General features: G+C 39.8%; 2 protein-coding genes across 3 annotated transcripts; one reads left to right on the plus strand and one right to left on the minus strand.

Annotated features, from left to right (window-relative positions):
* Nucleotides 1-7,439: 7,439 nt before the first annotated feature.
* Nucleotides 7,440-29,773, plus strand: LOC122220623 (TATA-box binding protein). Of its 2 annotated transcripts, none has more exons than XM_042940350.1 (8): nt 7,440-7,553; nt 11,236-11,441; nt 14,136-14,542; nt 20,141-20,228; nt 25,509-25,600; nt 27,210-27,377; nt 28,283-28,377; nt 29,013-29,773. In XM_042940350.1, the coding sequence occupies exons 2-8, from the start codon at nt 11,388-11,390 to the stop codon at nt 29,090-29,092; spliced, it is 984 nt and encodes a 327-aa protein (XP_042796284.1). In that variant the 5' UTR covers nt 7,440-7,553; nt 11,236-11,387; the 3' UTR covers nt 29,093-29,773. The 2 variants fall into 2 exon arrangements, with proteins under 2 accessions (XP_042796284.1, XP_042796282.1); XM_042940348.1 differs by lacking the exon at nt 7,440-7,553 and adding an exon at nt 7,689-8,102.
* Nucleotides 29,774-32,150: 2,377 nt separating this feature from the next.
* On the minus strand, nt 32,151-37,848 carry PDCD2 (programmed cell death 2). The gene is made up of 6 exons (XM_042940351.1): nt 37,488-37,848; nt 36,719-36,961; nt 36,229-36,360; nt 34,790-34,893; nt 33,519-33,632; nt 32,151-32,756 (listed from the first exon to the last, which is right to left on the minus strand). The coding sequence occupies exons 1-6, from the start codon at nt 37,768-37,770 to the stop codon at nt 32,598-32,600; spliced, it is 1,035 nt and encodes a 344-aa protein (XP_042796285.1). The 5' UTR covers nt 37,771-37,848; the 3' UTR covers nt 32,151-32,597.
* Nucleotides 37,849-71,905: the final 34,057 nt, after the last annotated feature.

The raw sequence follows: 71,905 nt of genomic DNA on the forward strand, positions 1-71,905 counted from the left end.
GTTTGGTTCTCTTAGGAAGCCATTTGGGAGCGCCTGGGTGGCTCAGTCAGTTGAGCGTCCGACTTCGGCTTGGGTCATGATCTCACGGTTTGTGTGTTTGGGCCCCGCGTCGGGCTCTGTGCTGACAGCTCAGAGCCTAGGGCTGCTTCAAATTCTCTGTGTCTCCCTCTCTCTCTGCCCCTCCCCTGCTCGCACTCTGTCTCTCTTTCTCTCTAAAATATAAATAAAATATTTTTTAAAAAAGGAAGCCACTTGGTTCAGTTAGTGAAACTCCAACTTTGGGGGTGGAACCAGAAACTAGGAAGTGTTCAGTTCAATTGGTGAAGCCCCCAACTTTTAGGAAAGAACAAATGCTAACGGAGATACTCTGGGCTTCATTCAGTCATAGTTGTGTGTCTTGTGTATTCTTTCTGAACCTTTGCCCAGGAAGATTGGGAATACACCTTCTCTTCCCAAAGAAGGTCCATTAGGACGTAATTTAAATAAAAGGTACAGAGAGCTGAAAAGCAACCAGACAAAAACCCTGTTTTTCAGGAGAGAGAGACAAGAGACAGAGAAAAAAGGGATGTTACTCTAAACTTTGAATCTGCCTCTGGCCTTTCTGGTGGCACCTTCTCACCTCCGCCTCCCCCTCCCCCTCCCCCTATTTCTGTACCACTGGGGGCACCCGCTCCCATAGCTGGCTCCTCTACCCTCCTTGGTGCCTGGGGCATCGTCAGCTTCTGCTCCTCCTCCTCCTTTCATTATCAAGAAGCAAAAAGCACCCTGAGCCGTTGGGCCCCTCCCGTGAGGTTCAAGCTAAAGCACCTCCCAAATTCCCATGGAGGGATCCAGGGACTCCCCAAACTTAAACCACTTACCTCAGATTTCCCCACAGATGCCTCAAGTAAAAAGTGACAGTGGGGAACAAATTAATTGAATTTTAGTGGACACAGGCACAACACATTTGGTATTAAAGCTAATTCAAGGTTGGGGCGCCTGGGTGGCTCAGTCGGTTAAGCGTGCGACTTCGGCTCAGGTCATGATCTCACAGTTCGTGAGTTGGAACCCTGCTTGGAATTCTCTCTTTCTCAAAATAAATAAATAAAATTGAAAAAAATTTTAAAAATAATAAAAGCTAATTCAAGATTTTTGGTTTAATTAAAATAGACATGTTTTGGAGTTATCAACATGGAATGTGACACAGATAATCAGCTTTTATTCTACCTGAATTTATTAGTTAAAATCATGTTGTATCAGTTGCAATTTGTCAACAAAAATGACTTAAAATGATGGTTGATTTTGTCTGTCTCAAAGTTTTCCTAATTGTTAAGAACAAGTAGTCTGAATAAATAAAAAAGTTTAGAGCTTTCAAAATCTTTGGCAACCCAAAACTTTAAAGTTTTTCTAAGTTAAATGATAAATTGGGTTGAACTCATTAGATATCTAATTCTTTTCCAAATGAGATAAAGTACTGAAATATTTACTAAACATAGGCTTATCTGTTTCTGGCTCCTTCTTACAGAGAAACTAAAGGTACTTGGGTCTGCTAACAAACACAGTTCATACTTAATTGGAAGAGTGTACAAAAAACATGTTTTTAGAAATTATGAAGGTGTTCATAAATTTGCCATCTAAAGAATCTTAGTGTAACAGACAGTTCACAATTGGTTCCTACTTAATTTTCACTGGAGACTAAGGTTTCTAAGAGTTAAAATTCTTCTAAATGTCAGTAAGACTGATGGAAATAAGGAAAGCAACTCTGTATGTAGGAAAGTAAGAGATGTGTAAGAAAGATATAAGAAATGAGATTACGTTTTTGTTGAGGTAAAAGTAATTTTGTCCTAAAATGAGACTGGTTATTTAGAGAGAAAAGGCTTAGGACAAAATCTGAGTGAAAAAGAAAAATTGTAGAAGGTTTGTGAAGGAAAAACTTTGGTAAAGAATTTTATTTGTGGTCAAAACTAAGATTGAAATGAATGGATTCTGGGGCACCCAAGTGGCTCACTTGGTTGAATGTCAGACTTTTTATTTCAGCTCAGGTTATGATCCCGAGGTTGTGGGATCAAGACCCATGTCAAGCTCTGTGCTGATGGTGCAGCTTGTTTAAGATTCTCTCTCTCTCTCTCTCTCTCTCAAATAAAATTTAAAAAAAGACATTTTCTTCAATTGTCAGTCTGTTCTTGATAAGAAAGTTTTTTTTTCTTTATCTGCACAGAAAGTGTCTATGTTTGTCTTTATCAGGTCTTTGATTACTTAAGAGAACTAAAACTTCCCAATATTAAAGGAGGTAAGTTTTGCTAACAACTATATAACTTCTGTGTAGAATCTCTTATTGCCATCTTGGCTAAATAGGTAATAAAGGGTGCTTGCCTGCCTCAGTCAGTAGAGTTTGTGACTCTTTAAATTTTTTTTTTTAATATTTATTTATTTTTGAGACAGAGAGAGACAGAGCATGAACAGGGGAGGGGCAGAGAGAGAGGGAGACACAGAATCGGAAGCAGGCTCCAGGCTCTGAGCCATCAGCCCAGAGCCCAACATGGGGCTCGAACTCACGGACCGCGAGATGGTGACCTGAGCCGAAGTCGGACGCTCAACCGACTGAGCCACCCAGGCGCCCCGAGTTTGTGACTCTTGATCTCCAGGTTGTAAGTTCTGGCCCCACAATGGGTGTAGAGATTACTTAAAAAATAATTTTTTTAAAGATAATTATATATTGAGTGTTATGATAATGATCCTATTTAGGCATGTGCTTTAGAACTTTGAGGGTTTTTTTTTTTTATGTTTATTTTGAGAGTCAGAGATAGAGAGAGAGCACCAGCACATGAGCAGGGGAGGGGCAGAGAAAGAGGGAGAGAGAGAATTCTAAGCAGGCATCTTGATGTCAGCTCGGAGCCCAATGTGGGGTTTGATCTCATGAACCTAACTGTGAGATCATGACCCAAGCTGAAATCAAGAGTCGTATGTTCAACTGAGTGAGCCACCCAGGTGCCTCTAAATAAGTTTTTTTCATTAATTAGGCTTGTTTACTTGGTATGTTAAGTGACTTGGGAAACACTGTCAAACAAATGATGATAAACCTTGCTTGAAACATTGCTGATTCTCTAATGTTTGCTTTTCCACATTTAAAGAAATTTTCTCTTAAGGTATCTATGCCTTATAGAAATATGATAAAATATTCATTTGTGAACATATTGAAACATTTAACTTTTCTCCCTATATGAACCTTCCTGAATCCAGAAACTCTCAGTGAGTATTCTTTCTTTCATGGCAATTATAATTATTTGCATAAGTTCAATAAAAATCTGTTCTCCTTGTAACAGGACACCCTGGGAAATATTGGTTATATTACCAAGGTTTTGAGTAGAATGTCATATTTGAGAAAGACACGAATAGATTCAGATATGACCAGGGAGCTTTAAGGAACTAAGATTGAGTTTATAGAGTCAATAAAGCTCCTTGGAGATATTCATGGGATGCCTTGCTTACAGAGTTCTCAGCAGCCTTACTAGCTGAGTAAAGAATGTCACTTCCTGGAAGGTGGAGGAAACCCTAGAATATTTGGGGTATCTCAAGAAGAGGAATTCACCCAAATCTACAGGTATTACAGGCAAATCTGATGGCAAGTTATTGGCTTGGTATCTGGCCTCAAGTCGTTATTAAAAGTTCAATCTAGAGATTCCTTATGAAAAGTTCTAGCAAAGCAATTTTGTGTTTTTTGTTTTGTTCGTTTGTTTATTTTGGCAAGCAAGTTTTAAAAATTTTTAAAAATATTTTAAAAAGTTTTCCTTTCATTTATTTTGAGAGAGAGAGATAGAGAGCAGGAGAGGGGCAGAGAGAGAGGAGAGAGAATCCCAAGCAGGTTCTGTGCTGTCAGCACAGGCTCCATGGAACCATGAGATCACGACCTGAGCCAAAATCAAGAGCTGGATGCTCAAATGACTGAACCAACCAGGTGCCCTGCAAAGCAAGTTTTAAATAATTTATATGGTCAATCACTATTCTTGCTGAGCTTATGTAAATAATCAGACCAAGTCTGTTAAAACTAAACTTGTTTTTCAAATGAATTAGTCTCAATTTGGCTATCTTTGGAAATTGCTGGAAGCCGAGCTACCCAGCCTGAGTGGAAAAGCCCAGGCTGTGGATGGATTGGTGACTGCAGGGCGGCCCACTGACAGTGAAGCTTCTTGTACTCCCGCTTTTAGGTAATTTGGCCTTAAAAGTACCTGGGGTATTGTCTGTTGGGGAATTGCCCTCGGCAGACCCCCTGGGGGGAAAAAAAAACCATTAGGGAAGAAAATAAGGTTCCGCAAGAAATCGTGCGACCTTGCGTTTAGCCCTTGCCATTCCCCATGGAGGCTCCTCTACTTGCAGGAAGGATAGCCTCATGCATTTGCCAGCAAAGATGGCCAACGAAGGAGAGACATATGGATCCGAAAGCCCCACTCCGGTAACTAAGGAGTGTATCTATGGACACAGGTCACTCTGACCCCTGGGCCCACTTGGCCCCCAGGAGGCATTCCAGATGATGATTGAACCTAGTCGGTTAAAGTACAGAATGGTTCATTGGTTCCATTGTGTCTCTGAGAATGTATAAGACATGGGTTTCTAAGGCCCTCTTGGCCCCCTTCCTGGCACCTCGGACCCAGGCGAACACTTTTGTTCTTCAAAACCACGAATGATTCAGGGAAACAACTAAGAGGTCGTGTCCCTGTAACTGTTCCACTTGAGGTGTTGAGAGATAAATGACCTTTTGTGAAAACAGCAAAGCAAATACTTCATAAATTATAGATAAACATAGATGCATAATAAAAACAATAAAAGAAATTAATCAATAAGCAAAGGGCAGGAGGGAACGTTATGACAAAACAATCATGTTATTCCTTATGGGGTAATTACATAAAGGAACATTTTCAAAATTAGATAATGTTAGAAAAACATAGATGACGTATGCTACAAGGAAATCACTAGCATATATAATGCCACGTTTACTGCAATAAATCTGCCAGTTCAACACACTGCTGTTGTCTGTGTCCATTTTTATTTTTGTTTTGTTTTATTTTCACTTTTTCGCTAACCCCGTTCATCCTTTGGGAACCCCTGGACCTGCTGGAGCCGGACTCCGGCAGGAAATGAGGGTGACTTTAGGAAGAAAAATTATGTTTCAATAACACACCTTTGTGGATGTTAAATTCTAGTCTGATTGTCTTTGAGTGTTTGTTGTTTGCCTAAGCTAGACAACTTGAAGTAAACTTCAGAGAGATTGTCACAATAGCTCACGTATAGACAGTCTTTGTGTTTGTTGCTCTGTGAGGATAATAACAAGCCCCATGGGCATATAATTTGAACAGCTGGACATTGGGATGGACTCTTCAACAACGGTTAACTCAACTATCACCTTGACCAATTCTATGTGGCCGGGATGACAAAACCATTCTTTTGAAGCTGGAGCTCACCCCATTCCATGGGGCTAACTGTGTACTTGTGGAAATAGTGGGTGGCCTCGCTTTTTCTTATGACTGGATTGGATGATGCACTTGGGGATGCCCTTATCTCCTGGAACAAGTCATCTCCCACTTGACAGCGATTCCTGGCACATCAAGTAAAGATGGCCTTTTGATGGTTTTATCCCTTACCATATTTGTCCCAGGAGCTACCTTTATTGATATAAAATTGCAAGTAGAGGCTTTAGCCAAGCATACAGCAGCCACCTTTAACCAAACCCGACGTGCAGTCACCCACAAATTTGAAATGTGGCTCTCCCAAACCGAATGGCCTTTGGTATCCTGACTGCAGTACAGGAAGGCACCTTAAGGAGAGCTTAAGGAGGCTCTCATTAAAATAGAGTCTTGTGTCTATACTCAAAAAATGTAACTGAAGTCATGAAAGATTTAAACACATTACCACTATAGATGCCCTAGCTCTAGATCCTTTTAGCAGTTGGCTAGATTTAATTCCTTCCAAATGGAAATATACCCTATTAAACATTGCTATATTTCCTGTTCTCTTTCTCTTTTGTTGTTTCACTTTTTGCATCCATCGAGCAGGAGCTCATGCTATTCATACAAACTTGGAGATGTCTTTAGCGTCCCCCTCAGTGGAAATGCCAGAAACAAGATTCTCCCATCCTGTAAAAGGCTTTATTCCAAAATCCCTAGGTGGTCCCCAGTTAGCAGGAAGTAGCTACAGAAGATGGACCTTCACCCTTAATCTCATAGATATGGAATGATGAAATGGACAGTGGGAAACTAAAGCCCCTTCAAGCCCTTCCCACCAACCTACTGGTCTTTGAGCTTTAACGAGAACCCTTAGCCCAAGTGATTGACCTTTCTTAATCTATCCATCATGCATTCTTTCCTAGGAAGAACAGAGCACCTCTGCATGTCACAAAACAGAGACCAGACCCTCTTGGACAACCCTGGGCACTGAGGAACCACACTCCTTGCACAACCTCTGAGCACTGCGATAACATCTGTAGCTGGCACCATCCATTCTGCTTGCAACAAGAAATATTATGGACCACTGCAGTCCTTTTACTGATTAACTGCCCTAAACTCCTTTAAAAATCCCTGGGCCAAGGGACGCCTGGGTGGCTGTTCGTTAAGCATCCAACAGCCCAATCTCAGGGCTCATGATTGGGCTCTCTGCTGTCAGCGCAGAGTCAGCTTGAGATCTTCTGCACCACCCCCCCGCCCCCACGCGAGCGCGATTGCGTGCTCTAAGATGAACATTAAAAAAAAAAAAAAAAAAAAAAAAAAAAAAATTCCCTGGCCAGGCAGAAACCTCTAAGCTGGCTTTGGATAAGAGTCCACCTTCTCCCCAGGTGGCCGGCTTCTTGAACAAAGCTCATATTCCTTTTCAGTCAAAACCATCTCTTGAGTATTGCCTTTTCAAGCCAGGGGCAGCAGAATTTGGGGTTCAGTAACAGTCTCTTTGTGGCAAGTGTGACAAGAGTGCATAAAATGGTAGGAGCAGAAACAAAGTAGAATTGAACCTGTAAACCAGGCTGTTTTTTTTCTTTTCATTCTCCAAGTTTGAAAATAGCTAACATGCGCGGAGAGTTTACCATGTGCCTGGCATTGCTCCTGCATTTCCTTAATCCATCTCACAACTTCCTTAGAGGGTAACTGTTACTATTATTCCATTCTACTAACTGAGGCGCTGAGGTCGGGTAACTTGCCGAAGGTCACACCGCTAGACTTCAAAAAGTCAACATTTGAAAATCATTATCTTGCCTCCCCTCGGCAAGGACCAATCAGAAAACGTTCTGGTCCGGCGGCTCACCCCCTAGAACTCCTGGGGAGCTCAGCCCGCCCCTTCTTTCCCTTAAGCCAAATACCCAGCGGAACTGTTCCGGAAACAGCGGAAGTGACGGAGTGCCCACACTTCCCATGGCCGCCACTCTAGTTGGACAATTGGCTGAAGCCTAGGATGGAAGAACTGGCGGAAGTGACATTATCAACGCGCGCCAGAAGTTTAGTAGGGTCGGGAAGGGTCGCCGTGGCGGGCGCCTGGGCCGCCTGTGGCTTAACTTCGTTTTCGCGGCCCCGCAGTGGTCTCTGCAGGGACTCCAGGTAACAGCCCCTTTAGCTTTTCCTCTTCTCTGAGGATTGGTGCAGAGGCGACCACTGCAGCGAGGCCCTGGGGCGATAGTGAGGGAGACGCTGAGTGGGCACGCAGGCCGCGCGGGGGCCGCTCCTCCCCGCTCGTGCCGACGCCGCTCCGGCCTGTACCGGCCGCCCACCCACCCCGGCCGCCTGTCCCGCCCGGTGCCCTCATCTGCTGTGCTTTAACAACGGCTTTCATCGTGCGAGTTCGGGTGCAGGGCTCCGGGAGTGCCCGGGACACAACAGTCCGGCACATCCAAGACCCGGAGTTCCTGTCCTGCCATCCTTTTCTCCTCGTTGATGTTGGAGGGCAGATTCAACCTGGCCTTTGTCCTCCTTTTTTTGCTATCAGCAGGAATGGCTTTGTTATAAAGTTGTGCTTGAGACTTTAACGTTTTGTCAGAGGCTAGAGATTTCCGGCACGATAGAGCGTAAGCTGTAAATACACAGCGCTTGGTTTACAAGGCCTAGCTGTCTAGGCCCCAGGCCGTGTGCTTTTCTAATTTAAAATTCTAGGTAGGCTTCTGTGTGAAAAATAATATGCTTGAGTGGTTTATGCAGACACTGGGGGGCAATGCAAAATTAACTGATTCTTTTCCCTTATCTGTGATTGCCTTTTAAAAAGATCAGATTTGATGCTTCAATTTCCAAAATATGAACACACTCTGCAAACAACTTTCTTTTCAAAGGATAAGTTAGTATTATAGGATAAGTTATAAGTAATAGCTAACGATAGTAGTAACTAAGTAGGATTAAGTTAGAAGTAATAACTGTGGTTTTAATGGCACAGGTGAGTAAAAATGGTCGGTGCCATCACTGGGAATGAGGGATGACCTGAACAATCGTAACATCGGCCCGGACCTAGTGCTGCAGATTTCTTATGTAGACTCTGAGTTTGCACTAAGGGGTCAGGAGCCACCAGTTTTGGAGAAAGCTCTTGTCATGTTTATGAGTGCTTGAAATCCTGCTCTCATTATTTCTTACCTTAACCATAGCAGTGACTGCCTTAAGGTGAACTTCCAGCCTCTAGTTTTATCTCTTTGAATTCATCCACACTTGCCAAAGTAGACCTACTCATGCTGCACTTCAAAATCTTGTCCCTGCTCTTTTGCCTATGTGATATGTAAAACTGGTAGACAGTGTGACCCCACTTACATTTGCTACCTCCTCTCCAGAGCTTGTTGCTTGCATATTGCATGCTTTTGCAGCCTTTGTCTCCTTGTGCTTGGTCTTTTGCCTGCAGTGCTGATTTGTAAATTCCTGCTTACCTTGCTAGACCCAAGTCCAGTGATCATGCTTTGTGAACACATTCCCCTTCAGGACACTTGGCAGTTGCTATGTCTTATCATCCACAGCATGTGTGCATTTGTTCTTGATGACCTACTGTATGCCAGGCATGGTGCTAAGACATTGGTGAGATTCTGCACTCCAGGAACTTGGCATAGTACACCTCTGTTACAGCACTTAAGTTTTGGAGTAATTATTTGTCTACCCTTCACATGGAACTCTTTGATGCTAATGACTATTTCCTCTTCATATTTGCATCACTTCTATTGTTATTATAGGATAACAATTTAAAAAATATAATTTTATTATATCTGACATTTTCTGAACCAGAGTTTTTTGTCCCCCCCCCCCCCCCCTTTTTCAGTGATGAGTATGTAGGATATATATAGTCTTTGGTCCTTTGTCCTGTCAAAGTGATTGATTCTTTCATTCATTCAACAAATATCTGAGTGCTTACTTTGTACCAGTACATGTTTGAAGCTCGTGTGTGTCTTTGGTATATAATTTGTAACTTTCAGACCAGCAAGTTCTATATGTGCCAATATCTTCTTAGATTTTAATGTTTAAACTGAAATCTACTAATAGCTAACATTTATCTTGGGTTTACTAAGTGATAACTAGATGCTGTTCTTGATATGTTAATGAGCCAGTACTGTTTGACTCTAGTTCTCAAAGCAACTCTAATCAAGGTAAGGAGCCATCTGAACTAAACTCAACAAAAGGTCTTTCAGTAGTCACTTGATTCTTTTTTCTAAAAGAAATAAAAAATGTGTAGCCAGTAAAGAAATGATGTGTTAAGGAAAGCTAGATAGAGGCATAGTTTGTATTTATGTGTTCTAAAGAGGTCAAATTATTGCATGTATAAAAACATGTTTTATTTATTTTTGTGTCTGTACATCTTCTATCACAGTGTTGTATTCAGTTAGATTGGGGCACCTGGATGGCTCAGTCAGTTAAGTGTCCAACTTTGGCTCAGGTCGTGATCTCATGGTTTGTGGGTTTGAGCCCCATGTTTGGCTCTGTGCTGATGGTGCAGAAGCTGCTTGGGATTCTCTCCCTCTGCCATCCCTCACCCCCCGCCCCCCAATAAATAAATAAACTTAAAAAAGAATAAAACAAGGCAAGAAGCAGTATTTTTTCAAAAATAAATGAAGCAGTATTTTTAAAAAAATAAATAACTTAGTAGATCAATAAATATCACATTAAAGTATGTTGGATCCAATTCACTGTTTATTGAAATTAACACCTAAGACATTGTGGAGGATATAAAACTGACTGGAATATTTAAAAACCTCAACTTGGCCCAATAGCACTCTGTACACAGGGTTTAATACATTTTTCTACTCAGGGGCGTCTGGGTGGCTCAGTCGGTTGAGTGTCTGATTTCAGCTCAGGTCGTGATCTCGTCGTTGGTGAGTTTGAGCCTCACATCGGGCTCTGTGCTGACGGAGCCTGGAGCCTGCTTCAGATTCTGTGTCTTCCTCTCTCTCTGCCACCGCCCCCCCCCCCCCCCCCCCCCCCCCCCCGCTCTGTCTCTTTCTCTTTCAAAAATAAACATAAAAAAATAAATGTTTCTACTCTGATTTGACAGTTTCCTTAGGAATGTGTTTTCTCTGAGTGTTTTTTCCCAAAAGTTTTTTTTGTTTCTTTGTTTGTTTGTTTTAGTGTTTATTTATTGGAGAGAGAGACATAGAGTGTGAGCGGGGGAGGTACAGAGAGAGAGACACACACACAGAATCTGAAGCAGGCTCCAGGCTCCAAGGTATCAGCACAGAGCCCAACTCGGGGCTCGAACCCACAAGCCTTGAGATCATGATTTGAGCCAAAGTTGGCCGCTTAACCGACTGAGCCACTCAGGCGCCTCGATTTCCCAAAAGTTTTTAAATATTGATTATGACACCTTATTTTTGAACATTCTAAGTATCAAAAACTAAGTTTTTAATGTTTATTTTTCGAGAGACAAGAGTGTGGGCGGGGGAGGGGCAGAGAGAGAGGGAGTCATAGATTCCGAAGCAGGCTCCAGGCTCTGAGCTGTCAGCACAGAGCCCCATGTGGGGCTTGAATTCCTGAACTGTGAGATCCTGACCTGAGCTGAAGTCGGACTGAGCCACCCAAGCACCGCTGAACATTCTAAGACCATTTAAATTAAACATGTAATAAAACACTTTTTGCTCTAGTGGCAGTTTTGCATGCGGTCACAATAAACATGGGAGGGAATAGGATTTCAGCATTATAAGGTTAAAAAAGTATATTCCAAAATAGCTTCATTGCTTTTTTCTAGTTTTTTGTGTAATTATGAAACTGGTTCATAAAAGACTGTACAGCTTGTATTCTTACATTAAACCTCCAACTTTTTTCAAAGTGGCGTTACCGTTTCTTGGTGTGCACGAGACAACGCAAGCAGTTGAGGAAATTGCTAAGAAGTGTGTACTGGGGATGCTTTAGGAAGAGACTGAATGCCGAGGCGAGTTCCAGTCCAAAGGTGTTTAATTTACCAAGAAGAAAGTGAACATCATGGATCAGAACAACAGCCTGCCACCTTACGCTCAGGGCCTGGCCTCCCCTCAGGTAATACAACTGGAGGGAGGGTGTAGATGGGACAGAGTCTACACTGTTAGAGGCAGTAGAAAAAGAAAGGAAGGGAATTTAACCATCTGTCGTTGAAATTGATTTATCTGATTTTAAGCCTCTTACTTTGTTGAAACATTGTATTAGGCTTTGAGAAGGCTTGATAGTGTTAAATTTGAGGAGTTTATTTGGAAGTTAAAATATGTATTTGTCTGTAAATCTTAATCTTTTGATAAATGTTTATGAAAGTGTTCCATGTGACTGTCGGGCCTTTGATTTTGAAAGTAACTTTTGCCAAGTTATTTTCTGTTTTTAGCATTTCTTTTTTATGTTTAAGGTTCCAAATAACATCTACTTTTAAAAAATTAACGCATGATAAGAACACCCACTTTAGGTGTGTTTTGATAATTGTGTACACCTGTGTGTATACAACTGCTCTGCTGATCGAGAGCTAAAGATAGATAGTTTTGCTTCGCCTAGAATGTCATACAAATGGAATCATACCAGTATGTGCTTTTTTTGTGTATCTCTCTTCGTTGCCCAATATAACATCTGTATATCAGCAGATTCCTTTTTATTGCCGAGTAGTACTCGACTGTATGGATGTACCACATCTTGTGTATCTGCTCTCTAGTTGCTGACATTGTGGGTGTTTTCAGGTTGGGGCTGTTATGGATAAAGTTGCTGTAAACATTTGTGAACAGGCTTTGTGTAAACTGTTTCTGTCTCTCTTGGGTAAATACTTATGAGTGGGATTGCTAGGTCTGTGGTAAGTGTGCGTTTCACTTTATAAGAAACTGCCGAACCATACTCTAGGTCCACCAGCAGCAACGTGAGAGTTCCGCTTGCTCTACATCCTCGCTGACGCTCTGACTTTTAGCCATTCTAGTGGTTGCTTAGTGCTGTTTCTTTGTGATTTTAATTTGCATTGTCCTGATGACTAACAATCTTGAGCATCCTGTCAATGCTTATTGGCCAACTGCGTTATTTTCTTTTGTAGAATGTCCTTCACATCTTTCGCCCATTTTTTTAACTGGCTTATTTGTTTGTCTTTTATTGAATTGTAATTGTTCTTCGTGTATTCTGGATACAGGTCCTTTCTGAGATGTAGGTATTGTAGATATTTTCTCTCAGTCTGTGGTGTGGCTTACTTTTAATTTCTTAATGATATCTTTCAAAGAGTAGAAGGTCTTAATTTTTCTCTGAAGTCCATTTATCAATTTTATTTCAGCGTCAGTGCTTCTGTGTCCTAAGAAATCTTGGTTAACCCAAAGTCTTAAGGATTTTCTCTTTCTGATAAAGTTTTAGCTTTTACATGTGTGCCTGTGATCCATTTTGAGTTCATTTGTATACGTGACATAAAGAAAGGCAGACCTTTCAAAACCTCACTCTTTTTAAAGTCACATAACCTGAATTTTTTCTAGCCAGTATTTTACAGATGTGAGTGATCAACGCAGTATGATCGTACCTATACTATTAGGGCTGCGGTGTATGTTTGACCCTCCTCCTCTCATACTCTTTCTGCCACTATGTTGATGAAACAATTTAACATAAACCTTAGACAGTTTTGGTTTATGCTTTCTGCCAAATAAAGTGGTGGAAGTGGGAGAGGATTGTGGCTCCTTTTTGGATTTTGCACGCATTTGAGCATCTGACGAAAACTATGGATTCCTTGATGCAGAAATACTAGGTATACTTTGAAGAGGTTCACAAAGTCACTGCAAACTCTGCAGGCTCTGTGGGGTCTGTAGAGTTGGTGCTGGGTGAGGGCATTAGACTGGCTCCCAGAAAAACTTGGCTGTCATTGTGGCTTCTCTGCTGGTGAGACCTGTGGTCTTGGGGAAGTCCTTTAGCTTCTCCTGGGGTCAGTTTTCTTGTCCTTAATGTGGGAAGAACATCGAGTTTTTCCTTTCCCAGAGGGCTGTTATGAGATAAATTAATTATATCATAAATTATATATTAATAAATATATTAATTATTAAATTAAATTAATAAATGTGACAGTATCTGGAAGTTAAGCATTCAGAAAAATAAATTGATATTATTCTGATAGATGCATTGGATTTTCTTGATATAAACATTTTGTATATGTGCTGCCGAAGCGAGCACAATATAAACTTTTTGGAGAGCAAATGATCCACGTTTTTGAATAGTATTCTAATAATTATCGTCATTATTGTTGCTAACACTTCAGTATCTTCTGCGTGCCTGTCATCGTGTTGAATGGGTTCAGTGGCATCTCTGGGGTAACTATATAATTTATTAGCCAAACTTGGACAGATACATTGCGAGTGAAATGGGGAACTACCCAGGTAGTATGCCAGGATAATAGTTTAAAAGCATGGGCAGTCGCTCCAATTATGTCCTTTATACTTTCTAGCAGTATTAGAACATCGTTATCCTATTGATGTGCCTGAACGGTTAAGCAACTTCCTTGAGTGTTCACATGTAATAAGTGGCAGGGTTGGATTTCACACCCGGGTATAATTCTAAATACCAGGCTCTTACCTACTGTGCTATGGTGGAGAAGAAAGTGATGTGTGTAAGGACAGCAAATGCCTTTGTATTATGCATCATGACTCCATTTATATTCGGAAAGCATCTGTCTTTGTACATCTCACCTCCTCTTCTACCAGACAAGTGCTGGAAACAATACCAGCTGGCCTGACTTACTGTCCTCCTGACCTTCCACAGGGTGCCATGACTCCTGGAATCCCCATCTTCAGTCCGATGATGCCTTATGGCACAGGACTGACTCCACAGCCTATTCAGAGCACCAACAGTCTGTCCATCTTGGAGGAGCAGCAGAGGCAGCAGCAGCAGCAGCAACAGCAGCAACAGGCGCAGCAGCAGCAGCAGCAGCAGCAGCAGGCACAGCAACAGCAGCAGCAGCAGGCAGTGGCGGCCGTTCAGCAGTCCGCATCCCAGCAGGCGACGCAGGCGGCCTCGGGCCAGACACCACAGCTCTTCCACTCACAGACTCTTACCACTGCACCCTTGCCGGGCACCACTCCCCTGTATCCCTCCCCCATGACCCCCATGACCCCCATTACGCCCGCCACTCCAGCCTCTGAGAGCTCTGGGATCGTGCCGCAGCTGCAGTGAGTACTTTGTGTCTTTCCCTCAACCCAGAAGGGCCCCTTGCGGCGGGTGCTGCTCTTCTTTGTTTCAGATGGATTGAGTTGTTGAGGGGGTGGCACTAGTGGTCATCTCTGTCTCCCACAGGAGAAAGGATGCGAAGTTGCCTCAGTGAGTCAGTCCCCTTAGTAAAAGGCTCTCATAACATCGCCGCATATTGGGTAGATTGGGTAGCTCGCGTTTATGTCCTTGGGCCAAGCTATCAAATTGTTGTAGACATTTCCCTGCAGCTGATTTGCTGAATCAAGCCTTACATGGTCTCTTTCCCTTTGATGTTTTCTTTGGGAAGGGAAGATTAGTTACTTAGTTCACAATGGTCCTTGTTTGTCTTCATTGGTTATTATAAGGGCTGCATATAACTCTTTGGAGAGCTGTGTCCTTTCCACAAGCTGAGAATGTCTGTTCTTGCCCTCAGTGGATTTTTCTGTACAAATGAAACGGGTCCTATATGTATCAGAATTGGATGCAGGGTGGAGGTAGGAAAAAAGTCCTGAAAAATATACACATATTCTCTTGTATCTATCAGTGTGAAGTACATAGCTTTTGCTTTTAGGAAGCATGGCCAAAGTGAAGGGTCATTTACAATAATTACTTCACCAGCCATCGCTGGTCATTTTTGTCACTAAGTAATATTTCATCGTAGATCCTGTTATCCAAATCTTGCCTCAGATTTTGATCTGATGTGATTTTAAAAATCAGATGATTTTTATTTTAATACTTTAGAGAGATAATCCCTTGTTAGTTCACGTTTGTCAGCAACATTCCCTGGTGTCTTGCTTGCTTGTCTGGCTTTTATGGCCATTTAAGTTTTTACCTCTTGTTTAAATCATAAGTTATAACCAGTTGTGATGGGGTGTTTGTTTCATCTTGGCACCTTAACCCTTCTGGTATTCCACAAAGCATCTAGTCAGACACGTTACTGAGTTTCCATATCCATTAAGAACCCTGGTAGGTTGGGAATTCAGTGGCCTCTAAATCCTACAAGCTTATGAAGACTTGGGATAGATAATCAGTGAAAATATATAAGAACACATTTTTAAGGGGCGCTTGGCTGGCTCAGTTGGAAGAGCATGCGACTCTTGATCTTGGGGTTGTGAGTTTGAGTCCCATGTTGGGTGTATAGATTATTTAAATTAGTAAACTTAAAGAAAATCATACATTTTTAAGAAGAATTCTGGGGAGGTGGCAGAGCCAAGAAAATCCCTGGACCAAATGGCTTCGGTGAACTCTACCAGACATTTAAAGAACTAATACCAGTCCTTCTCAAACTTTTCTAAAAAATTGAGGGAACATTTTTTAACTCATTCAGTGAGGCCAGCAGTACGCTGACACCAAAGCCAAAGACACTAAAAAGCCTACAGACCAGTATCCCCATTGATCATTGATACAAAAATCTTCAAAAAAATACTAGGAAACATCATTAAGCAGCATGGTGTAAGATTATTCACCATGACCAAGTGGGATTTATTCTTAGAATGAAAGGGTAGATCAACATACAAAAATCAACCATTGGGGGCGCCTGGGTAGCTCAGTCAGTTAAGCATTCAATTCAATTTTGACTCAGGTCATGATTTCACTGTGAGTTCGAGCCCCTCATTGGGCTCTGTGTTGACAGCATGGACCCTTCTTGGGATCCTCTCTCTTCCTCTCTCTGCTCCTTCCCTGCTCATGCTCGCTCTCTCTCTCCCCCCCCCCCAAAGTAAATAACCTTAAAAAATCAACCACTGTAATATACCATAACAATAAAATGAAAAGAAAACTGATACCTCAATTGATGCAGAAAAAGAATGGACAAAATTCAACACCCTTTCATGGTAAGAACACTCAACAAAATAGGAAAAGATGGAAACTGCCTTAACATAGTAAAAGCCATATTTAAAAAACCATAGCAAACCTAATACTTAACATTGAAAGACTTAATGCTTTTCCTCTATGATCAGGAACAAGGCAGGGACAACCTCTTTCTCCATCTCTTTCTTTTTTTTTTTCTTTTTTCTTTACATTTATTTATTTTTGAGAGAGACAGAGACAGAGCACACATTGGGGAGGGGCAGAGAGAGAAGGAGACAGAATCTGAAGCTCTGAGCTGTCAGCACAGATCCCGATGCGGGGCTCGAACCCACAAACTGTGAGATCATGACCTAAGCTGAAGTCGGATGCTCAACTGGCTGAGCCACCCAGCCACCCCACTCTTTCTCCATTTCTATTCAACATAGTACCAGAGCAAGACAAATAAAGGGTATCTAGAGTAGAAAGGAAGAGATAAAATTATCTGTTGGCAGATGTTATGATCTTATATGTAGAAAATCGTAATGAGTCCACAAAAAAACCTGTTAGCTATAATGAGTGAGTTTATTTAGCAAAGTAGCAGGATACAAAGTTAACACTTGAAAATCAGTTGCATTTCTGTATATAGACAGTGAACAATATGAAAAGGAAATTACAGGTGTCCCTGGGTAGCTCAGTCGTCCTTGGGTAGCTCAGTCGGTTAAGTGCCCGACTTCAGCTCAGATCGTGATCTCATGATTCGTGGGTTCGAACCCAGTGTTGGGCTCTGTGCTGACAGCTTAGAGCCTGGAGCCCACTTTGGATTCTGTGTCTCCCTCTCTCTCTATGCCCTTTCCCTGCTCACACTCTATGTCTCTTAAAAATAAACATTAAAAATTTTTTTTGAAAAGCAAATTACAAAAACAATTCTATTAACAAGATCAAAAAGGATAAAATACACTAAAACCTTGAATTGTGGGTGACTTGTTCTCTGCATGTTTTGCAAGATGAGCAAACATTTCTAATAAATTTTAACTTGACAAATGAGCAGTGTCTTGCAATACGAGTAGCACGTGATGCTGAATGTCACATGATCACAACCTAGCCAATGGTTCTTGAAATTTGCTTTGATATACAAGTGCTTTGGATTACAAGGATGTTTCTGGATTAAATTATGCTCTCAAACCAAGGTTTTGCTGTACTTAGGAATTAACCAAGGATGTGAAAGACGTATGATGAGAACTATAAAACATTGCTGAAAGAACTTTAAAAAAGACATGAAAAGTGGAAGCACATCTCAGGTTCATGGATTAGAAGATTTAATATTGTTAAAATTTTAATATTGCCCAAAATGATCTATAGGTGCAGTGCAATCCCTATCAAAATCCCAATGATATTTTTTGCAGAAGTAGAAAAAATCATGCTAAAATTCAAATGGAATCCTAAGGAACTTTGGCCAAAAACAATCCTGAAAAGGAAGAGCAAACCAGAGGGCTCTCACTTCCTAATTTCAGAACTTACTGCGAAGTTTCAGCAATCAAAACTGTGGTATTGGCATAAACACAGACATATAGACCAATGCAGTAGGATAGAGAGCCCAGAAATAACCCTTGCATATATGGTCAAATGATACTTGTCAAGGGTCCCAAGACTGTTCAATGGAGAAAAGATAGTGTTTTCAACTAATGGTGCTGGGACAACTGGATATCCACATGCAAAAGAATGAAGTTGGACCCTTAGCTAACACCAAATAAAAAACTAACTTAAAATAGATCAAAGACCTAAGTGTAAGACCTAAAACAATAAAACTCAGTGAAGAAAACATAGGACAAAAGCTTTGTGACATTGGACTTCACAATGTTTTCTCAGATGTGACACAAAGGCATGGGTAACAACAGAAAAAACATAAAGTAGACTACATGACAATTTTAAAACTTGTAAAAATTTTTTTTAAAAAGAAAACTTGTATACCAAAAGACACTGTTCACAGAGTAAAAATGCAACCAACAGGAAGGGAGAAAATGCATCCCATAAAGGATTATTATCTGGAGACTTAGAGAACTACTAAAACTCAACAATGAAAACCAAAGAGCCTGATTCCAAAAATGGGCAAAGGACTTGAACAGACATTTTGCCAAAGAAAATACACAAATAGCCAATAAGCACACGAAAGGATGCTCAATGTCACTAAACATTCTGTAAATGCAAGTCAAAACTACAATGAGACCACCTCATACCCATTAGGATGGCTATTATCAAAAATAGTATAACAAGTGTTGGGGATATGGAGAAATTTGAACCCTTATGCACTGTTGCTTAAGAAGAAGAAAATACATGTAGCAAATATGTGACTAAATTTGTGGTAGATGTACCACAACTTGATTATTTCTTAAGTAGAGAAATGCTAAAGGCAGGTGTGTATATAAAATTAATTGGAAGGAAATAGGTGAGGTAGAAATGAAAACATTCATTGGGTTGATCTTTTTTTTTTTTTTTTCTAATGCTCATTTGTTTATTGAGTGAGAGAGAATCCCAAACAGGCTCCATGCTGCACTCGATCTCATGTACCGTGAGACCATGACCTGAGCCAAAATCAAGAGTCAGACACTCAACTGACTGAACCATGCAAGCACCCCTTGGGTTGATTATTCCAATTGGCCTTACAATTGTCTATTAAAGAACACAGCTTGGGGCACCTGTGTGGCTCAGTCGGTCTGGCGTCCGACTTCAGCTCAGGTCATGATCTCATAGTTTGTGAGTTTGAGCCCCATGTTGGGCTCTGTGCTGACAGCTCAGAGCCTGGAACCTGCTTCAGATTCTGTGTCTCTCTCTCTCTCTGCCCCTCCCCTGCTCATGCTCTGTTTCTGTCTCAAAAGTAAATAAACATTAAAAAAAAGTTAAAAGAGAAAAAAACACAGCTATCCTCTTATCCAACCCAGTTGTGAGCCATCAAGTTTTTAAACTGTTGCATTTTGACAGGACAGGAACCAAAAGCAGCAATGAGCTGGAAACAGCTGGAGATGTATTTGCAATCTGGAATCGGCATTCATACGACAGTGATGTCCCATGCCCGTGCATGATGGTTTATGGGCAATTAGTGTCATTCAAAGGGCAAATAAGAGCTTCATTCAGAAGGCTAAGGCATGGCTCTACAGATAGATGGACTCAAAGCCTGGCTACCACTTAGGAGCCGTGTTTATCTGGAGCAAGGATCCCATTTTATCTGGAGCAACCATGCCATTTAAGCCTCAGCTTCTGCATCTGAAAATGTGAATATTAATAGTTATTACTTCATAGTGCATTGTAAGTATTAAGTGGGGCAACCCATGTAAAATGCTCACCATGGTGTGTGGTAAACATAATAAATGTCAACAATGTAAATTTTTTTAAATTTTAATTTTTATTTATTTTTATTTAAAAAACTTTTTAATGTTTATTTATTTTTGAGAGAGAGAGGGAGGGAGAGAGAGGGAGAAAGAGAGACAGAGCATGAGCGGGGGAGGAGCAGAGAGAGAGGGAGACACAGAATCCGAAACAGGCTCCAGGCTCTGAGCTGTCAGCACAGAGCCCGACGCGGGGCTCAAACTCACGAACTGTGAGATCATGACCTGAGCCTAAGCCGGAGGCTCAACTGACTGAGCCACCCAAGTGCCCCAATGTAAAATTTTTTTGATTAAAATTTAAACTGACCTAATTACATTGTTCTAGTAAAAGAATCAGATTTCTAGATAATTATCTAACACTTCATCCTGTAAAAGTTAAATGATCATGCTTTCTTTTCAAATTTCTTGCAGAAATATTGTATCTACGGTGAATCTTGGCTGTAAGCTTGACCTAAAGACCATTGCACTTCGTGCCCGAAATGCTGAATATAATCCCAAGGTCAGAGCAATTACAATGTATTTCAAACTATAATAATACAGGAATTTGTTGTTAAAGGTCCCTAGACCAAAACGTGTTATGCTTAAGTTTGTTGATACCAACAAAATGAGGAATTAAAGAAAATTGTGTATTGTTTTTTATTGAGAGACCCTAGAATCACAGCAGTCTACAAGATAAAGTACTAAATTTATTTACCCATTGTGATGGGGATCCTGTGACATTAAAAAACAAAATATGTGGTATGATTTCATTTATGTTTTGAAAACCATATGGAATGGAATGATACGCTGTCTGGAATTTACTTGAAAATAAAACAATTAGAGAATTGGGGAAGGGCACATGGGTGAAACAAGATAGGCCAGAAGTTAATAATTGTCAGGGTTGGGTAATAAGTATAGGGAGTTTATTATATTTTTCTATGTATAACTTTTAAACTTTATAATAAAAATATTATGGGGTAAAAATACCTATGATACTTTTTACGTTAACATAAGCAGCCTGAGTACATGGTAAGGCTTTTGTCTCTGCATTGGTAGATAAGTTGTTTTTTAAAAAAATAGTAAATATTTGCATTCACAAACGGATGGACATTCTTCAAGGACTAGACAGACCAGGCCTCTGAGTGGAGATGATCGGATTGAAGAAGAGCTCTTGGGTAGGGCCCTGTAGAAGACAGTTCCCCTAAAGTGGGAGAATCTGTTAGCGTGCTGTTTACTTTCATACATGGGGAACCACTATTAAACTGGTTTCGTTTAACAAAGGAAAAATAAGATTTTATATAAGAAAAAAAGAGAAGGCAGAAGGACATACTTGAGAATCTGAGTATTCTATTTGACAGGCTATCTGTGTCAGTGTCTGTTTGTGCCTCTCCGTTTTTCCAGATTACCGCCATATCCTTTACTGATGTCCCTTGTTCCCCCTTTGGTGAAACTCCCAGTCTAGGTTGCCCATGCGGGTTTGACTCCTTTTCTTATGTGGTGTCATTATTTGAATGTCCTCTTGAAATAGTGTCCAAGTGGCAGCATGTAAGCTTACCTGGATGTTAGACAGTGGAGAAATATCATAAGAAATGAGTGAAATTCACTTCATACATCCAGTATTTTTTAGTTTGCTTACACCTAACCAGAAGGATTAACTTCCCAAGAATCAGCTTGGTCAATTTTAGGAACGGAAAGTCTTTTTTCTCAACTTATTGATTGTTCTGTTCTGTGCCTCCCTGCGCCCCCCAAGTATTTATCCCATTTGTTAACAATTGTGCCAAAACTACTTGGCCGGCCAATAAATAGAGGACACGTTTATTATCTGGCTCTGTTTTAGCCAGTGAAGTTATGATAAAGCATTTGTTAGGTGAGTGGTTTCATTTGTTGTTTGAGCCACAATCCAGAAACTTCTGTTTTAGTTTGGGAACTCCTGGTCAGGGTAGAGATCTCATACACTGGGTGAAATCATGTTCTTGTACCACATTTTGTCAACAGCACAAAATGATTAAACACAAGGGGAAGAAGTGAGAAAGAACAGGCAGTATATATACCAAGTGTGTTGTCCTATCCTTGATTCCAAGCTCTTGGGAGGAAGCTGTATTTTCAGGAGTCACCACTTTCTGGAGGAGGTCTTCTAGCAGATTCGGGGTCAATCTTCAGGCAGAACCCATGCCCAGTTGGATTCTGAGTACATGCAAACTGGGGAAGTTATCCATGTGTCTAATCCTGGTGCTTGAGAATGGTATTTCAGTTAGAGTCTCAAATGCTTTCTTCTACGCAGTTTGAAGCTGACTTTCACTGAAAATCGCTTTCGTGTTTCTGTCAGCTGCCTGTACATCACCTAGAGATGTGTGTGGTGATGTTTTCTTTAGAAATGTGGCTTACCCATAATGGGGCATGCGACTGTGTATACGACTGACATTGGTTTGACCAGGACAGGTTTCCTATGCTATCCAAAAGTTTGCATTAAGTCACTTTGCTTTCATTAAAGACCTACATTAGTGCCTGTTTTTGCCAACGGAAAGAAATCTGAAGAGAATTTCTGCTTTTACAAAATGGTGATTGTTCCTCACTTTACTCCATTTGGGTTTATGAAAGGTTTCACAGGAACACTCTACTTTTCAGTAGCAGGGGAAACCTGTTTTTGACAAGACCAGGATATATCAAGGTTGGGACAGTTAGTAGGAGCCAGGCCAGTTTTCATGCATCTTTCAGGAACAGTGTCATAGGGTGAGAATTTGCAGGGATTTTGGGGTGTAACACCCTGTCATTAGGGCTAGGATTGTAGGCCAAGAAAAATAAAACTCTTTTTGGAAACTTGGACTGTTTTAGCACTTGCCTTTTAACAAAGGAAAACTTCAGTCAACAGGAGAACTATGTACATACTATTAAACGGTGTATCTAAACTTTGGGCACTTAATCAAATCTAAGAGGGAGTTCAGAGCCTTGCCCTCTATTATGTGAGAATTGAAGATATGGCATTTCTCAGCAGCCTTTTGAACTTCTCAAGTTGAATATCCCCAATATTTTTGTAAAATTTGAATCAATGTACGTATGTCTTTTTTTTTTTTTTTTTTTTTAGTGTGGCTTTTTGTGTGTGTGCATATGCATAAGTATTAAAACTTGAGGATGACTTTGACACCCAGCTATTTTGAGACATTTAAGTAAAACAGAGAAAGACAATGACCAAGTTTCTGCCTCCCTCCTCAACCAGAAAAACTATATATATCATTGTGTCGTCATTGGCAGCTAACCCTAGTAAGAACTGCATGAGTTAGAGAAGCCATTTCCCTTAGAGTAGGCTATAATCTTACAATTGATATTTCCTTCAGAAGTCTGATTTCTCTAATAAGTCATTAATTTATTTTTAATGTTTTAATTGGAGATAACCAAAGAAAATAGACAACTCTTATTGTCCTAATAACATAAACCCAAATCTTATTGAATGTTAATATTTACTCATGAACCTCTAGTAAGATAACTGTGAGCTTTTGTAACAGAATATATCTTATAACAACATTTAAAAGTTACACTGTATCAATGTAAAAATATCAATGTAAAATATACCTTGATTATTTTAAATATATGAGTCGTTATTGAATGACTTATTCTAGGATGTATCATCAGAACAAAACAGAATGAAGTAGGTTTAGATTTATTTTCATAGTTTACTAAATTACGTTTTTTTAAGGAAAGGGAAGTAAAGTGGTTGGGTTTAGGTTGGAGTAGTATTTAAGAGTTACATAGAAAGCAGACAAAATAATTTTGTAGAAGTGTAGGGGTATGTTTGTCAGCTGAACCAGGTAAGTTGGATAAATATATGTTAGCTGTACATTGAGAAAAAAGTTAAGTGATGGTCTTGGAGAGAGTTTCTAAATCTCTGTCTTTTATATACAAGTGAGAAAGATGTAGCCTAGGTAGAAATGTCCAAAATAAAAGTTGCTGTAATAACTGTCTAAGAAAGAAAATGACTCCTTTAGTTATTGAGACTTTTTGGTCTGCTTGGTTGAGCTAATTAAAATTTGGAGGACATCAAATATGGCTAATTATTTTAGAACCCTTTCTTTTTACAGTAAGAATAAATCTTTATGGTTGCCCAGTAGCCATTGGGGAAACCACAAAGATACTTCAATGTAAAAACAGTTCTTTTTTTTTTAATTTTATTTTATTTAGAGTGAGAATTTAAGAAAGAAAACGGAAAAGCCAGAACTGTTGAACTTCTTTCATCATTTAAAGCATTTTACCTTTGACTTTGAAATGTAATATATCAGCATATTAAGTTAGACAGTACATATCTAATGTTGAATTTTTGAAGGTTAACACACAAACCTGAATTTGTAAGGTTGAATTTGTGATAAACTGTAACAATTTCCTTAATAAGAAGATAAAGTGTATATTTATTATCTGTTGTGTCTCCTATAGTCTCAACCATTTCTATTAGTTATCTTCAGCCAGAGCAATTCAATGTTGTGTCCTACGGACATAAGAAAACTAGCAGGTAGATAACCAAGAAATGTCTTGCTGTCTGTTCATCGGTACACATCTTATGTCCCTTTTTTAATCGTTTAAAGTGGTAAAATAAACATGTATATCTCCATTTGTCCTTCCACCAAGTAATAGAATGGCTCTTATATGGCATATAAAAATGAAAGTAAAGGCTAAATGAAAACTGTTTATTGGCCAGGTTTTTATCTTTATCTTAAGAAATAATGTAAATATTAGACATTTTTGAAGTATTTTTCTAAAATCCCAAGGTAGCTAAGATCTGGAAGTAACCATTTATGCACTGTGGTAAGCCAGTATACAGGCTGTATGTAGCATTATAATAATTAATCTTTTATCTATTATTTTATTTACTTTGAATACATAATTCTACAATGTTATATAGTCTCTAATGAAATGATATTATTTGATCAATAAAATCAATAGAGGGAATTTAGGAAATGCAAGGTTAGGCTTTTCTGGGACTTGTACAAACTAGAATGTAGTGCTTGTATTTTTGCATGGTGGTAAAATCTGCAGGAAGACAGAGCAGTTTTAAAACTAAAATTGCAAAAGGAATCTAATTTGTTAAAGAGCTATCCTGATTAGAAATACATGAATATTTCTTATGTAATCATCAGATATTAAAATTTTAGAGTTATTTGCAAGTAATTTTTTGCTTTTTATCATGTAAACTAGTAATGGAGGCTATTCATTCAACCCACAGCTGAAATATGTTCCCCTCGAGTTACGATGTTAGCAGTAAAAACATTGTTAAAAAGTCGAAATTAAAAATAAAAAGTTTGATTTTTTTCTTAATTTGCAATTTTATGTGTTGATACTTTAATACTGTTTCTAAAAGCTAGTTGGAAACAGAAGGTCACTCCACTACATATTGATATGTTTGTAATTTGATTTACTCCCTCTGGAGGTAGAAAAGGTTTATCAATCGATTTGCCAAAAAAAATCAGTAAGTTAACAGTTCTAGAAGCTGGCAAATATAAGGTAGAAACAGAGGCACTGATATTTATTAAGGACGTAATTAAAGTAAAATTTTTTGCAAATATTAGTTGTTGTTGCAATGGTGTGGAAAAATACACAGATCTTGGTTCAACGTACTCAGTAGTCACTGTATTCTGCCCCCTGTGCAAAGAAAAGCATGCGTGCTGCCCGGTGATGTAAGAGACCCATGTATAGGAACATGTGCCAGGGATTTTGAGAACTCTCCATTTTACCAGTCGTGACGTTCATTGTCTTACTCTCCTAAAGGAAGTCAGTCTGGTGTGACCTCATTAACAATTGTCTCTGACCATTTTAGCGGTTTGCTGCTGTTATCATGAGAATAAGAGAGCCCCGAACCACTGCACTAATATTCAGTTCTGGGAAAATGGTGTGCACAGGAGCCAAGAGGTAGGTTTAAGGAGTTTATGCTCCTGGTTGTATGTTACCATGGTTACTCAGTTGCATTTTATGTGTCTTTGATAAAATGTAACATCCAAGCTGTTACTAAGAATCCCTTTATGTAACAAATTTTATGTATAACACAAATTCATCCCCAAGTGAAAACAAATTGGTCATGAATCACAAAATTTCCGAGCAGATGGTGTGAGAGTGTATAGATCTGCTTGGTACTGGCAGTGGGACAGACCACGTGTGTTGGTCATAGATGCCTGCTGCTCCTTGTTGTAAATAGGCTTCATCATGAGAGTTAGGGTTTATTCAGGTCTTAAGATGTCTACCCCTTTCATAAATGCTATTGCTTATATTCTGCGTCTGTTTGAAGTGATCCTGTCTGTGAAGGTTAGTGCTTTGGGGCCTTGGCTGTAAACCTTGTCTTACAGAGTCCACGTAATTGGTAGAAGGCGAAGGTTGGAGGAAGATTAGTGGCATCAGCTTCATAGAGCTTGAATAAGTGAAGTAAATTAAGCTCTTAAAATAAAAATTAATATGATTTGGAGTTGTCTACACACCAAGAGGGCTGCAGATGTTTTTGCTTCTTCTGAACTTTGAAGTTGTCTTTTTTTTTTTTTAATGTTTGTTTAGTTTTGAGAGAGAGAAACAGTGCAAGTGGGGGAGGGGCAGAGAGCTAGGGAGACACAGAATCGGAAGCAGGTTCCAGGCTCCAAGCTGTCAGCACAGAGCCGGAAGTGGGGCTCGGACTTGTGAAACAGCGAGATCATGACCTGAGCTGAAGTCGGACGCTTAACCCACTGAGCCACCCACACGCCCCTGAAGTTGTCTTTAATGAGGGGAAGGCCATTGGTGTGGACACAGTGGTTCCTGATCTCCTGTGTTGCCTTTTTCAGAAGGCAAGGTGTGGGTCTCTCCCTGGCTTCCACATAAGTCTTCATTTTGGAGTCTTGCTTGTTTTTTCCTGGATGGGTCATCAAAAGCTTCTGGCTTATCAATAGATGCTGGGTGTTTTTTTCTTTCCCAGACATGCTATCCATTCACTGTTTAGCTGTCTTTATCCATTTGCTACACACTGAATAGTGGGTATCTAGTTGCATGATTATTTTATCAAGATAGGAATCCACAAATAAATTTATTTTCCTCAAGAAAAAAAAAGCATTGCAAGTATGTATGTTTAATTTTTGTTACCCTAACCCTTGCACTTGGGAGTCTTTTGCTTATGATAGTATTATTGCTTTTATTTTGCTTTTCTTACATAGGCCATACATTACTAAGCCATAGTTTTATCCAACAGATGAGTTATAGGAATGGATAAAGAGAGATTTAATATAAAAGAAGATACAATTAGAGTATGCATTATCTAAGTATAAATCTCATTAATATTTTCCTATTAAAATGAAATTGTTAATTTTCACCTTAGGAATTTGTAGGCTAAAATACAGTAATCGTAATGATCATGGTGATGATGAGATGTTCCACATCTGTAAAATCTGGGCATATCAGTAGTCTGATGAATTGAATTTTGAATTCAGTAATTTTGAATTTCAAATAAAATTTTATTTTAGCTGGCTTTGACTATGACTATCTCACTTTTTCTTCTCCCTAGTGAAGAGCAGTCCCGACTAGCAGCAAGAAAATATGCCAGAGTTGTACAGAAATTAGGTTTTCCAGCAAAGTTCTTGGACTTCAAGATTCAGAATATGGTGGGGAGCTGTGATGTGAAATTCCCTATAAGGTTAGAAGGCCTCGTGCTGACCCACCAACAATTTAGTAGGTGAGTCTGAAATGTATTGTGATTGCCTTTGGCAACAATTCACTTGTATAATCTGTGTAAACATTATTCATGATAAAACATACGCAGAACAGTCAGTATGTAAGAACAAGGGATGTACTGATAGATGTATTGAATGTTGAAGTTTCTTCTTTCTGTCTTGGAAAATACATTTTTCTCACCATTCTCCTACCTCCCATTTCACTTATTGACATCCACAACTCCCCTTGACTGGGATGAAATTGGCTCCCTGTTATTTTATTGCTCAATAAATGCATTTTAAATGCATGAATTAAATCCACAGCCTGTTATGTCAACTTTTGTCCCCAGTTGTTTGAATTTCTCTAGTGAACATTATACGAGTTGTACCAGTAAAGTATAAACTTGAGTGAAATGATTATTATTTCCTCTTACTTTCCCTGCCACCTACAAGGCCACTGCCCACTTCTCCAGCCTCTCTGCTCCCAGCACCGCTTAGACTTGCCCTGCCCTTCTTGGACCAGGGCTCTTGGCCCAAGTTTTATACTTGGCACCTTCTTGTTATACTTTTCACCTAGGAAACTCCCACTGGCACTTCAGATATCCACCCAAGTGTCTCTTCCTCAGAGAAGCCTGTCCTGCATTTCCCAGTAGGTTAACCACACACATCGTTACTGTTTTCAGTCTGTCTGAACTGGGAGCATGAGGCTGCTACGACAACAGAAAATCCAGACTCATTAGAAATAGAGTTCGTTGGTCTTCAAGTGCCCATGACGGGTCGCCCTCACTGGCCTTAAGTTCTCTTTCCTGTGGGTTGGCCTCGCAGTGAATTTGCCGTTTAGTCAGTATTTTCCCTGCGCAGGTCCTCATTTTACCTGAAGCATGGACAGCTTTTAATTTCTAAACTGTTTTTGTCATTTTCCTCCTAGTTACGAGCCAGAGTTATTTCCTGGTTTAATCTACAGAATGATCAAACCCAGAATTGTTCTTCTTATTTTTGTTTCTGGAAAAGTTGTTTTAACAGGTAAGTTGTAACAGAAAGTAGTATCCAGAGGTTTGCAAGAGTTTCAAGAACAGCATTTTCTCAGTGCTGAGAAGTAATTTCAGTTGGCTGGCGAGTGGTGAAGACACCTTTGCCCCTTTCTTCTCCTCACCCTAACACTCTGATGGGAAACATACCCACCAGGGGGGTGAGAGCAGGGAAGATGGCCATTACATTGCTTAAGAGATGGCATTTTAAGCTGGAAATCCTCCTGTAAAGCTTTGAGATTCATCTGTGTCGTTTGGAGACAACAGAGGGAAGTTTAGAAGAGCTTGCTTAAAGGCAGCAAGTGGGAGAATAAGATTTGGTCATTCCTTCTGCACTGCTTGGGTCACGAGCTGCTCAGGTCACGAGCTGGTGCAGGGAATAACACTGGTCACATGTGGTGGACTGCAGGGCAGGAGGCTGGAGTCATCTAGGGCACTGTTTTGTGGCTTAAAAAGCCATTTTAAGAAAATAGTACTTTAAAAACAAAAACAGGGTTGTATCAAGGGATTCCCTCATTAGTGTTCTGTCAGTCTAACTGGGAATGGAGAGAATTGTCCGTGTGGTTTGAAAGTAATTTTACCTTTTAAGAACAGCTATTTCAGACTCCTCTCTTTGACTTGTCTTCATAGGTGCTAAAGTCAGAGCAGAAATTTACGAAGCATTTGAAAATATCTACCCTATTCTAAAGGGTTTCAGGAAGACGACATAATGGCTGTTAATGTACTCCTGCCTCTGCACCCACTTGTTCTTTTTTTTAAAAACAAATCAGTTTTGGTACATTTAAATGGTGGTGTTGTGGAGGGTCCCAGTTTGGTGAGAAGATGGGCGTTCTGTGGGTTGCAGCAGCAGGTGAAGCTCTCCGGCGTGCACTCCCCGTGGCGATGCTGGGAAGTGGTCTTCTGCGCAGAGAACACTGCAGCATTATGTAAGTTGCTCGTACTGTGCTGCTGTTTGAGTTGTGCTGCCTGTTTATTTATATTTAGATTTTAAACACATACTGCTGTTGACAAGTTGGTTTGAGGTACAGAACTTCAAATGTTAAAGCCACCTCTGCAGTTGATTGGACTTTTTCTTTTAATTTCTTCCCCATAAACCAGTTTTTATATTTCTACCAGAAAAGTAAAAATCTTTTTTAAAAGCGTTGTTTTTCTAATTCGTGACTCCTAGGGGTTATTTTTGTGCCAGACACATTCCGCCTTTTCAGTATTGCAGGACAGAATAGATGTATTAAGGAAAACAAATGGCTGTACATATATTTCTTCCTTTGGAGTACTCTGTACAATAAATGCTGTTTATAAAAGTGTTAGATTGATGTTATAAATGATACCTTGTAAGATTCATGTGACCATACTGGTAAAGTTTGTATTTTAGATATAATTGCCTGAAACCATTTCAGTGTGTGCTTGCTTGCTTGTTGTTTGTTTCAGTCAACATTTCATTGTATGTTGCAGTTTTAATGGAAGAACTACCTGAAAATTTAAGGTTGGTCACGAAACATGTATTTATGATGTCCCATAAATTGGGCACTTCCTGTTTCCCAGATACATTGCCTGTAATTCTCACAAAACCTGTAACTAGGTTTTGTTCCTCTTTCTTAGGTGAGGAAACTCTGGCCTCAGCTGAGGGATGAGGCATTTGTCCCAGGTTACATAGCCAGTGAGTGGCAAAATCAGGCTCCAGGGCAAAGTCCTTCAGTATTAAAGCTGGGGTATGTGTACAGCCTAGTGAGGTGTTTTTTCTCATGAACATTAGCTGGAAATTTGTAAGTTCTTGGGTGTTCTTGCTGGAGTTAATTGCAAAAGTATATTTTCAAACAGTTCAGAGGCATATAATCAGAAAGGAAAAAGTTCTTCTGCTTACTGCTCCGGGGTATCTCCCAGGCCCCATTCTGTACAGGTCCTTTCCTTTTGGGGTGCTTTTGATCCCATATTTGGAAAATACTAAAGCATATGTTCAGTTTTATATAGCTTTGCCTTTTTTTCCCCATCAGTAGGTCATAAACACATTTCCATGATAGGGAGTCCAATGGCATCACAAATGTATGACATCTCTTAGGTACCATTATGTATTTACCTGTTTCCTTAATTATGGCCATTGATATCAGTAATGTTAAGGATCATTTGGAAAGATATCTATCCAAGAAAGAAATCTCTCTCCACGTGTAGATCTTCTCTTAGATTCTTCAGTAAAGTTTTGTAATTTTTTCATATAGGGCTTCTACATTTCATAAAAATTAATTCCTAAGTATTCTCTGGTTCCTATTAATGAAATTTTTCATTACATTTTAGTTCTTGTTGACATATCTTCTTCCTAATCACTCTTCTGAATTCTGAAACTTCTACCTGTGAAACACCACACACACAGATAGCCTAACAAATATGTCCAGCACAGTGTACTCCTCAGTAGACACCCCTGCAGCCACCACCTGGAACCTTGCCTGTGTCCCTGAAACCCCTCCTGCTCCTGCCCAGCCACAGCACCACCCACCAATAGATGTTATCTTGAATTTTGTAGTCATCACCTAAATTACTAATATAGGGCAGTCTTCCATTAAAAAAAATTCCGTGTTTTTATGCACGTATTCCTTATATTCCTCTTCCATCTCTTTTCCTTAAAATTTACAGACCATTTAGCTGGTAGTTTCTTTCAGTATATGTTTTGCTATTTTCAAATTCATGGTGTTATTCAGCCTGTTCTTCTGTTCTCTGTATTTCCTGCAAATGAGTAGCTGCATCCAGACAGAGGCTTGATACCTTTGTAAAGACTACAGAAGTGCCATGTTCTTTTGTGAGGAGTCAAGTCTCTGGTGTTCTCTCTTCTCTCTCTCTCTCTTTTAACATTTGTTTATTTTTGAGAGACAGAGCATGAGCAGGGGAGGGGCAGAAAGAGAGGGAGACACAGAATTGGTAGCAGGCTCCAGGCTCCGAGCTGTCAGCCCAGAGCCCAACACGAACTCGAACCCATGAGCCGGGATATCATGACCTGAGCCAAAGTCAGACACTTCACCGACTGAGCCACCCATGTGCTCCATTTCACTGTATTTTATACACAAATCTTTTTTAAATATAGGTACACATATAACATGGGCTAACAAGCCAGGACTTGCTCAGCTAAAATTACAGTCAAATAGCCAAGCAGTCGGTGACATTAACAGATGGTGTAACATCCAAGAAGATGTACTTAGGGCGGCAGTGCCACTTCCAGGCCAGCGGGGATAGGTGTGGGAGAATATGAACCAATGTAGATTAGCTGTCGGTCCTCAAGCACTGACCAACAGCAATGTCCTTCATGCTTGCTTTAGTCCTGGGCTGGCATCACTCCTGTTCAAAGACATCACTGTAAAGCACTCGGGGCTAGGAGCCTTAGCATGGTTAACAGATTTGGCTGACCTCAGGGCCTTCCCTCAGGCTGCTGTGTCCTGGGCTAGATTTCCCTAGGGAAATTCCAGCGCCTCATTCCTACCTCCTTCCTTGGGTTTACTTCCCATGTGGTACTGAGATAGAGGGGAAGACCATCATTCTTGCCTTGTAGTCTCTTTTGAGCAGTGCTGCTGGCTGATCAAGGTTGTTTTGAGGTAGAGCTTCTCTTCAAATTCAGTTGAAGTCCTCACACGCACCAGCCTATTTTTCTCATTGTTCTGGACTTCTATGTATACTACAGCCTGTCTGATTACCAGACAAATCTCTTCAGGTTTTACCCAAATAATTTTCTCTTGGTTTTAACACTGCAAATTTTAGGAGGAAAAACACTCTAATAGATTGTCTTAATTAGGCAATTAACCCACTTTTATTCAAGTAGAAAGAAACAAACACAGGTAAACCAATCACTTCACTTAGTCTTACCATTCATAGTTAATTAGTTCACACCAAGTATGTACCTTTCCAGATTTCTGTGAACATAAACATATAAAAATACTTTTATAAAGGATATGAACATACTATGAATATCTTGGTGTCCCTTTAAACCTGTTATCTTACTTGATGTGCATATAGGTCTGTATCATTAAGACTGCATTACCTTCTGCTGTAGGAATACACCAAAATTTATTTACTTGTCACTGGACATTTTTGTTTCACTAATATTTACACATTGTAAACTCACCAAAAACAACATCTTTGTCTCTGGTATAATTATTTCCTTAGGATAAAGTCCTGGTAATGGAATTGCAAGGCCTAAGACAGTATGAGCATTTGTAAGGCTTTATGATGTTGTCTTTAGGGTGTATCTGTTATATCTTGCTTCCAAACAAATTCCTCTGTGTAGCCAATCCCCAGTCTGCAGCTTTCAGCACAGGTGAAGACAGCTACAACACCCCAATCGACACTCGTGCCCAGAGTGTCGGCCTTCAGGTAGTTGAGCAGCTGAGGCATGACCTGAGGAGAGGATGACACAATTAGGTCTGTTTTCAACATACCTTCCTTGCCAGGGTGATAGGGATCTTGGGTGTTTCAGTCTCCAGCTTTGACACTAACTTAATTTTGGATATAGTTTTCACAATTCATTTTTTTACTCAAGAAACAAGTATCACCTACCACTTTGTAAGGTTAGTAAATCCACAGTACAAGAGCATTTCTACCCAACCCAAATGGATTGTGATAACAGTTCCTTCTGAAAACCCATCTTCATGATTATATCCATTTTTTCCCTACCAAATCCAAAAACCCTAAACTGAGTAGGGCCTCTGAAACACTTCCTGTCACCAAGTACAAAGGCCGTAAGTGCCAGAACAAGAAAAGAAGGTATATTTAAAATTACAAATGTAACAAAATGCAGACACTAAAAATGATGATTTAACCATACCGAGAGGTGGGGAGGGGTGGTCAAGATGATAGAAGCAACTACATTTAAATCCTTTTCATTGTACAAGTCAGTCAACGGATAATGTCTAAAAACTAATAAACTGACAAGTTGTCAGAAAAAGCACATTAATGAGAAAGAGAAAGGACTACCAGATAAAACAGTAAAAGACATTTCCCTCCAGGGAACAAGGTGGGACCAAGGTGTCCCTTAGGTGGGACAAGGCACTTGCTGTAAATAACAGGACCCATGTGCATATGTTACTTCAGTGAAGTTTTATAGCATTTAATTACATAACCCAGGGTGACTGTATATTAGAATACTTTTTGAGGTCATACCTGGAATTCAAATATTCTCTTGGCACCACAGGGGCAATCTGGAATATCCTTTTCTTGAGGGATATTTTCACCAGAGATCCAGATGGGTGCAATCCCTCTGCCATATCTGAGAACCTAAAATCAATCAGGATCATGTTCAAATCACAAACATCTCACCTAAGTCTCCCTTGGTAGCATGTGCTTTGATAATCTGGAGAAACTCTGCACATGCTCCTACACGAGTTCCCCTCACTCATCTGAAACACAGTGAGGTTCCCTCACCTCAGACCTGGCACCATTAATGCTTTCTCAGTGTCATCATTTTAGCTTATCTGACTTGGGTTATCAAGATCGTATTTCATAAAAGATAATATGGTTAGAATCAGAATCCTAAGAGTATTTTGTGTAGTTTCTGAATCCAAAATGTAGCCCAGAGTTTGTGCTTACTTTCACAGATAAAAGGAACCTGTTTTAAACTCAGTTAAAAATTTTAAAGGGACAAATGCCAAGTGAAACACTTGTTTAGATAAATACTACAGAGATAAATTTCATTAGGTGTTATACATCAACGGAGTGGCCTTCCTGTTTTGTCACAAGCATATACATTGCTAAAAACTACCTTCTCGGTGTTTAGGACCCGGGTCTGTTCTTCCCATGATCTTCTTCCCCTGGGTACTTGATTCAGTGACTGCTTTATAGGAGTTTAGCTGAGTTTCCTTCAGTGATTTAGGTTTATGGCGAATGTCTTTAAGAATGATGTTAATGGAAGAACAGAGATGAAGAAGAGAAACGTCTGCTGAGCACTTGCTATGTGCCTATACCCTCCCTTCATCCGCACAACCACCCTGTTTTTTCACACTGGAGATGGAGTGACATCAGAGCTTATAGTGTAACTCAAGGATCCAGGACTCTCGCCAACACCAAAGCGCATTTTTCTTTTCACAAAACCAGGGTTTGTGTCACATGTCATGTTGGTTTCATAAGCAAGAGTTCCCTGTTGGACACATGGGCAAAAATATTTTTTTCTTTCTGCCACTGGTGCAAACTTCTTGCATCACAGGCAGTATCTTATTCATCTGCTAGCTCTGATCCTTTCTTTAGACTATAGACCCTACATGATAAACAGTACAACCTGTAGTCTTTCAGTAACTACTGAAAGGATCAGCAGACCATCTGTGTGAAGGATTCCTGTAACAAGACCCTAGCTTTATTGTAGTTATCTCTTTTCAGGGGTTTTACCCTGAAAACACCACCTGAAAAGAACATAAAGAGTTGTATGAATTCTAGTTTACCTGTTCTGGCTCAAGGGCTATTTTAGTTTTAAACTTCTGGAAAATTTTATCTTCCCTGGATTCATGTTTTGCCATGGAATCCAATTCCTCCTCAGGTACTTCACCTGAAAAATCATCAATGTAACTGTTAGGACAATAGGAATAATCCCCATGCCCTGACATCTTCCACATGCCGAGGAAAGGAAATTTCAAACAACCAACTTAGCGTTAAATTGGAGTGAAGGCCAGATGTTCCCACAGGCTTTCCCTGAACTTTTAATTCATTGAAGTTGGTCCTTCAAGACCATCTGACTTTCCAGTCACTCCACTTTACTGTGTAGGTTCCTAGTAAGTACCTCTCTTTAAAGCTTCAACTGAAAAGAACAGACCCAAGTCCTGGGTTTAGGACTTGTGTCCAGCAGAGATGACAGGACACCCAGCAGATATTGACCCTTTTATTTTCACTACTGCCCTTTAGGCATCTGGACTCTCCCTATCTCTTCGTGTTTCATGCATTTTTCCCAGCTGTTATACTCATTCAGCCACCACAAGCTCCCTGTTGCCCTACCCACTTGTTCCTCACACTCCTCTCCAGGAATCCCAGCTATCTGAACCACTGCTGTCCTCAACAGAATTTAGTCTGGGTTACACGTACCAAAGAATATTTTTGATATCACCTGAATATGAACTATAAACCAGTGAGCTGATATTCTAAAGTCTATTTAGATTCTAAAACCTACTTTTGTAGTGCCCGAGGGCTCAAATTCTGGAGTCAATATCACGTGAGCTCAAACTACAGTTCTAAAACGTTAACAGCTTCGGTTACATGACCAAACAAATTACATGGAAAACCTCAAATCCCTCACTGCAAAATGAAGTACAGTTTCTAACTCTACTGCTTTCAGGATTTTAATGAGATCACGCACAAACAGCCCTTGATACAGACTAAGTGTTGGATAAATGTTGGCTACTAATCTGTCTCTTAGGTATTTGCTTTGGCCTAGGCACTACACCTAGAGTGTGTTCATCTCTAGATAACCTGTAAAACTGCGAATCTGAAACCGGCCACACGAAAGAGAAACATTTAAACGACCCTGGTCACCCGCCAAACACTAAGCACTCTCACTTATTTGATCTCGATCTGAGAAACCTATCTTGGATCCAGAGGAACGTAGCAAGTTTCAAGCATCTTGTGGAGCCCTACCCAAATGACCATGTGGATACTTGCCCTGACATGTCTTTATCAGAACTAGAATATATCTGATACATATGCCAAGGAGGGGAGGTACAGGAAGTATATTTTCAAATGATATAATATTTGAATAGTATAGGCTACATACTCCAAAGTGGGTTAACTTTTCCTATCAGTACCTACCTCTTTTCTTGACATACTGAGCCTTTTCTTTCAAGCATTATATTTAATCACTTAATGAATAAAGGTTCTAAAACTGATCCCTTACCCATGCTTCCTATAATTTCTGATTCATTTTCTTTTTCAACAACTTCAGGTGTAATCTCATCTTCTGTTTCTATTACAATTTCAAATTCTGGAAAAAGGAAGTTGTGATCTGGAATTGTTGTGTCCAAATATTCTGAAACAAGAAAAGGTAACTAGCATAATTACTAGTCATTTAGTTTTATAGAGGGTCTAATAATTTCCCATTTCTAAAGCATATTCTATGTAGTTAACATTTTTGCCAAATAAATATATGTAGTTCCAGCATTTCAGGTTATGGGTCATAAATTAAATGCCTGTATTGAGGCAAGTGTGGGACATAACTGAGTAGGTGGGACGTCACAGTTCCTTTCATAGAGCTGTTCATATCACCAGTTACCAAAATTTTGGAAAAGTATCATACTTTCTTTAATCTTAACTTTTATCCTCAAAACAAAAAACCTGGGTTGACAGATGCTATGAAACGGAGCTGAAACTTACATGAACTGACTCACCTGACTGTGTACAAGCCTGCTTATGTCCCAATCTCCAGTCTAGAGTCTGATGCTCCTTACTGCAGTAATGTGCCTTGTGACATCTGGAGCATGTTTTGGGGCCTAAACAGCCACAAACTCTGCAGAGATGAGCACCAGACTTGAGCTGGAGGCACACAGACTCTCCTGTCTCTGGAGGAGGATTCTCAGAAGGTGGTTCATAGGAGTAAAAGTCATTTTTCCTCGGTAGCTGATTTCTAAAAACTATAAGAAAATGAGAAGAGATGTTGTAAATACCGTAAGTAAAACAATATAGCAATCCAAATATTGGAGACTCTGGTCCACACAGGACTGAAAAGACCACAGGTTTTGATTTCAGTGATCTTATTTTCCGAAAGGGGAGAAAAGGGGAAAAAAAAGTGAAAAAGAACAAGAAACCAGTTTGGTACCCACAGCAATTTGAATTGGATCTTTGGGCTTATTCAATATAATTAAATAATGAGACTAACAGTTAAGTTACATTGATTCTACACAAATATGGAAACGTTATTGGGCCCAGCTTTCTAAAAAACAATTTTCATTATTTCAGTATAACAACGCCTACTTCGTACCAATCGATTAAACTCAAAAGCTGGGGCCCAGGATGCTTGAGGAAGCCGAGCAGGGCGGGGGGCGGGGGCCAGGCGCTGCGCTGGACTCTCCACCGCCCCCCCCCCCCCCGCCGCCGCCCCCAGGCGCTGCCCTTCGCATACGTGACCCGGGCCCTGGCTCGGGAGCAGCGACCGCTCACCGCGCAAACCGGCGCAGCACGGCGGCACCCGGCAGCAGAAGAGGAAGAGGCAGCGGTGGAAGGCGTCGGCTCGGTCGGGCAGCGGCGCGTAGAGCTGCAGTAAGAAGGCCAGCGGGCGGCCGCACAGCGCGCAGGCCAGCTCCTCTGGCCCCGGCAGCCCGGCAGCGCCCAGCCACGCCGGCCGCCCGCCCACCTTGCTTGGGAACTGCTCGCTGCGCAGCCGCCACGCCGGCGCTGCTTCCACGAAGCCCAGCTCAGCCGGCCCCGCGCTGGCCACCGCCATGCAGCTGGAAAGACCGGCCACTCGCACGCTCGGACTGTCTGGCCGGAAGGCGGAAGTTGGCCACCGGAAGGCGCGCAGAACGGCGAGTCAGAAGCGATTGGGTAACAAGGGAGAGGAGGCGGGACTAAGGAAATAGCCCGATGTAAGCACGCTCGGTGCGACCCTAATTTCCGGTCCCGTGACGTGAGGGTGGGGGTAGCTTTTAGGGGTTAGGGGTTAGGGGTTAGGGTTAGGGTTAGGGATTTATCCTAATGAGCCAAGAGGAGGTGTGTGCATGTTCACCAGCTGGTTCAAGTATTTCAACTGTGTCCTTGGTTTTGGTTTTTTCCTCTGCCCTGCTCTTTGGACTTGTCGGCCATTGCCACTTCAAACACTGAGAGTTTTATTTTTTTAAGTAAAAGTTTACAATAAAAATTCAACTAGAATGCAACAAGTGTGAAACTGCAATCCACAAAAGTGAAAAGGACCATGGAGCTACTGTCCCTGCTCCTTTTCCTGCAGCAGCCTGCCACCTGCACGTGGCAGCTGACACTGGGAGCTGCCTGTGGGCCAAACCCCAAAACCTGCCCGTGCGGGGCCAACGCCTGGCCATCCCATTATCCTGGGCCCCTTCTCCTGGCGCCATGAGGATTTTGTTGGCTGTTTCTTGTTTAAATCTCAAGGAGGCATGAGCGAATGTAGGTGGGATTCAGCTATGGCCCAGATGCTTCTATTTCTAGTACCTATTTTATAGCAAAATTACATCTAACATGTCCTTTCTTTTGAAAACAAGTTTCTTTAATTTTATTTAAACTTTATAGAGTTAAAACATATAATGGGGTGCCTGGGTGGCTCAGTCGGTTAAGCCTCCAACTCTTGATTTCAGCTCAGGCCATGATCCCAGGGTCATGGAATCGAGCCCCTCATCCAGCTTTGAGCTGAGCGTTGAGCTTGCTTAAGATTCTCTCTCCCTCTCCCTCTGCTCTTCCCCTGCCTGCTCTCTCTCTCTCTAAAACAAAAACCACTAAAACCACCAAACAACCATGAAACATAACAACATTCTTTCATCTTAGTGTTACCTCTTTAGTGTTATTTTGTTTTCAAAAGCACATCTTAATCATTCTTGGATTCTTAAGCAACTAAATTAAGTTCTGTTTTACTGAAAGGAAAAACAATATGAGAATGCTTATTTTTAAAAACTGCAATCTTGAAATTGAGTAAGCAACATCCCTTCTAAGATTGGGTATTTGTAGATATGAATTGAGTTGTGAGGGAGAAGAGCTAGTCTATTCTCTGTCCATTGAGGCTAGGGAAGAGTGAGAGCCCCGCTCATGGGTAAGGTAGCTTTGACTTCTGGTTAGGTCCACAGTACAGGATATGTAAAAGCAGATTGTTGAGTAACGGTTTGCTTCATGCCAGTGACAACCTGCTCCAACTAAATTGTTCTTAGTAAACTTTTCTTTCCAGCAGTGGAGTCCCAGGCTTTTTAGGGAATCCCGTGACTTTTCACACCACAAGTTTGTGATACATACAATTCAAGCATATGAAGATGGGTAATGCCAGAGACACTTCTTCAAAACTGAAACCCATTTGTGAGATCTGTTTCGGTTCCTACTGTAGACACCTCTGTTTTTTTATTATTAATTACTGAAAACATTTAACTTGGAATCAATTTATTATGAATTCTAGCATATTTTTAGTGGACAGATGTTCAAATCTGTGCCCTCTTTACCCTGAATTACTGTCAGAATGCTTGTAGTCTATGGTTCAGCTTTAGTTTCTGTCTTTACTACAATGGATCTGAAAACATCAACTTTCATTTCAGGGATTGATACGACCTTTACTCCTCTGTCTTCCTAAGTCTCTGAGTGGATGTTCTCCAATGTGATCTTTTTGGTCCTCATGCCCCCTTCCTACCCCTCTGTTGAGGTACACACCTCCCCCTGGATATGATCTAGCATCTCCCAAACTGTCATCTCAAGGCAATGTTTTTTTTTTTTTTTTTATGAGTCTTTATTTTGCTGAGGTTCAGATGACGTTCCCTGTGACTCACTTCATTACCCCCAAGTAAAAGGAGCAAGCCAGCAGTTCAAATCTTACCTGTTGCCAATATTGCAGAATATCTGCATTGAATGAGCCCTGGTGAGTATGAGTCATTTTGCTGCTGAACACACATGCTCCCACACTGCCCGCCGTTGGCCTCAGATCACCTAGACACTAGACTCTTCCACCTAAAGAAGGGAATTTACAAGGACCACTTAATAATTTTAGGTCTATAAAGAGCAAAAGGTGTTTTCCTAAAACACTGAGGAGAAAATGAGGCTTATCAGAAGAACTGCCCCTAGGTCACAACTGCAGGACAGTCTCTCATTGTGTATTATTGGTGGGAATGGCTAGTTTGTCCTTTGGAAGCCACCAAGAACAAGGACTCTTGGAACCAAGTCTCTACTCAACTCTGGACAAAAAATTGGCATATTTGACATCCTTACCTTTGTTTAGGGCCTTTAGTGGTTTTGCACAGCCATCACAGCCCCGAATATGCAGCCAGACATTTGAATCTCCACAATCCACACTGGACCTGTCTTTTGGAGTCTAGTTTCTCATTATTCTCACTTGATATTCCTTATTTGTTGGGCAGGGTCAGGGGCTAGGGACTGGGTCAGGGTCAAGGTCAGGGTCTTGGTCTTGGTCTGGGTCTAGGTCAGCCTTACATTCTGGGTCAGTGTCAAGGTTGATATTTGGGACAAGGCCTTGTTCTGTGTCAGGGTCAGGGTTTGGCTTTATCATAAGTGGCCCCCTTCCCTATCTTATGTCTCTTCTCTGTTTCTCCTCTTTCTGAGCCTCTAGGATGGAGAGGACTCTCATGCATTCGGAGTTGATTTGGGGAGCACTGGTTTCTTGCCTCTCAGTGTTGGGCTCTAAAAAAAAGAGTGAAATATCCACCTGGTCACTGACTGTTTCAAATTCAACTCGACTCTGATCATGGATTGTGAATAGCCTCAGAGATCATGCAGGATCCTTCCACTGTCCCTCCTGGGAAGGGTGCTGCTGACTCCACTCTGCCTGGGGGTTCCCAGGTTCCAGCACAGCTCTGACCCATGAGGGCACTCAGTAGACATATGTGGTTTTATATAGGATGAGGTGTGGTGACTTACCAGCCCCCTTCTTGTGGGCTGGTGGGGCCCTCCTGGCACTGGGTGGATCCTTCGTCCCATCTGAGTGATCACCAGTAGATAATCAGGTCTCAGACAGGACAACCATCCAGGCAGGCATCTGTGGTCCTTCAGCTCAGGGCAGCCTGGCTCCTGACAATCCTCATGGCCCATTACTGAGCTGACTGTGCTGCTGGGCAACTTAACAGGTTCATAGGCAGTGTAGACAGTTCCAATGTATGTTTTCATTCCCAGCATCTGTGTGGTTGAGACAAGCACCTCCTCCCTCACTCTTAGCCTGCCAAGAGCGGCAATAAACCTCCAAATACAGAATGTGGCCCTGGCTACAACGGGCATACAGCAGACTGGCTCTGCAGTCCTTTGGCCTCCAGATTGTAGTATAAACCTTTGAAATGCATACTTGTTAAGAATCAAGGAAATAGGAACAACTGTGTCTCCTAGTGAGTAGTTTCTCACTGAGGCTGTGGGGTCTCAGAGAACCACATGCATGACCCAGGGACCGTGGCCTCCAGAAAGCCTGCCAACTGGGGATTTCATGCTGTGGAGTAATCCTTGGGTCTCCTATTGCTTCACTGAGCAATAATTTCCTTACTATACATTTGGTCTCTGCTCTTTGTAAAGGAGAGAGAGGAGACTGTAATATGGACCAGTTTGTTCGTTGAGAATGGGTGATTAATGTGGTCAGGGGGCAGGTGTTACTCCTGGGCTCCCTCCTTCCAGGGACACAATGAGGTCTGTGTGTCTTCTAGTCTCTGAGACTTGAGGACCCAATGCCCAAAGCAGGAGCCTTGAGTTTACCACCAACAGCAAAGTTAGTTTTTCTGCAGCTGGAAGAGTGTTTTGCCATCGTGGGAGGACAGCAAGAGCACTGGATGGACCACTGCAGTCCCTGGCCCTAAGTGAACCCCTTGCTTTCTTGGGCACAGCAGATTACAGTGCTGTGCAGTTGGCCGTCAGTGATGTGGAGTTTGCTGCTTTCCCAAACTGGCATCCATTGTCATGCCCAAGTCCAGTAACTTAGCTTGCCTTTGGGAACTACATCTCGCTTGTCTCCCATGCAAACAGTTCCAGAGGGCAGCCCCCACCTCCCATCTGCCTCAGTGTTGGGCACATGATCCAAGTCTAGCCAACCCCATCTCCATCCTCTGGGTGCTCTGATGACTTCAAGGATGAGAATGTGACCCAAGCCAGGCCAAAGATACTTAACCCCATGACTTTTCAGGGATCCTAAGGGAAGTAGAAACCTTTCCCAGTAGAATGGACAGTGAGTGGGTGTCAGCCTGGAGTTGCTGGAGGCCCCAGACACAGTGAGAGAAACCTCTGAATGGAGCCTCCCCAAAGGCATTTGGCAGGATGGAGGTTTGGAGAGGGTCCAGGTCACCCTGGGAGAGTGTGAGCCCCTGGGCCTGCCAGATCCAAACCCATTCTTAACGTGCTTCTGGCAAGTATTACTTTATTTCTACCATTAAAAAATACTAAGTTATTTTACCTCGGTAAGTATGTTCATTTGCTTGCAATTCAAACAGTCATAGCTGACACATCAGGATCAATAATCCCTGAGCCCCTCTGTGCACACTGTCCTCACTGGGTGGGCCATGGCTGGCTCATCTCCTCTAGGTTTCCAGTCTGATGCAATAGGTTTCTCTTATTGGACCTTTAATTTCTCCTCTCTTTCTAGTTTTCTTCATAATTGTCACAATTAATGAGCCAATATTAATGTGTTATTTTAACTGAGGTCTATAATTTATCCATGTTCCCTCTGTTCTACCTTTTCCTGCTCCATGACATGTAGTCAGCATGTCGTTTTGGGATTTTCTTTGCTGTGACAGTTTCTCCAACTTTTCCTTGTTTAGATGACCTTAGCAGTAGTGAGGAAAACTGGTTGGGCATTTAAAAAAAATGACTTATTGGGGCGCCTGGGTGGCTCAGTCAGTTAAGCTTCCGACTTCGGCTCAGGTCATGATCTCACGGTCTGTGAGTTCAAGCCCCACGTCGGGCTCTGTGCTGACAGCTCGGAGCCTGGAGCCTGCTTCAGATTCTGTGTCTCCCTCTCTCTCACCCTCCCCCATTCATGCTCTGTCTCTCTCTGTCTCAAAAATAATTAAACATTAAAAAAATTTTTTTAAAAAGTAAATTAAAAAAATTTAAAAATGACTTATTGGTTTTTAAAATAAAAAAAACCCCATTTTAAATATTTTCCCGGTTTTGTAATTTGTTTCAGGAGGAGAATTTAGTGGTCCATCACTTACATATATAACACCCAATGCCTATCACAAGTGCCCTCCATAATACCCATCATCCATTTAGCCCATCCCCCACCCCACCCCCCTCCAGCTACTCTCAGTTTGGCCTCTAGTTAGGAGTCTGTTTTATGGTTTACCTCTCTCTTTTTCTCCCCACTATGTTCATCTATTTTTTGTTTAGTAAGTTTCACATGAGTAACATCATATGGTATTTATCTTTCTCTGGCTTATTTTGCTTAGCATAATACACTCTAGTGTCATCCATGTCATTGCAAATGGAGGCATTTTCATTCCTTTTTATGGATGAGTAATATTCCATTGTATATATATACCACGTCTTCTTTATCCATTCACCAGCTGATTGACATTTGGGCTCTTTACATAATTTGGCTACTGTTGATAGTGCTGCTATAAACATCGAGGTGCAAGTGCCCCTTCAAATCAGTATTTTTTTATTCTTTGGGTAAATGCCTAGGAGTACAGTTGCCGAGTCGTAGGGTAGCTCTATTTTTAACTTTTTGAGGAACCTCCATACTGTTCTCCAGACTGGCTGCACCGGTGTGCATTCCCACCAATAGTATAAAAGCTTTCCCCTTTCTCCCCATCCTCCCCAACATCTGTTGTTTCCTGAGTTGTTAATTTTAGCAATTTTGACAGGTGTGAGGTAATAGCTCATTGTAGTTTTGATTCGTATTTCCCTGATGATGGGTGATGTTGAACAACTTTCAATGTGTCTGTTGGCCATCTGGATGTCTTCTATGGAAAAGCGTCTATTCATATCTTCTTCCCATTTCTTAACTGGGTTATTTGTTTTTTGGGTGTCGAGTTTGATAAGTTCTTTATAGATTTTTGGAACTAGTCTTTATCAGATATGTCATTTGTAAATATCTTCTCCCATTCTGTAGACTGCCTTTTAGTTTTGTAGATTTTTTTTCTTCACTGTGCAGAAGCTTTTTATCTTGATGAGGTCCCAATAGTTCATTTTTGCTTTTGTTTCCCTTGCCTCTGGAGATGTGTCTAGTAAGAAGTTGCCCTGGCTGAGGTCAAAGAAGTTGCTGCTTGTGTTCTTCTCTAAGATTTTGATGGTTTCCCGTCTCACACTTAGGTCTTTCATCCATTTGGAATTTATATTTGTGTATGGTGTAAGAAAGTGGTTCAGTTTCATTTTTCTGCATGTTGTTGTCCAGTTTTCCCAATACCATTTGCTGAAGAGACTGTCTTTTTTTCCATTGGATATTCTTTTCTATTTTGTTGAAGATGTGGACCATATAGCTCTGGATCCACTTCTGGGTTCTCTATTCTGTTTCATTGATCTGTGTGTCTGTTATTGTGCCAGTACCATACTTTCTTGATGACTACAGCTTTGTAATATAGCTTGGAATCTGGAATTGTGGTGCCTCCAGTTTTGTCTTTCTTTTTTGGGATTGCTTTGGCTATTCAGGATCCTTTCTAATTCCATACACATTTTAGGATTGTTTGTTCTAGCTCTGCAAAAAATGCTGGTGGCACTTTGAAAGGGATTGCTTTGGATGTATAGATTGCTTTGGGTACTAGAGACATTTTAACAGTGTTCTTCCAATCTGTGAGAATAGAGTGATTTTCCATTTCGTTGTGTCTTCTTCAATTTCTTTCATAAGAGTTTTCAGAGTACAGTCTTGTACCTCTTTAGTTAGGCTTATTATTAGGTATTTTATTGTTTTTGGTACAACTGCAAATAGGACCAATTCCTTGATATCTTTTTCTGCTGCTTAATTATTGGTGTATAGAAATGCAACAGATTTCTGCATGTTGATTTTATATCCTGTGACTTTGCTGAATTCATGTATTAGTTCTAGCAATTTTTTGCTTGAGTCTTTCAGTTTTTCTACATAGAGTATCATGTCATCTGCAAATAGTGAAAGTTTGACTTCTTCTTTGCCAATTTGGATGCCTTTTATTTCTTTTTGTTGTCCGATTGCTGAGACTAGGACTTCCAGTACTATATTCAATAGCAGTGGTGAGAGGGGGCATCCTTGTCTTGTTCCTGACCATAGCGGAAAGGCTCTCAGTTTTTCCCCATTAAGGATGATATTAGCTGTGGGTCTTTATATATGGCCTACATGATGTTGAAATCTGTTCCATCTATCCCTATTTTGTTGAGAGTTTTTATCCAGAAAGGATTCTATATTTTGTCAAGTGTTTTTCTGTATCTATTGACAGGATCATATGGTCTTATCCTTTCTTTTGTTAATGTGGCATATCACGTCGATTGATTTGCGAATATTGAACCAGCCCTGCAGTCCAAGAATAAATCCCACTTGATCGTAGTGAATAATTCTTTTAATGTGCTGTTGAAATTGATTTGCTAATATTTTATTGAGAATTTTTACATCCATGACCATCAGGGATATTGGCCTGTAATTCTCCTTTTTGGTGGGGTCTTTTTTGGTTTTGGAATCAAGGTAGCGATGGCCTTATAGAATGAATTTGGAAGTTTTCCTTCCATTTCTACTTTTTGGGAACAGTTTGAGAAGAATAGGTATCAACTCTGCTTTATTTTATTTTATTTATTTTTATTTTCTTAAATAATTTTTTTGATATAATGTATTGTCAAGTTGGCTAAAATACAGTGTATACAGTGTGCTCTTGGTTTTGGGGGTAGATTCCCATGATTCACAGCTTAATACATCACCCAGTGCTCATTCCAACAAGTACCCTTCTCAATGCCCATCACCCATATTCCCCTCTTCCCCTCCCCCCCATCAACCCTCAGTTTGTTCTCTCTATTTAAGAGTCTCTTATGGTTTGCCTCCCTCTCTGTTTGAAACTATTTTTTCCCCTTTCCTTCTCCTGTGGTCTTCTGTTAAGTTTCTCAAGTTCCACATATGAGTGAAACATATGACATCTGTCTCTGACTGACATATTTCACTCAGCATAATATCCTCCAGTTCTATCCATGCAAATGGCAGGATTCCATTCTTTTTCATTGCCAAGTAGTATTCCATTGTAGATATAAACCACATCTTCTTTATCCATTCATCAGTCAATGGACATTTAGGCTCTTTCCATAATTTGGCTCTTGTTGAAAGAGTTGTTGTAAACATTGGGGCACCTGTGCCCCTATGAATGAGCACTTATGTATCCTTTGCATAAATTCCTAGTAGTGCTATTGCTGGGTCATAGGGTAGTTCTATTTTTAATTTTTTGAGGAACCTCCACACTGTTTTCCAGAGCAGCTGCACCAGTTTTCATTCCCACCAACAGTGCAAGAGGGTTCCCATTTCTCCACATCCTCGCCAGCGTCTGTTGTTTCCTGAGTTGTTAATTTTAGCCACTCTGACTGGTGTGAGGTGGTATCTCAATGTGGTTTTGATTTTTACTTCCCTGATGATGAGTGACATTGAGCATCTTTTCATGTGTCTGTTGGCCATCTGGATGTCTTCCTTGGAAAAGTGCCTATTCATGTCTTCTGCCCATTTTCCCCTGGATTATTTGTTTTTCAGGTATTGAGATTGGTAAGTTTTTTTAATAGATTTTGGATCCTAACCCTTTATCCGATATGTCATTTGCAAATATCTTCTCCCATTCCATTGGTTGCCTTGTAGTCTTGTTGATTGTTTCCTTTGCAGTGCAGAAGCTTTTTATCTTGATGAAATCCCAAATAGTTCATTTTTTGATTTTATTTCCCTTGCCTTTGGAGACGTGTCAAGCAAGAAATTGCTGCGGCTGAGGTCAAAGGGGTTTTTGCCTGCTTTCTCCTCTAGGGTTTTGATGGTTTCCTGTCTCACATTGAGGTCTTTCATCCATTTTGAGTTTATTTTTGTGTCTGGTGTAAGAAAGTGGTCTGGGTTCATTCTTCTGCATGTCGCTGTCCAGTTTTCCCAGCACCACTTGCTGAAGAGACTCTCTATTCCATTGGATATTCTTTTCTGCTTTGTCAAAGATTAGTTGGCCATACATTTGTGGGTACATTTTGGGTTCTCTATTCTGTTCCATTGGTCTATGTGTCTGTTTTTTGTGCCAATATCACGCTGTCTTGATGATTATAGCTTTGTAGTAGAGGCTAAAGTGTGGGATTGTGATGCCTCCTGCTTTGGTTTTCTTTTTCAACATTAATTTAGCTATTTGGGGTCTTTTGTGGTTCCATACAAATTTTAGGATTATTTGTTCTAGTTTTTAGAAGAATGCCAGTGCAATTTTGATTGGGATTGCATTGAATGTGTAGATTGCTTTGGGTAGTATTGACATTTTAACAATATTTGTTCTTGCAATCCATGAGCATGGAATGTTTTTCCATTTCTTTGTGTCTTATTCAATTCCTTTCATAAGTTTTCTATAGTTTGCAGCATACAAAACTTTTACATCTTTGGTTAGGTTTATTCCTAGGTATTTTATGGTTCTTGGTGCAATTGTAAATGGGATCAATTTCTTGATTTCTTTTTTTGTTGCTTCATTATTGGTGTATAGAAATGCAATCGATTTCTGTACATCAATTTGTATCCTGCGATTTTGCTGAATTCATGGATCAGTTCTAGCATCTTTTTGGTGGAGTCTTTTGGGTTTTCCATGTAGGGTATCATGTCATTGCAAAAAGTGAAAGTTTGACTTCTTCTTTGCCAATTTGGATGCCTATTGTTTCATTTTGTTGTCTGATTGCTGAGGCACAGACTTACAACACTATGTTAAACAACAGTGGTGAGAGTGGACATCCCTGTCGTGTTCCTGATCTCAGGGGGAAAGCTCTCAGTTTTTCCCTATTGAGGATAATATTAGCTGTGGGCTCTTCATATATGGCTTTTGTGATGTTAAGGTATGTTCCTTCTATCCTGACTTTATTGAGGGTTTTTATTAAGGAAGGATGCTGTATTTTGTCAAATACTTTTTCTGCATCTATTGAACAGGATCATATGGTTCTTATCCCTTTCTTCTCTTAATGTGATGTATTGCATTGATTTGTGACTACTGAACCAGCCCTGCAGTCAGGAATGAATCCCACTTGATCATAGGGACTAATTCTTTTGCGTGTGTGTGTGTGTGTGTGTGTGTGTGTGTGTATGTGTGTGTGTTTTAAGTATAACCTTTATTTTTAATACATTTATGCAAAATGTTTGAGAATTTAACAATTGGCTTCTGCTGGCTCTAGCACACCATGGATGGATAGTTAAATAAAGTTGTAGAGGTTGAAAGCACAGAAATTCATAATTTATTACTATACAGGGAAGGAGGGGAAAACAGTCCAAAATGATTCTTAAATTTTAGCCCTGAATAGCAAGGAAAGAGAGAGAGGGAAGAGCAGATTTGAACAGAGAAGATGCTGATTAATCTTGGAATTTATTTATCTCTAAAGAAACTTGAGGGTGGCTTGAAATATAGGTCTCCACTTATGCTCAAAGAAAAATCTATCACATTAGGAATCATCTGTTTGAAGATTATTGCTGAATCATGAAGGGGAATGAGAGAAATGAGGACAGAACTTTGGGGATATTGTCTACATTTTTGGCATGTGGCTAAGGTATGTGAATTAGAGAAAGAGATACAGATGGAAAAATCCAGAGAAGCATGAGGATTATCAGTACAGGAATTAAACAGAAACCAAGGAGGAAAGGCTTTTTAAGGAATCTGCATTTAGGATTGTTGAACACTACTAAAGGAATGTTGTCGAGGGGTGGGCCACAAGAAAGGCAACATTTTTTTTTCTGATGCAACTGGCAGAAAGCAGTGTGAAGCAATGGCAACACTATCGAGTGTTGTGCTAAAGTTTAACATCTCACAACTTACAATTGTGAAGAGCCCCTCTTCAGCCATTTACTATTAGCTGTGGGACTTTAGGGCAGCTCCCAAATGTTATAAATCATAGAAGGGAAAAGGGAGCTGACAGACATTTTCTGAGTGCCTCCTGGGAACCAAGCAGTGTGTTTGGAAAGCACTTTGCTGGCATCTCATTTACCATGACAATATATGTGAAAGTAGGAAGTTCTTCAGATGTAAGGTATTATTTATTGGAAATATGAAGAGAAAGGGAAGAACATCTTGTGGGGGTAGATTAAAGCAAGATGTTGAAAGCCTAATCTTAAATGATCCTGCAGTGATTGTATCACAATTTTCTCAGCATTAACTTGATCTATTCCTTTTGTCAGCTTCAGAGTTAGAATTTTAAAATGCAGTTTGCACCCACAAAGTAAATGTGTGTTCCTTTGTGTTTGCAAACACTTGGCATGTTTTTTTTCTCTTTTCTTTTTTTAAATTTACATCCAAATTAGTTAGCATGTAGTGCAACAATGATTTCAGGAGTAGATTCCTTAGTGCCCCTTACCCATCTATCCCATCCCCTCTCCCACAAGCCCTCCCATAAGCCTCAGTTTGTTCTCCATATTATGAGTCTCTTCTGTTTTGTCCCCCTCCCTGTTTTTATGTTATTTTTGTTTCCCTTCCCTTATGTTCATCTATTTTGTCTCTTAAAGTCCTCATATGAGTGAAGTCATATGATTTTTGTCTTTCTCTGACTGACTAATTTCACTTAGCATAATACCCTCCAGTTCCATCCACGTAGTTGCAAATGGCAAGATTTCATTCTTTTTGATTGCCGAGTAATACTCCATTGTGTGTGTGTATGTGTGTGTGTGTGTGTGTGTGTGTGTGTGTGTGTGTATGTGTGTGTGTACACACAGACACACCACATCTTCTTTATCCATTCATCCATCGATGGACATTTGGGCTCTTTCCATACTTTGGCTATTGTTGATAGTGCTGCTATAAACATAGGGGTGTTTGTGTCCCTTCGAAACAGCACACCTGTATCCCGTGGATAAATGCCCAGTAGTGCAATTGCTGGGTCGTAGGGTACTTCTTTTTTTAAAAATTTTTTTTTTTCAACGTTTTTTATTTATTTTTGGGACAGAGAGAGACAGAGCATGAACGGGGGAGGGGCAGAGAGAGAGGGAGACACAGAATCGGAAACAGGCTCCAGGCTCCGAGCCATCAGCCCAGAGCCTGACGCGGGGCTCGAACTCACAGACCGCGAGATCGTGACCTGGCTGAAGTCGGACGCTTAACCGACTGCGCCACCCAGGCGCCCCTTTTTTTTTTTTTTTTTTTTTAAATTTTTTTTTTTCAACGTGGGTACTTCTATTTTTAGTTTTTTGAGGAACCTCCATACTGTTTTCCAGAGTGGTTGCACCAGCTTGCATTCCCCATAATTCTTTTAATATACTATTGAATTTGATTTGCTGGTATCTTGTTGAGAATTTTTGCATCCATATTAATCAGGGATATTGGCCTGTAATTCTCCTTTTTTGTGGGGTCTCTGTCTGGTTTGGGAATCAAGGTAATGCTGGCTTCATAGAATGAGTCCAGAAGCTTTCCTTCCATTTCTATTTTTTGGAACAGCTTGAGAAAGATAGGTATTAACTCTGCTTTAAATGTCTGGTAGAATTCCCCTGGGAAGCCATCTGGCCCAGGACTCTTATTTGTTTGGAGATTTTTGAAAACTGATTCAATTTACTCACTGGCTATGGGTGTGTTCAAATTTTCTATGTCTTCCTGTTTGAGTTGTGGTAGTGTGTGGGTGTCTAGGAATTTGTCCATTTCTTCCAGGTTGTTGAGTTTATTGGCATATAATTTTTCATAGTATTCTCTGATAATTGTTTGCATTTCTGTGATGTTGATTGCGATCTGTCCTTTTCCATTCGTGATTTTATCATTTGGGTACTCTCTCTTTTATTTTAGAGAATTCTGGCTAGGGGTTTATCAATTTTGTTTATTTTTTCAAAAAAACAGCTCTTAGATTCATTGATCTGTTCTACTGTTGTTGTTTTTTTTTTGTTTGTTTTGTTTTTTTTTTTTTGGAATTCTATATTGTTTATTTCTGCTCTAATCTTTATTATTTCTCTTCTGCTGGCTTTGGGTTTCTTTGCTGTTCTGCTTCTAGTTTCTTTAGGTTTGCTGTTAGATTTTGTATTTGGGATTTTTCTTGTTTCTTGAGATAGGTCTGGATTGCCATGTATTTTCCTCTCAGGTCTACCTTTGCTGCATCCCAAAGAGTTTGGACTGTCATGTTTTCATTTTCATTTGCTTTCATACGTTTTTTTAAATTTCTTTTTTAAATGCCTGGTTGACCCTTCATTCTTTAGTAGGATGTTCTTTAACCTCCATGCATTTGGAGGTTTTCCAAACTTTTTCTTGTGGTTGATTTCAAGTTTCATAGCATTGTGATCTGAAAATATGCATGGCATGAACTCAATTCTTTTATATTTATTGAAGGCTGTTTTGTAGCCCAGTATGTGATCTGTCTTGGAGAATGTTCCATGTGCATTCAAGAAGAATGTGTATTCTGCTGCTTTTGGATGAAAAGTTCTGAATGTGTCTGTCAAGTCCATCTGGTCCAGTGTATCATTCAGGGCCACTGTTTCTTTATTGATTTTCTGCCTAGATGATTTGTCCATTGTTGTAAGTGGAGTATTAAAGTCACCTGCAATTACCATATTCTTATCAATAAAATTGCTCATGTTAGTGATTAATTGATTTATATATTTGGGTTATCCCAAATTGGGTGCATAAGCATTTATAATTGTTAGCTTTTCTTGATGGAAAGACCCCGTAATTATGATACAATGCCCTTCTTCATCTCTTGTTACAGTCTTTAGTTTAAAATCTAGTTTGGCTGATATGAGTGTGGCTACTCCAGCTTTCTTTAGACTTCCAGTAGCATGATAGATGGTTCTCCATCCCCTCACTGTCAGTCTGAAGGTGTCCTCAGGTCTGAAATGGCATATTACTGCTGGTGGGAATGTAAACTGGTGTAGCCACTCTGGAAAACAGTATGGAGATTCCTTAAAAAATAAAAAATAGAACTACCCTACGACCCAGCAATTGCACTACTAGCTATTTATCCAAAGGATACAGGTATGCTGTTTCAAAGGGGCACATGCACCCTCCATGTTTATAGCAGCACTATCAACAATAGCCAAAGTATGGAAAGAGCCCAAATGTCCATTGATGGATGAATGGATAAAGAAGATGTGATACACACACACACACACACACACACACACACACACACACACACACACACAATGGAGCATTACTTGGCAATCAAAAAGAATGAAATCTTGCCATTTGCAACTACGTGGATGGAACTGGAGGGTATTATGCTAAGTGAAATTAGTCAGAGAAAGACAAAAATCATATGACTTCACTCATATGAGGACTTTAAGAGACAAAATAGATGAACATAAGGGAAGGGAAACAAAAATAATATAAAAACAGGGAGGGGGACAAAACAGAAGAGACTCTTAAATATGGAGAACAAACAGAGGGTTATGAGAGGGGCTGTCGGAGGGGGGATGGGCTAAATGGGTAAAGGGCATTAAGGAATCTACTCCTGAAATCATTGTTGCACTATATGCTAACTAACTTGGATGTAAAATTTTTTTTAATGTTTATTTATTTCTGAGAGAGAGAGAGAGAGAGAGAGCACGCATGAGTGGGGGAGGGGCAGAGAGAGAGGGAGACACAGAATACATCTGAAGCAGGCTCCAGGCTCTGAGCTGTCAGCACAGAGCCTGATGGGGGGCTCGAACTCACAAACTGTGAGATTATGACCTGAGCCGAAGTCGGGCGCTCAACCAACTGAGCCACCCAGGTGCCCTTGGATGTAAATTAAAAAAAAATAAATTAATTAAAAAATGGCATATAGATGGATCTTGTTTTTTTATCCATTCTGATACTCTATGTCTTTTGTTTGGAGCATTTAGTCCATTTCCATTCAGCGTTATTGTTGAAAGATATGGATTTAGTGTCATTGTATGTTTCATGCTTGCAGTGATGTCCTTTGTAGTCTTTGCAACATTCCACTCACAGAGTACCCCTTAGGATCGCTTGCAGGGCTGGTTTAGTGGTCATGAACTCTTTCAGTTTTTTTTTTTTGTTTTTTCGTTTTTGTTTTTGTTTTGTCTGGGAAAACATTTATCTCTCCTTCTATTCTGAATGACAGCCTTGCTGGATAAAGGATTCTTGGCTGCATATTTTTCCTGTTCAGCGCATTGAATATTTCATGCTACCCTCTTCTGGCCTGCCAAGTTTCAGTGGACAGGTCTGCTACTACCCTTATGTGTCTACCCTTGTAGGTTAAGGCCTGTTTGTCCCTAGTTGCTTTCAGAATTCTCTCTTTATCTTTGTATTTTGCCAGTGTCATTAAGATTTGTCAAGGAGAAGATTGATTCCTCTTATGTCTGAAGAGAGTTCTCTGTGCCTCCTGGATTTGAATGTCTGCTTGCTTCCCCACACCGGGGAAGTTCTCAGCTATTTATTCAAGTAAACTTCTTCCCCTTTCTCTCTCTCTCTCCTTCTGGAACTCCTATGATATGGATATTATTACATTTCATGCAATCACTTAGTTCTCTAATTCTCCCCTCATGGTCTTGAGTTTTTTTATCTCTCTTTTTCTCAGCTTCATCATTTTCCATAATTTTATCTTCTATTTCACTTATTCTCCCCTCTGCCTCTTCCATCCTCACTGTCACCACATCTATTTTATTTTGCACCTCATTTACAACATTTTTAAATTCCATCATGGCTATTTTTTAGTTCCTTGATCTCTGCAGCAATAGATTCTCTGCTGTCCTCTATGCTTTTTCCAAGCCCAATGATTAATCTTATGACTATTATTCTAAATTATTGATCAGATATATTGTTTACATCTGTTTTGCTCAATTCTTTAGCTGTCACTTCTTCCTGGAATTTATTTTGAGGAGAATTCTTCCGTTTCATCATTTTGGCTAGTTTTCTGTCCCTTCTATGTTTTAATAGCTTTTTATGAATCCTGCACCTGTGAGTACTACTATATTAAAGAGGGGTCATGCATTATCCAGGGCCTGGCCCTTCAGGAGGTGTTTTTGGCATGTGTTACGTGCTCTCTGTTGTTGTGACTCTGGGTGCTTTATCTCCCTACTTGTAGTGATGGTTTGGACCCTCCACCAGATGTGCTTTGATTTGTTCATTAAAGTGACCCTGGGGGAAAAAAAACGGTGGTGGTGGTGATGGAAGAGGCCTTTTATCCCATACAAAGAGAGAAATGACAGATGCAGGGAAAAAAAAAAAAAGAAAAGAAAATTGACCAGGCAGAGAAACTATACAGCTTGATCCAGAGAGAGGAAAATAAAGAAGGAGATATGGAACAGGTATAAAGATAATAGATTAAATATGTGTGCTTAAACAAACCAACAACCAGAATCACCAGACTAGAGAAGGGAAGAAATACGAAGATGAAAAGGAAGAATATATATATATATATATATATATATATATATATATATATATATATATATAAAATAAGAATTGTCCAGGAATTAAATCAGAAAATGCAAAACCACTGGGGGCCTTGGAACTAGTGGCTGTGCTGGTTTGGAGGAGGGGCTGTCTGGGTGGTCAGTGTCAATCTTGCTCCAGTAGATACACAGTTACCAGGCAAGAAGGGGCGTGGCTTGGTGTAGGCAGGTCCTGCCTCCACTGTGGCCCCTTGTCTGTTCCCTGAAGCCCCACCTTGTTGGTGATGGGGAGAAAAATGGCGACACCCCAGTCTCTCCTCCCCAGACTGGGTGTCCCAAACCATTCTGTTCAGGTCATCCTCACAGCGCTGCATGGGTGTGAGTGGGCTGTTTGTTTTTTGTTTTGTTTTGTTTTGTTTTGTTTTGTTTTGTTTTGTTTTTCCCACTCCACTGTCTCCTGTGCCTCCGTGGCATTTGTCTGGGACTCAAACCCCGATGTCTTAAAGGATCCCACTCTGCATACCCCAGTGCCAGGGAGGTGCCACTCTGTCCTGATGATAAAGGGTCTCTGGCTGTCAGGCGCAGTCAAGGTCCTTTGTCCTTGGAACAGCTGTATACGTTTTTCCCACAGCACTCAGGGAGGGGATTGCTTTCTCCCATTGCGGACTGCACATCTGAGCTAGCTGCCTAGCCCAGGGCTGGCACCCCAGGTGTGTGCACAGGGGCAGCTGGCCCCAGTCTGGAGGAAGCTCCACAGTTAGATATTGGATCTTTCTCCATTTTTTTTCTGATCTTTGGTCTGTGGTTTTTCTCTTGTCCAAATACAATCCTACACTTCCACAGCCTGTCTTTCTCTTCCTTTTGTTTCTCTGCAGAAGGGAATCCCTCTCCTCCATGCCTATGCCGCCCATTTTATCTCTTCCAGTTCGAAATCGTGCACCTGTAGCCCTCTAAGTTGTCCCCGTGGGTCCCTGGAGACGTCTCTGTCACTCTGCAGCCTGGACTCTCGGAATTCCAAGTCCTCTGGCCTCAACACCACTATGTTTGAGGGAGGAGGGAACTTCAGGTCCCCCTACTTCTCTGCCATGTTGGATTCCTGTCTTCTCAACTCTGCTTTAAATGCCTGGTAGAATTCTCCTAGGAAGGCATCTGGCCCCAGACTCTTATTTGTTGGGAGATTTTTGATAACTGATTCAATTTCTTTGCTGGTTATGGGTCTGTTCAAATTTTCTATTTCCTTCCACTTGCGTTTTGGTAGTGTGTGTCTAGGAATTTGTCCATTTCTTCCATATTGTCCAGTTATAATTTTTCACAGTATTCTTTTATAATTGTTTGTGTTTCTGTGGTATTGGTTGGGATGTCTCTTCTTTCATTCATGATTTAATCTATTTGGGTCCTTTGTCTTTTCTTTTTGATAAGTCTGGCTGGGGTTTTGTTAATTTTGTTAATTCTTTCAAAGAACCAGCTCTTAGTTTCATTGATCTGTTTACTGTGGGTTTTTGTTTGTTTGTTTGTTTCTAGATCATTTATTTCTGCTTTACCCTTTATTATTTCCCTTCTTCTGCAGGCTTTGGGCTTTATTTGATGTTCTTTTTTATAGCTGCTTTAAGTGTAAGGTTAGGTTGTGTATTTGGTGCTTTTCGTGCTTCTTGATCTAGGCCTAAATTGCAACTTCCCTCTCAGGACTGCCTTTGATGCATCCCAAAGGTTTTGAACTGTCATATTTTCATTTTCATTTTCATTTGCTTCCATGTATTTTTAAATTTCTTCTTTAATTTCCTGGTTAACCCATTCATTCTTTAGTATATGGTTCTTTAACCTCCATGTATTTGAGGACTTTCCAATTTTTTTCTTATGGTTGACTTCAAGCTTCACAGCATTGTGATCTGAAAATGTGCATGGTATTATCTCCATCTTTCTGTATTTGTTGAGGGCTGGTTTGTGACCCAGTATGTGATCTATTCTAGAGAATGTTCCATGTGCACTGGAGAATAATGTGTATTCTGCTGCCTTAGGATGAAATGTTCTGATATCTGTTAAATCCATCTGGTCCAGTGTGTCATTCAAAGCCATTGTTTCCTTGTTGATTTTCTGCTTAGATGATCTGTCTATTGCTGTAAGTGGGGTGCTAAAGTCCTCTACTATTATTTTACTATTATCAATGAGTTACTTTATGTTTGTTATTAATTGATTTATATATTTGGGGGTCTTCAAGTTGGGGGCATAAATATTTACAATTGTTGATATTCTTGATGGATAGACCCCTTAATTATGATATAGTGCCCTTCTTCACCTCTGGTTACAGTCTTTGTTTTAAAATCTAGTTTGTCTAATATAAGTATGGCACTATGGCTTTCTTTTGACATCCATTAGCATGAGAGATGGTTCTCCATCCCCTCAATTTCAATCTGCAGGAGGCTTTAGGTCTAAAATGAGTCTCCTGGGGTGCCTGGGTGGCTCAGTCAGTTAAGCGTCCAAATTTGGCTCAGGTCATGATCATGGTTCATGGGTTTGAGCCCTGCATTGAGCTCTGTGGTGATATGTCAGAGTCTGGAGCCTGCTTCGGATTCTGGGTCTCCTTCTCTCTCTGCCCCTCCCCAACTAATGCTCTGTCTGTCTCTCTCTCTCAAAAAAAAACATTCAAAAATAAAATAAAGTCTCTTGTAGGCATCATATATATATGGATCTTGTTTTTCCATCCATTCCGATATCTTGGAGCATTTAGTCCATTTAAATTCAGTATGATTATTGAATGATATGAACTTAGTGCCACGTGTTACCTATAGAGTTGGTATTTGTGGTAATTCTCTGGTTCTTTCTAGTCTTTGCTGATTTTGGTCTTTTTATTTTCTTCAGTCAAAGAGTCCCCCTTAAAATTTCTTACAGGGCTGGTTTAGTGGTCACAAATTCCTTTAGTTTTTGTTTGGGAAACTCTTTATCTCTCCTTCTATTCTGAATTTCAGCCTTGCTGGATAAAGAATTCTTGGATGCATATTTTTCCCACTCAGCACTTTGCATATATCCTGCTACACTTTTCTGGCCTGCCAAGTTTCTGTGTACAGATCTGCTGCAAACCTGATCTGTCTTCCCTTGTAAGTTACAGACCTATTTTCACTTGCTGCTTTCATGGTTCTTTCCTTGCCTGTGTATTTACTTGCCTGTGAATTTGACTATGATATGGTTGATACCTTTCTTGAATTAATGGGAGTTTTCTGTGCTTCTCAGATTTTTGTGTACTTCCCCAGTTTAGGGAAGTTTTCAGCTATAATTTGTTCAAATAATCCTTATGCTCCCTTTTCTCCATTTTCATCTTCTGGGACTCCTATGATATGAATGTTATTACATTTTAATAAGTCACTGAGTTCCCTAAGTCTGCTTTTGTGATCCATGACCTTTGTTTCTCTCTTCCTTTCAGCTTCATTATTTTCCATATTTTTATCTTTTTTATCACGAATTCACTCCTCTGCCTCATGCATTCTCCTTGTCATGGCATCCATTTGGGTTTGTTTCTTGGTTATAGCATTTTTAATTTCAGCCTGACTAGATTTATTTTTTATCTATGCAGAAAGGGATTCTCTTCTGTCTTCTATGCTTTTTTTCAAGCCCAGCTAGTATCCTTATAATTGTTGTTTTAAATTCTAGTTCAAACATCTTACTTATGTCTGTATTGATTAAATCCCTGGCCATGATTTCTATTTCCTGTTCTTTCTTTTAGGGTGAATTTCTCCATCTCATCATTTTGTCTAGAAAAGGAATGAAAAAAGAAAAACAACAACAACAAAACAACCCCCCACCAAAACCCCAAAACCCCCAAAACAAAAACAAAACTAGATCCTAGACCTGCAGTTTTTGCTGTCTCAGGCCTCCAATTAATTTCTTGGGTGTTCAGACTGATTTGATAACTATCTAGCTGTGTTCGAGGGATGAGACAAACTTAGGGTCTCCCTACTCCTCTGTCATTTAACTCCCCCCTCCCATCTTTCTTTTGATGTCTGTTAGCATCATAAATGGTTTTCCATCCCCTCACTTTAAATCTAAAATGAGTCTCTTTTGTAGGCAGCATATAGATGGTCTTGGTTTTTTATCCACTCTGACACCCCATGTCTTTTGATTAGAATATTTAAAAAAAAATTTTAATGTTTATTTTTGAAAGAGAGAGAGAGAAAGAGAGAAAGAGAGAGAGAGAGAGAGAGAGAGAGAGATAGTGGCGGAGGGGCAGAGAGAAGAGACACAATCCAAAGTAGGCTCCAGTCTCTGAGCTGTCAGCACAGAGCCCAACGTAGGGCTTGAACCCACAAACCGCAAGATCATGACCTAAGCTGAAGTCTGACACTTAACCGACTGAACCTTCTGGGTACTCCAGTCTGGGAAACTCTTTATCTCTCCTTCTATTCCGGTTGTTCACTAGCATGTTGTTTGGTTTTCTTCTTGTAATTAACTTCTAATTTCATACTTTTGTGGTGAGAAAAGATGTCTGATATTTCAGTCATCTTAAATGTATTAAGATTTGTGGCCTAACATATGATCTGTTCTGGAGAATGTTCCATATGTGCTTAAGGAGAATATGTATACTGTTATATGGAGATTGAGTGTCCTGTCCTATCTCCACTAATGTGTTGTTTCAAGCCAATGTTTCCTTATTGATTTTATGTCTGATGATCTATCTATTGATGAAAGTGGATTATCTCTTTTGACTGGAGAGTTTATCCATTCACTTAAGGTAATTACTGATATGAAGGGATTTCTGACATTCTCTGTTTGTTTTCTGTATGACTTAGAGCTTTTCTGTACCTCATTTTCTGCATTACTATCTTCTTTTGCATTCAGTTAATTTTGTAGTAAAAGGTTTTAATTCCCTTTTCATATTATTTTGTGTATATTCTATAAATATTTCTGTTGTGTTTAGCATGGGGATTATTTTAACATCCTAAAGTCATAAAAATCTAACTTGAATTTGTACCAGCCTAACTTTAATAAAATACAAAAACCCTGCTCCTATACAGTTTGCCCCCCTTCAGTTACTGATGTCACATTTACAGCTTTATACATCATGTGCCCCCCAAAATAGACTAATATTTTTTATGAATTTGTTCTTTAAGTCATATAGAAAATAAAAATTAGAGTTATAACCCCAAAGTACACTAATACTAGCTTTTTTAATTGCTCATGCATTTATCTTTATTGAACATCTTTTTTTCTTCTTGTGTCCTTTCATTTCATTCTGAGAGATATCCTTTATCATTTCTTGCAGAGCAGATCTACTGGGAACAGACTCCCTCAGATTTTGTTTATCTGGGAATGTCTCAACCTCCCCCTCATTTTCGAAGGACAGTTTTTCTGGATATAGGATTCTTGGTGGAGAGGTTTTTTTTCCCTTTCATCTGTTTGAATATATCAATCCACTGCTTTCTGGCATCACAGAGTTTTTTTTTTTCTTATGTAACTTTATTTTTTATTTTTTAAGATTTACACCCAAATTAGTATATAGTGAAGCAATGATTTCAGTAGATTTCTTAATGCCCTTTACCCATTTAACCTATTCTCCCCTCCCACAACCCCTCCAGCAACCCTCAGTTTGTTCTCCATATTTATGAGTCTCTTTTGTTTTGTTCCTCTCCCTGTTTTTATATTATTTTTGTTTCCCTTCCCTTATGTTCATCTATTTTGTCTCTTAAAGTCCTCATATGAGTGAAGTCATAGGGATTTTTGTCTTTCTCCGACTGACTAATTTCACTTAGCATAATACCCTCCAGTTCCATCCACGTAGTTGTAAATGGCAAGATTTCATTCTTTTTGATTGCCAAGTAATGCTCCATTGTATGTATGTATACATCACATTTTCTTTATCCATTCATCCATCGATGGACATTTGGGCTCTTTCCATACATTGACTATTGTTGATAGTGCTGCTATAAACATGGGGGTGCATGTGTCTCTTTGAAACAGCACACCTGTATCCCATGGATAAATGCCTAGTAGTGCAATTGCTGGGTCGTAGGGTAGTTCTATTTTTAGTTTTTTGAGAAACCTCCATACTGTTTTCCAGAGTGGCTGCACCAGCTTGCATTCCCACCAACAATGCAAAAGAGATCCTCTTTCTCTGCATCTTCACCAACATCTGTTGTTGCTTGTGTTGTTAATGTTAGCCATTCTGACAGGTGTGAGGTGGTATCTCATTGTGGTTTTGATTTGTATTTCCCTGATGATGAGTGATGTGGAGCATTTTTTCATGTGTCGGTTGGCCATGGATGTCTTCTTTGGAGAAGTGCCTATTCATGTCTTTTACCCATTTCTTCACTGGGTTATTTGTTTTTTGGGTGTTGAGTTTGATAAGTTCTTTGTAGATTTTGGATACTAACCCTTTATCTGATCTGTCATTTACAAATATCTTCTCCCATTCCATTGGTTGCCTTTTAGTTTTGCTGATGGTTTCCTTCACTGTGCAGAAGTTTTTTTTTTTGTTTGTTTTGTTTTGTTTTGTTTTTTTGATGTGGTCCCAGTAGTTCATTTCTGCTTTTGTTTCCCTTGCCTCTGGAGATGTGTTGAGTAAGAAATTGCTGTGGGCAAGATCAAAGAGGTTTTTGCCTGCTTTCTCCTCGAGGATTTTGATGGTTTCCTGTCTTACATTGAGGTCTTTCATCCACTTTGAGTTTATTTTTGTGTATGGTGTAAGAAGGTGGTCCAGGTTCATTCTTCTGCATGTCGCTGTCCGGTTTTCCCAGCACCATTTGCTGAAGAGACTGTCTTTATTCCATTGGATATTCTTTCCTGCTTTGTCAAAGATTAGTTGCCCATACGTTTGTGGGTCCATTTCTGGGTTCTCTATTCTATTCCATTGATCTGAGCGTCTGTTCTTGTGCCAGTACCATACTGTCTTGATGATTACAGCTTTGTAGTATAGCTTGAAGTCTGGGATTGTGATGCCTCCTGCTTTGGTTTTCTTTTTGGCATCACAGGTTTTCATGAGAGATATTGTTAATAATCTTATTGAGGATCCCTTGTATGTGAGTCATTTTTTTCTTCCCACTTTCTGATTCTTAGTATTTTTCTTTCAACTGTTTGATTATAATGTGTCCCAATGTGTATCTTGAGTTTATTCTACTTTGAGTTTATTGAATGTGCTGGATTTGTAGATTCACATCTTGCATCAAATTTGGGAAGTTTGGGGTTATTATTTCTTCAAACAATCTTTCTTCCCTTTTTTCTGTTCTCCTTCTGGAACTCCTACAAATGTGTGTATTGATATGCTTGATGTCCCATAGGAACCTTAGAATATATTATCTTTTCTTCACTCTTTTTCCTTTCTGGAAAGGAAAGGCACTCAGTCTCAATGATTTCAATTATTCTTTCTTCACATTCACTTATTCTTTCTCCAGACTAATCAAATATGTTCTTAAAATAGCTGATTTAAGGTATTTAAAAAATTTTTTAATGCTTATTTATTTTTGAGAGACAGAGAGAGACAGCATGAGCGGGGGAGGGGCAGAGAGAGGGGCACAGAATAGAAGCAGGTTCCAGACTGAAAGCTGTCAGCACAGAGCCTGATGCAGGGACCAAACTCATGAACCACGAGATCATGACCTAAGCCAAAGTCAGACGCTTAACCAACTGAGCCACCCAGGTGCCCCTTAAGGTACTTTTTTAGTAAGCCTGCCATCTGGTCTTCCTGAGAGACACTTTCTATTTATTTTTTTCTTTGAATGAGCCATACTACCTTATTTCTTTTTGTCTTGTGATTTTTTTTGTTTTAAATGACTTTTAAATCTTATAGTGTGGTTATTGCAGAAACCAGATTCTCCCCTTCCCTGGATTTTTCACATTTAAAATTTTTATTGTTGTATGGCTTCTCTGTACTACAACTCAACCTGAGGCAAAAAGTTAGAGTCCCTTTAGGTCTTTTCTGATCCAGTGTCTTTCACTGGGAATGTGTGGTGGCTTTCTAAATTCCGTCATATATGCAATTCATTCTGAATGTCCTAATCCTTCAGTGTCCAGTTCCCAAGGAGGGAAAAGAGAAAAATAAAGAGGTTGGAATGAAACTCTGTCTCTTGATTTCCCTGGAAGTTTCTTCAGCTAGTAGGGTCTCAACCATGATAGCCTACCTCTGCCTGTACCTCCAAGAGCAGAAGCAACAATCAGAAATCATAACACGGATCCTTGATATCTGTAGGAAAAGATCCATATTACCTACCTTAGCCCCCACAAGCCACATTCAAGACACTTCAGGGATATGGGCATGGTTGCCTGCCGCATGGCTGAAGATGGGGATTGAATAGCTACCACCATGCTAAGAGTGGAAAGAAACTACAATATATCTAATCTTTCCCCTGGAAGCTGCAAGGCTTTGAAAAGACTCCAGAGTTTCAAAATATTTATGTCAGACATATTCTTCAAGTAAAATTTTTGTCTAGGGTAGGAGATGTTTTCCTGAAGCCTCCCACTCTTCCATCTTTTCTAACATCACTCTAAGACTTTTCATAGTTAACGTAATCCTTGATATTCTTGGGTTAAGATCTCCCATCTTGCTTGCATTTAAAAAATTTGTTCCATCTGTTCTTTGTTTCACAAAATTTCCTATCTGGAGATTATTGGACACTGTCTCTGAACTGTCACTAATTCCAGAACACCTAAAATGTCACTGTGGTCCTCCAGTCTGTGTAGAGTCTTATGGAGGCCAGGTGATCAATGAAGTTTTGGGCCAGGTCCCTCTCACAGTACATTCAGTAAGTTCCTAGACCAATCCTATTTAATTGAATTGCATTTATTGAATAGACACATTCAGCAACTGGCAGAATTCCTGTGTGGTTTTTCTGGCTGGTGGAATAGTGCTATACTTGTAGGAAGGAACAAGTGGAATTCACTAGAACTAGTTATGTGTAAGAAAATAGTAAATCAGCAGGAATCCTATGTTCCTGGGAGAGGTTCGTGCCCCCATGAAGGACTTGAAAGGACTTGAAAGATACAGGGCTGAGTGATGTATCTCTCACATTACCCATTCAATTCACATATCTGACCTGTCCAGAAAACAGATGGATATTGGAAAATGATATTAAATTCTAGTAAGCTTAACCAGATGGTATCTCAAACTGTAAGTGTTGTTCCAGATGTGGTTTTATTGCTTGAGTAAATTAACGCACCCGCTGTACTTGGGTATGCAGCTATTGATTTGGAAAATGCTTTTTTTTTCTCTTGATATCTATTATTAAACACAAACAGAGAAATTTTCTTTCATCTGGCAAGACCAGAAGTACACATTCACTCTCCTACCTCAGGGATATATCCACTCTCCAACCATACATCATAAGTTACTCCAGAGGGATCTTGACTGCCTTTCCCTTCCACAGGATGCCACATGGGTATTGATGGCATTATGCTGATTTACCTAATGAGCAAGAAGTAGCAATTACTTTAGAGTTATTAGTAACACATTTGCATGTCAGAGGGTGAGAAATAAGTATGACAAAAATTCAAAGGCCTTTCTCCTTAGTGAAATTTTTAGAGGTCACTGGCATCAGGCATGTCAGGATATTCCTTCTAACGGCCAAAAAAGGGCACAATGCCTAGTGGCCCTCTTTGGATTTTGGAGGCAACATATTTACCATTTGGGTGTGGTACTCCAGCTCACTTACTGAGTGACCTCCAAAAACTTCTAGTTTTGAGCAGGATCTGGAATGAGAGAAGGCTCTGCAGTAGGTCCAGGCTGCCATGCAAGCTGCTCTGCTACTTGGGTTATATGATCCAACAGACCCAATAGTTCTTAAAGTGGAAGTGGTATGTAGAGATGCTGTTTTGGGGGCTTTGAAAACCCCTTGGATGTGAATCACAGTGTGAACACCTACTATTTGGGAGGAAAGCCCTATTATCTTCTGAAAGTCCTACTATCTGTCTTTGGGAAACAGCTTTTGGCTTGCTACTGGAACTTAGTAGAGACAGAATGCTTTCATGGGCCACCAAGTTTCTATGAAACCTGAGTTTCCAATATTAAACTAGGTATTGCCTGGGGCAGATGGTTGGCTCAGTTGGTTAAGCTTCTGACTTCTGCTCAGGTTATGATCTTGCAGTTTGTGAGTTCAAGCCCTGCATCAGGCTCACTGCTGTCATTACAAAGTCCCCTTGGGATCCTCTGTCCCCCCTTCTCTGCCCCTCCTCTGCTTATCCTTTCACTCTCAAAAATAAATACATATTAAGAAAAAAAAAGGTATTGTTTCACCAATGAAGCCATCAAGTTGGGCATGCACCGCAGTATTCCATTGTCAAATGGAGGTGGTCCATCCAAGATTAGGCTTGTGCATGTCATGAGGGCACAGGGAAATTACATGAGGACGTAACCCAAATGCCCATGGGCCTCACTCCTGCTACATTACATTCTCTCTCCCAGCCTGCATCTATGGCCTGTAAGGGAGATCTGTATTAGTAGTTGACTAGGAATGTTATGCACGCACCATTCAAAAGTGGACAATTGGAGCACTACAGCCCCTTTTTGGGATGTTCATGAAGGACAATGCTGAAAGGAAATCCTCTGAGTGGGCAGAATTAGGTGCAGCTAATTGTTCATTTTGCTTGGAAGAAGTGGTCAGAGGCATGAGTGTACACCTTTTTTTTTTTTTTTTTGGCTGTGGCTAATGAGTTTGCTGGATGGTTAGGCACTTGAACATTATTAGAAAATTGGTGATAAGGAGGTGTGGGGAAGAGAAATGTGGATAGACCTCCGAGTATTCAATAAATATGAAGTTATTTTTGTCCGATGTGAATTCTCACTAAAAGGTGATCTCACTAAAGGGGGATTTTCAATAATCAAGTGGATAGAATGACTAGTTCTGTGGATACCAGTCAGCATTTTTTACCTGCCATTCCCGTCATTGTCAAATGGGCTCATGAACAAAATGCATGGAAGCAGAGATGGTGGTTATGTATAAGCTCGGAAACATGAACTTCCATTCATCAAGGCTGGTTACATTGGACTTCTTCCATCATGGAAGGGACAGCACTTTGTTCTTACTGGAATAGACATTTGGGTACATATATGTCTGTATGCTTGCATGCTACTATAAAAACTACTGCCTGTGGACTTACATAATGCCTTATCCACCATAATGACATTGCAAACAGCATTGTATCTGATCAAGGAACTCACATCACAGCAAATGATTTATAGAAATGGGCCTGTGTTCATGGAGTGCACACATTTTACCACGTTCTCCATTATCCTGAAGCAGCTGGTTTGATAGAAGGGTGGAATGTCCTTTTGCAGACTCTTACAGAGTAAGCTAGGTGACAATATCTGGCATGGCTGGGACTATATTCTTTGGGAGGTTGTATATGCTGTAAAGTAGCACCCAATATATGATGCTTTCTCTCCTGTAACCAGGATTTATGGATTCAGGAATCTAGGGGTAGAGAAGAGACTGGCACCACTCACCACTACCCCTAGATACCCACTAGCAAAATTTTTCTTCCTGTTCCCATGTTATTATGCTCTGTTTGTCTGGAAGTCTTAGGTAGAATGGTGGGTACCAGAAGTTGGGGGAAAGGGGAAAAGGAGGGGGGTGTTGTTTAATGGGTATAGAATTTCAGATTAAAAAGATGGAAAGGTTCTGGAGATCTATTGCACAACAACACGAATATACTTAACACCTCTGAACTATATGTTTATCAGTAGATAAGATGGTAGATGTTATGTTATGTGTAATTTATCACAAGTTTTAAAAAAGGTCATTACAATACTAACTATTGGAGAGGACGCAGAGCAACAGAATTGCTCCTACACTGCTGGCAGGAATGTGAAATGGTACACTCTGAAAAGGGTTTTGCAGTCCCTTTTTAAAAAGTGAATATACACTGATACAGTCCACCAGTTGTACTCCTGGGTGTTTATTGCAGAGAAACGAAAACTTGTACTTATGCAAAAGCTTGTACACAGTTGTTCGTAGTAACACAAAACTGCTCTTTGTTTGTGATAGCCAAACTGCAAAACAACTATAATGCCCCTTAGTAGGCAAAAGGTAAACAAACTTTGGGACATGGATAGCAGGAATCTTACTCAACGATAAAAAGGGTTTAGCTATTGATACATGCACAACTTGGGTGGATCCAGAGACTAATGCTCCGGGATAAAGGCCAAATCCTAGAAGACTATATGCTGTATAATTACATTATTATATTTATATAACATTAAAAAAAATTTTTTTAATGTTTATTTATTTTTGAGACAGAGAGAGACAGAGCATGAACAAGGGAGGGTCAGAGAGAGAGGGAGACACAGAATCTGAAACAGGCTCCAGGCTCTGAGCTGTCAGCACAGAGCCCGACGCGGGGCTCGAACTCACGGACTGTGAGATCATGACCTGAGTCGAAGTCGGCCGCTTAACCGACTGAGCCACCCAGGCGCCCCATAACATTTTTGAAATAACAAAATTAGAGTGATGGAAAACAGATTTGTGGTGGGGGGAATATGTGAGTATAAAGAAGTAGCATGAGGGAATGTTTGTGTGAATGGAATAGTTTTTTATCTTGATGCAGGTAGTGGTCACATGAATCTACATGTGTGATAAAATAGCTATACACACTGCGTACACATATATACACACTGCATCAATATCAAATTTCTCTATATTGTACTATAATTATGAAAGATGTAACCACTGGGGAAAATTGGTGAAGGGTTAATGCCACTTTTCTATATTACCTTGAGGACTTCCTTGAATCTATCATTATTTCAAAATAAAACATTTAAATTAAAAAACATAGATATTCCCTGTATTCAAAGTTGTGTAAGGTATGTCACTGAGTATGTTTTGAGAATTCAAATAAAAACTAGGACTTGGTCATTGAACAAGACAAAGCAATTTGCTAGTTTTATATGGCAACTTTAGAAACTTGAAATTCAACTCTGAGTAATCACCACCCCAGCTTCAGGGATGCTGCACTGTGGCCAGTGTAACACTAAATATCGGCAATAATTTTTGCTGAGAGAACTAAACTTCTGATTACTGTCCCATTATTGTTCTGAAGCCCCAAGGAATAATTTACCACTTAGTTCAACTCAGGAGCAATCTGTTATGTCAGAAGGTAATTGTGCACTTGTAACACAAGTGATCTTAATGACCCTAACAGGAGACACACAGCATCAGGGAGGGCAGTTTAGTCTCTTGTGTACTTGGCAGGTGAGTCATTGTACACAAGGCCATTTCCATTTTGGATAACAAAGTAGTTCATGCCCAGTGGGAGATGAAGTCACACATAACCTTGACATCCTGCCATTGCCTTTCAGCACAGCCTATGAGAGTTATCCTCCTGCTCTGGGGCCACAGAGACTCGCTTTGGTAAGGATGCTGCTGCGACTGGGTCTCAGTGCTGCAAATGAGATATTAAGTCATTTCCACAATTCTGCTCCTCAAATATTCTCTTCTTTCCAAATCTAAACTTAATCTTCTATCTCTTAAAATTGCCCCTATATTTCAGATTTCTTCTTTGCATTAATTTTTTATGGTACAATTATATTTTGGTTTTACTATGCCAACTTTAAAAATGTGTTATGTTGATCTTTTTCTGTTCTATTAATCTCCCATTTACTAAATTCTTTTCCTCAATTTCTCCTTTGGCTTTCCTGCTCATATCCATATTCCTTCTTTAATTGCATTAAAAAATCTCTTTGTATTTAATTAAGATGACTTTATTAGTTTTTTGTCTTCTCACATATACTTGATGATAGGTTGAAATACACCACGTATTGATTACAGAACCTATTCTTTGCCTTTCCTCCTTATCATTCCTTCCTGGTCCTTCACACTTTAAGCGCTTGTCTAACCGACTACCCATTCTATTTCCATTCCTTGCATTCTTTTATTGGTTGTACTTCCTCTTCAGCTTTTACGTGCTTGCTTTTAAGGCATTGTTTTTAATACTTTATAGTCTTTTATTTCTTTTAACTATTCACCTAATAATTTCCCCCTACAAATTAGTATTTTAAGTAATTTTTCTCTTTCTTCCATTTATTTACTTCTGAAACTCCTATCACTCTTTCCCTTTCTGGTAATAATTACAGTATTTCTGCTGTTTCCAAGATCTTCACTACTATATCCTATTTCCAGAGGTATATTTGTTGTCCTTTTGTATTTCTTTCCCCTTTCCTTTGTTTCTTTTATACTCAAGTATCCTCCTTCTAGCTTGAATACACTGTGCATACCCAAATGCATTCTGCATACTTGAATTTATAGTTATGTTTGTGGCAATATCTCCTCCTCCCTAGGGCTGGTTAGTACGTTCATTTTATATTCTTAATTTTAATGTAGTCCAGTATTTTAATATCTTTATTTACATTTGTGATTTATAAAAATTAAAGAAAAATGTATCTACTCTAACCTCTTAAAGATATTCTCTACATGAATTCTAAAATATTCAATAGATTTGCTTTTACAGTTAAGTATTCAATGCCTATGAAACCGATATTTTGTATGACATTATATCAGAAATATCTAAGGTCATACTTAGAAAAGACCTAACACCATTTTTGTAAAATACTCTTCATTGCCTACTTCTCTTTTTTTCTTCATCATGTATCAGGACTAGAAAAACATGTTGGTTGACTGCTGAGAACTCTAATTGTTTCATAGGTGGCTCCTGGCACCAAAACCATTATATCTTAATGATGTAGCTTTATAATGATTTTCCTTGATACTTCCTGGAACAATTATTTACACATTTTTCTTCATTTAGAATTGCTTTGACTATTCTTGACATTGTGCATGTCATAGACATTTTACAGGTGGGCAAATCATTTTAAGAATTAGATTTGGATTCTATAATATTTATATATCATTCTGGAAATGTTGACAGCATTAACATATTACATCTCTGAGTCTTTGAACATGAAAATTTAGATGATTTTCTCTTAATGCTTTCACATGTCTTGTTTTTATTTAGTTACTTGATATTTTTCTACTGTTTATTTTTGTAAAGTTTATTGATTTTGAAAGAGAGAGAGAGCATGAAAGCAGGGGAAGGACAGAGAGGGGAGCAGAAAGAGAATCCCAAGCAGGCTCCATGCTCAGCACAGAGCCCCACGTGGGGCTTGATATATGACTTGACCTCACAAACATGAGATCATGACCTGAGCCAAAATCAAGAGTTGGTCGCTTAAATGACAGAGCCATGCTGGTGCCCTGATATTTTTATACTGTTTAGATAATATCTCAACTTTAAAATTTATTTTATAGAAATAAACTTTGTTGGGGTGCCTGGGTGACTCAGTTGGTTAAGTGTCCAACTCTAGATTTCTTCTCAGGTCATGATCTCATGGTTGGTGAGATGGAACCCTGCACTGAGCTCTGTGCTGACAGTGCAGAGCCTTCTTGGGATTCTCTCTCTCCTCTTTCTCTGCCCCTCCCCTGCTTGTGCTTTCTCTCTCTCTCTCAAAATAAATAAATAAAAACTTAAAAAAAAGAAATAGAATTTGTTTCTGATATATACGTGAAAATTATTATTGTATATTTATAATTCTATCCATTTACCTTGTAAAACTCTCTTATTTAAAAATTTTAAGCTGTAGATTATTTGGAATTTATACACAGAAAATAATATCTAACAAGACAATTTTGGGTTTTCTTTTTTTCCTTTCCAAAACATGTACTAGTCATTTTCTTGCCTTAGTTTTTAGATCAGCTCCTCTGGTATAAAAATGATGAAAAGAGTAATTCTGAGTATTTTCCCCTTTACACAGAGTTCACAGTATTTAATTATTTTGCAGGATGATTATGGGCCCAGGTATAATTACTTTCCTAGGTTAAGTATGTAGCACTTTATTCATAATTTTCTATCATTTGTTTTAATTTTGAATGTATTCTGAATTTTATCAAGGAATTTTGATACAAATATTGAGATGATCACTTTAACTTGTGCATATAGTTAATTTTATTGACTACTTTCTTTTTAATATTAAGGTAAATCTGTTTTCTTGAGGCAAACCTAACTCATTCATGGAAACTATTATTTTTGTATACTGTTGGATTAACTGATTTTGTTCAGGATTACATCTTTATGAATAATATTGATATGTCTTTTGTTATATATTTTCATTTCTTGGTTTTATTTTAAAGTTATGCTAGTGTAAGAAATGAATTGTGGAATGCTTGCAATTTTTAACTATTTGCCAAAATGTAAGTGTGGGATTACTTGTACCTTGACCATTTGATAGAGTTCACCACGATATTTTCTGGTTCTAGAGTTTACTGGCGGAAAGGTTTTGGCAGCTGCACTGTAGGGGCTGCTTCTTAAGAACCCGACTGAGGACAAGGTCCTTCAGGGATAACCTTTCTTCTGCCTGAAAAACATTCTTTAGAATTTCCTTTTGTAGTGACTGGGGTAGTTTTGGGGTGTGTGTGTGTGTGTGTGTGTGTGTGTGTGTGTGTATGTGTGCATGAGTGTGTGTTTGCATGTATGTGCATGTGTGTATGAAAATATCTTCAATATATCTTTACTCATAACATTTTAATTGGTGTTTAGTTTTTAGGAAGGGAATTATTTTTTATCACTTTAATTAAATATATAAATCTGTTCTCTGTGATTTCCATTAGAAGTGTTGAAGCACTCTTAAGCATGATAATCTGTTTCAACTTTGAGCTAAATTCTATTATTTTTTTCTTCATGTTTTTTACTGTGATAAAATACCTATAACATACAATTTATCTTTCTGACCATTTTAAAGGCTACAGTTCAGTTGCATTATGTACATTCACAGTGTTAGGTGACCATTACCACCACCTAGTTTCAGAACATTTTCATTATTCCAAACGAAAACCTCATGCTATTTAGGCAGTTATTCCTCATTCCCTCCCCAGCCTCTGGCAACCACCTATCTGCTCATCATCACTGTGGGTTTACCTATTCCAGATATTTATATTTATGCAAATTTATATTTCATATAAATAGAATCATACAATATGGGCTTTTTGTGTCTGGTAATACTTTCTCCCAATCTTTGTGAAGTCTCTTCACTTGCTTGATAGTGTCCTTTGATGTACCAAAAATTAAAAAAATTTTTTTAAATGTTTATTATTATTATTATTATTATTTTTTGAGAGAGAGACAGAGGCAGAGACAGAGACAGAGTACGAGCAGGGGAGGGCAGAGAGAGGGAGACACAGAATCCAAAGCAGACTCCAGGCTCTGAGCTGTCAGCACAGAGCCTGACAGGGGCTTAAACTCACAAACTGTGAGATCATGACCTGAGCTGAAGTCAGATGCTTAACTAACTGAGCCACCTAGGTGTCCCGATGTACCCAAACTTTTGATTTTGTGAGTTCGAACTTACTTATTTTTTTCTTTTGTTGCTTTATGCTTTTGGTGTCATATTTAAGATATCACTGCCAAACTAGGGGCGCCTGGGCGGCTGAGTCAGTTAAGCATCCGACTTCAGCTCAGGTCATGATCTCGCGGTCTGTGGGTTCAAGCCCCGCTGGGCTCTGCGCTGACAGCTCAGAGCCTGGAGCCTGCTTCGGAT

The sequence above is a fragment of the Panthera leo genome, chromosome B2, assembly GCF_018350215.1.
Source record: "Panthera leo isolate Ple1 chromosome B2, P.leo_Ple1_pat1.1, whole genome shotgun sequence".
Taxonomy (NCBI): domain Eukaryota; kingdom Metazoa; phylum Chordata; class Mammalia; order Carnivora; family Felidae; genus Panthera; species Panthera leo.

Bases quoted from the DNA above. Each gene is read 5' to 3' on its own strand.
- PDCD2 (XM_042940351.1), bottom strand. From the start codon at position 37,770: ATGGCGGTGGCCAGCGCGGGGCCGGCTGAGCTGGGCTTCGTGGAAGCA. The intron at 36,962-37,487 runs GTGAGCGGTCGC...ATTTTCTTATAG, and splicing joins GTGCTGCGCCGGTTTGCGCG to TTTTTAGAAATCAGCTACCG. The intron at 34,894-36,228 runs GTAAGGGATCAG...ATGATTTTTCAG, and splicing joins AGAAATTATAGGAAGCATGG to GTGAAGTACCTGAGGAGGAA.
- LOC122220623 (XM_042940350.1), top strand. From the start codon at position 11,388: ATGGATCAGAACAACAGCCTGCCACCTTACGCTCAGGGCCTGGCCTCC. The intron at 14,543-20,140 runs GTGAGTACTTTG...AATTTCTTGCAG, and splicing joins GGGATCGTGCCGCAGCTGCA to AAATATTGTATCTACGGTGA. The intron at 28,378-29,012 runs GTAAGTTGTAAC...TTGTCTTCATAG, and splicing joins TGGAAAAGTTGTTTTAACAG to GTGCTAAAGTCAGAGCAGAA.